The 72,089-nt window shown below is 38.6% G+C and overlaps 2 protein-coding genes and 1 long non-coding RNA gene across 3 annotated transcripts; 2 read left to right on the plus strand and 1 right to left on the minus strand.

Moving 5' to 3' along the window:
- Window positions 1-3,916: 3,916 nt before the first annotated feature.
- On the minus strand, window positions 3,917-6,463 carry LOC136291762 (uncharacterized). Its single transcript, XR_010721699.1, has 3 exons — window positions 6,375-6,463; window positions 6,038-6,205; window positions 3,917-4,297 (listed from the first exon to the last, which is right to left on the minus strand). It is a non-coding gene; the product is annotated as an uncharacterized lncRNA (long non-coding RNA).
- Window positions 6,464-7,971: 1,508 nt separating this feature from the next.
- ACTC1 (actin alpha cardiac muscle 1) lies at window positions 7,972-13,274 on the plus strand. The gene is made up of 7 exons (XM_066188348.1): window positions 7,972-8,053; window positions 8,653-8,801; window positions 9,744-10,068; window positions 10,719-10,880; window positions 10,994-11,185; window positions 12,419-12,600; window positions 12,946-13,274. The coding sequence occupies exons 2-7, from the start codon at window positions 8,673-8,675 to the stop codon at window positions 13,087-13,089; spliced, it is 1,134 nt and encodes a 377-aa protein (XP_066044445.1). The 5' UTR covers window positions 7,972-8,053; window positions 8,653-8,672; the 3' UTR covers window positions 13,090-13,274.
- A 20,190-nt stretch (window positions 13,275-33,464) lies between these two features.
- On the plus strand, window positions 33,465-35,607 carry GJD2 (gap junction protein delta 2). The gene is made up of 2 exons (XM_066186896.1): window positions 33,465-33,889; window positions 34,535-35,607. The coding sequence occupies exons 1-2, from the start codon at window positions 33,819-33,821 to the stop codon at window positions 35,376-35,378; spliced, it is 915 nt and encodes a 304-aa protein (XP_066042993.1). The 5' UTR covers window positions 33,465-33,818; the 3' UTR covers window positions 35,379-35,607.
- The last annotated feature ends 36,482 nt before the right edge of the window (window positions 35,608-72,089 follow it).

Below are 72,089 nucleotides of genomic sequence, written 5' to 3' on the forward strand. Positions count from 1 at the left end.
TGGTACTTTCTCTGATGTTGAATTACTGAGATTTTAGGTAGATTACTTGTTCCTTGAATATGTATTTAACCTTTCAATTTTGACCCTTTTTTTTCCCCAGAAGTTTTCCAGGGTTTCCAGGGGTTTACAATGATTCAAACTCCTACCTGCAATGGATCATTGCTCCCAAGCTTAGAACAGTTCCTGTTTGTCAGTTCTTTACTGCATGAATGACAATCAATAGAAATTTTAGCTATGCCTTAACAGTATTTTAAATGGAAAATTCTATTGCTGCTGTCTCCTACCTGTAGTATATCCTGGACAACTTTATACTAAATGCCAACTGAAGTTTGAATTTTAGACATCTTTGTAGGAAGCATAAATAATTACTAAATTTGATGAGCCAGTAACATAACTTTCTATGTTAAGAATGACAGTAGCTCAAATAAACTATTCCAATACATTGGAAATCCAGAAATCTGTTCTACAATTAACTCAGAAATGCCCCATTTTCTATCCTGTTAATGAAATCTTGGTAAATACTTAGGTTTGTATAAAACAGGGCTTTTTTACCAAGAAAAATGACCTTTTATGTTATTGTTAGGATTTAGAATAAATAAGTGACAAAATAAGTACTGGTAGAAAATATTTCTCCACTGTCATTCTAGAATACTATTTAGAAAATTATTAAACCCTGGATGTAATCCCCTTTTAGTCCACTGAAATTGTTTCCATCACCAAACATTCTATAATGGCTGAAAATGTGGGTTTTCTATTCTCATTTCGCTCTGATTTTTTGTTGCTGTATTGGTTTTTTCAGCCTGTAGGTACTTAGAGGAGTAGCTTAATAAATGCTCTCTGAGATCTTAAAAGTCTATCAGTACTTTTATACATATATTTTATCGGTGAAATTAAAAATGTCAATAAGATATGGATTCTTATTAGTTGTACTGAATATATTATGGAAATTCTGGATTTGAATTAAGATTACATTACTGAAGACAGCTCATTGTAGGATATTGGTTTTGTAAATATTTGGGTGTCCTTTATAAAACACACTATGCAAGTAACTATTGATAAAATCTGGAAAAAAGCCTAAGTCACACCTGCACAAATAAGGTAGCCATATAGGTTCCCTGTGAAAGAAAAATTTGTGATCTAGTGGCTGACTGAAAATTCAGGAAATGGAGCCCATATTACATAATGATTCCTTCACTGGTAAGTGTAGATTTTTGAATTATGCTTTCTCCCTCTCTCAATCTCTCTCTTTAGCCGTAAGGAGAAATGAATGGCAAAAATCAGATAAAATTTGCATTTGTAACATGATATGCAATCACAATATATGAATTTACTCTAATAAGATTTTTTTTTTAATCATTGCATAAACTCTCTTCATAAGGTAACATTGTGGAAGCTTCTTCAATCTTGCAGCTACTTGTTTAATTGCTAATTGTTCAATTTTCAAGGGAATCTAATGATCAGCAAGATTCCAGAGTATTTTCTTTTTGGTCATCAGAGTTTTAGCTTTGCTTAGTAAAGTATTATGCTTGAGATAATTTTTCATTTTTTGAAAGCAGCGAGACAATAATAATTTTTCTACTGAATTTGCTTGGAGGAAAAAAATACTGAAAATACTTAGAAATAAAATTTGGGAAAAAACAGTTTCCATCAAATAAATTTTTTCTTTGTAATTCAGATAGTGTTTTTCTGCAAAGTAAATATGTAGCCTTGTGGATTTTTTTTAACTGTAAGAAAATGAAATGAGCTGACTTGAGAGCATCCTTTGAAAAATGGAGTAGCAAACTTTTGGGGTAAATGTATTTTGAAGGAGCTTTGGTTTTTTAGCAAGAGAAATAATTTTTCCAGAAAGTTCCAAGCCAGTCTCTGCATCATCTGGTTCTACACCTGAATCCACTTACTTCAACTTCATGAAACACAATGCAGCCACACCTTCTTTTAATAATTGAGATGTTTTCATCTAAATAAACTCACAGCTTTGCAAAATTGTATATGGAAGCCATCACAATTTTATGAGACTCATCAAATATCTTTGCATTCCTTATACCATCAGCAGAATCTATGGGTCTTGTAATATATTTCTTCAGAAAGATATATCTAAAAACTGTGCCAAAGCAAACTCTCCGCGTGCACCACAGATTCAGAAAATCTTATGTACTCATATCTGAGAGCAATGGAGTGCTCCTTATTCAATGGCAGAACTGGTCTCCAGAAGCAGGATTTATTTCTTACATAAACTGCTAATTTCCAGACTGACTTCATCCTACTGAAGCTTAGCTTCTCATCTGTAGAGCATCACTTCCTTCTCTCCTTAGTCTATGCAGATTAAGAAATGTTGGTCCTCCTGCTTTCACACACAGTACAAGCAAATGCATTTAAAAAGGTTAACAGAAAAGCAAGAATTTGATGGTTTCCTCTATTAAAGGGTAATTCTTTAGTGAGAATGCAATTAAAATACACTGTTTAATTGCTGCTTTTGTTGTAATAATGAGACATCTGTCTCTGATTCTGGAAAATTAAAGGCAGCTGAGAAACAATCTGGAAACTTGTACCTCACTTTACAGCAGCTGGTGTAGACTCAGGGTCCTTTAGTTTCAAATTAAAATAATTTCTTCCTAATGTCTAATCTAAATCTACTTTCTTTCAGGTTGAAGCCATTCCCCCATCCTGTCACTCCAGGCTCTTGTAAAAAGTCCCTCTCCATCTTTCTTGTAGGCTACTTTCAGGTACTGGAAGGCCACAGTTAGGTCACCCCAAAGCCTTTCTTTTTCCAGGCTGAACACTCCCAATTCCCTCAGGTTTTCCTCATAGGAGAGGTGCTCCATCCCTCTGATCATACTGGTGGCCCTCCTCTGGACTCACTCCATCAAGTCCATGTCCTTCCTCTGCTGGCACCCAGAGCTGGATGCAGCACTGCAGGTGGGGTCTCAGCAGAGCAGAGCACAGGGGCAGAATCCCCTCCCTGGCCCTGCTGCCCACGCTGCTTTGGATGCAGCCCAGGACACGTTTGGCTCTCTGGGCTGGGAGTGCCCATGACTGGGTCATGTCCAGCCTGTCACCCTCCAGCACCCCCAAGTCCTTCTGGGCAGGGCTGCTCTGGGTCTGTTCATCCCCAGCCTGTGCTGATACCGGGGGTTGCCCCAACCCAGGTGCAGCACCAGCACCTGGTCTTGTTAAACCTCATGAGGTTCCCATGGACCTGCTCCTGGAGCTTCTCCAGGTCCCTCTGGATGGCATCCTGTCCTTCAGTTGTGTCAGCTGCACCACTCAGCTGGAACATGAACCACCAGAGGAGGTTGTGACTCAGACCTTGCAGAAGGGCTTACAGTAGAGAATGTGACTCCACTGGGAGGTTACAGCAGTGTGCTGGAAACAACATCACTGGTAGTAGATTTGCATCTGCTCATGGCACTGGTCTGGTAGCAGTTTTCAAAATGCTAAATTTGCAAAGCAATACATGGATAGGACACAGATTTACTTGCCCAATCTGGCACACTCTGAGCTCTCTTTCCACTGCAAAGAGGGCAGAATGGATGTAAGAATCTCATCCTTTCTTTGGAACTGACATGTGGCAAATAATACTTCTGGAGAGGGAGAGATTTAGAAGAACAAATTCCTTTGACTGCCACTCATCTCCACTTATGCTGCCTGTACCTAAACCTTTCAGCTTCATAGCAAGATGTTTTAGCTGCATCTCTAACTCCCAGTGCCCACCTCATAATTTTACCCTTTCAACACACACTTAAGATGGTTTAGGTTGATTATAGAAGTGCAGCAGCACATGAGTGAGTGAGAGAAAGATGCAGAGAGATGATAAGAGCCTGCAATTATGTGAAGGGTTTAAATGCTGAGGAGACAAGGAATATATAAAGCATGAAACATGGACTAGAACTAGGGTGAATGAGACATAACTAAGAAAGGGGAACACCCAATAAATTCTGTGGAAAAGTTTGCCAGACAATGTAATTATTAAATTGGGAGAGACTCTTCTAGGAGAAAGATTTCTCAGTTGGAAGGTTCAAGACTTCAATAGTTTCACAGGGAACAATTTCAGATTTGTGGTGACTGCAGGACTGTCTTTTCTGGCTTCTCTTTGTATGTCTGCATACACAGAGAGATTCATAACTGCACAGACATTGATAACAACACATGGCTCCTTTGTGACAGTGACTCCTTCATGGCAGTGATTTTCATCATATATTGCATGTTTGGCATTCTCATCTCATCAGGACTTCTGCCCATCAACAAGACTCTGCTGCAATGCTGCTTATATTTCTAAAGACCATATAGCTCCAAACAGCTGTTGTGAGACAAAAGAAAACCTGTCAGAATGGCATTTTCTTCTTATTCTTGAAAAAGTTTCTTTCAAAGACTACACTGGCCTGAGGCTTAAGAGAGGTAACATTTGGCTCTGTGCTTGGACAGATTTTATATGTCAACATCCATTGGATTTAGAAATAGCAGATTTTAAGTGAGAAGTTGCTCTGAAATCTGCTAGGCCAGGATATACTGTATATAAAATTGTTTGGTATATTATGAAAAAAAAAATTGATTTTATTAAGACATTTACAGAAAAAAAATCATAAACTGAAAGGTTGAATTAAAAAATTACAGAGAAGACCTGATCCTACACATTTGCAATTTCTGAATGCATTGCTAAATAGTGTAAGTAATCTGAAGTCTGTTGCAATAAGTGTTATATGCTTTAAAGCTTTTAAAGAATCATGGCTATATTTTTAAGCTTTTGTAATTTTTTAGTCAAAAGCTGAATAGCAGTTGTGAGGCATCATAAGATCACAGTGTGATTTTTTTGTTCACATTTTCACCATGCAGAGGTAAGGACTCATGGTCTGATTTCGGCTGCAGTCGTCACAGCATCTTGTTGAACAACACATCCATTTTTGCCTGTCTCATATATATATATATATATATATATATATATACACAACTCTCTATATATATACAGGCATACATATATTTAATTTTGCTCTCCTATTTATAATCATACACATTCAGGCTTCATACTCCTGTGTGTTCAGGCTGTTCTGGGGAAGAGATCACGTCCACTGCAGATCTGTGCTCTCCAACACCCTGTGTTTTTCTTGTCTCTGGGGTCACTCCCAACAGTTAAGTCGTGAGAAATGTACACAGCATGTGGGGGCCCTGGTCAGTCAGAGCTAGAGTGTTTTTCCTGTAGATGACATTGCATAACAGACCCCAGTAGGTTTTTGCTTCTCTGGTTTATTTGAGGCTGTGATAACATTTTATTGCAGAAAGCAGAATTATTTTGGCCAAAGGAATAACTTCAGCTGGGCAATTTTCAAGTGGCTACAAGGAAGGAAATGATATTTTGGAATTACATACGGTATGTTGTGCCCTTTTCATTTGACCTTGCAGTATATGGGAGTGTGTTGGTGTGTGGACTGATGAGTTATCAAGTGCCTCAGGATCCTAACTGTGAATCCTGTTGGATTAGAAATGTAAAACTTGAGTAGATAGTAGAGAAAGCAAAAATTTAATTAGAAAGTAAACAAGAAAATACAAACTGTTTCATAGATTTTTCAGTGAGAGCTGGCTCTGTCTCAGTTTCAAGAGTCTGTCTCTCTCTAACCAGAGGGAATGTAGGATGTGTCAGAAAGAGTTTGATTGGGGAGGAATTCAATGCAGCTATCAGCAGTAGACTTCTATGTAAATACTGCAACACCTCTGAACCAAGCAACAGCTGAGATAACACTGTAAACTAATCTCTAGTGCTGGCAAAGCTGGTCAATCCTTTACATTATGTGGTTTCTGTAGAAAAGATGTGCCAGGGAAAAAAAGCAGCAGATTTAAACTATATATGGCAACTTACCATGGGGTAAAATACACTGACTTTTTAAAACTGAAAGCAGCATATGGTATTTTTTTCTTTGAAAGGATGTATATGCTTAGAAATCCTTGCATATATATGAATTCTTGTATAAATAGGCATTGCTATCACCAAAGTATTTCCAAGTGTCTGTTAGGTGTGCCCGATCAATTTAGATAAATATATACTCACTTGGGGTCCTTATCCCACCAACATTGATTTTGGTTGATTTTCCATCAAGACAAAGCAAACAAAGAGCCAAAGTTTGTCCAGAGCAGAGGCACTGAAGCACAGTGTTTTGCTGCTTTGACCCTTTGAGGTCACTGCAGTTCACAGTCCTACACAGCCTTTCTTAGGTAGCTAAGAAAATGAAAAAAACAATATATATATATATTTTATATATGTGTATATATATATATATACACACACAGATAAATACATGCATATAAAATATAAATGTGCATATATATTTATATATACTGATGTGTTCAATATACATGCGCAACTCTGTACACAAATGGCGTCTCACCTGGAACAGGTTCTCTTTCCTCATGGCATTTAAAGAAAAGCAGGAGCTATTAATACCCAAGAAGCTTGCTGCTGCCATCTCTTTCAGAGTTGTGCTCATAATTGGGCACAAACCCAAGATAAACTGGGGTTGGGGTGGAGCTAACCACCTCATTAATTGTGTTGGAAACAAGGAAACTGATTCCACCACAATCTCTGATTTCAGAAGAAATTAAAGTCTGAGGGTCTCTGACGCCCCCTTTGGATGTGGTTCAGAAACAAACAGCGATTTCCAGTTGTTGCATGCTTTGTCAGAGCTAAACCACCGCGCAAAGATTGCTCTTCCCCCAGCATTTCCCAAAGCCCCCAGACTGCAGGCTATGCAGCACTCACAAGCTCTTTCCTTCCACATAATTTAAGATGTATATACCCATGTGATGTCTGCCAGCCTTTGTATGGCATCTCATAAACTGGACCAGTGTTTAAGCAGTTGATCCACTTGAGTGTTCCCCTCTTGACTTTGAATCTCACCATTCCCTTCTGTCCTGAACCTCAATCCTCCCCGCTGCATCCGAGCATTCTTTCACAGGCAGACATGGGGCATTTTACAAGCTGAGCTCCTGGAGGACACTGTACTCCACATTATAATGAGTTTCTCTGGGACATGAGTTGACAATCTCTCCTTTCACATACCAGGCCAAACCCACTCAAGGGATGCCTCTCCAGTCTTTCTATTTTTAACAAACAAAAAAAAAGTCCTGAAGACACATGGATTTTCTAGGTTCCACCGCTGAAACAAATTATCAATGCGGATGTTTCAACAACTGAGCAGGAAAACAACTGTCACATTACGTTAATACCATAGCTGGGTTTTGTCCAAGCTATTCCCATATCTCGTCCTCTTGCCCTAGACATACCACTGTCTCTTGCTGATCTGGTGTGCATTAAAAGAGCAAAAATGAGGAGTGTAAATATATGCATATTAACATAAATCAACAACATCCCATTTTGTGCTATAGATGTCAGCCAAAAGCAGAGAAAAGGGTGATTTTTGCAGCATGTGCTCATCAAAGTTTAAAAGAAATTGAATGTGCACTGCTCCTTCCTAAGGCAACACAGAAAGCAGATGCCGCCTCCACGCAGGAGAGGAGCTTCAGTTGTTGGCACAGAAGTAACCTCATCACTCGTTGATTAAATAGAAGCTCGACTGGCCCTTTTTTCGGTAGAAAAAAGAAAAGCCGGGGGAGAAAACACCCGTGCGGCTTCCCTCGCACCCTCCGCCAAGCCCGAGCATCACGAGTTTGAGGCGCCGCACCCAGTCGGGCACCGGCGGGAGCTGACCCCGGGGGTCGAGTCGGGCTGCCGCTTCTTCCCGGCCTCTCCCCAGCCCCTTCCCGGCCCCTGGCCGGCGGCGCTGACCCCCGGGGGCTGCGCTGGGCTCCCTATTTGGCCATGCGGCAGCCGGGGCCGCGCTGCCCCGCGCCTGCCTTACATGGGCCGGGCGGCCGCGGCGCGCCGGGGCTGGCCCGGCTCCATTCATGGCTGCGCGGCCGCTCAGTGGCGCGGAGCCGACCAAATAAGGAGAAGGTGGCTGCCCCGGCCCGCCGCGGCCCCGGGCTACGCTGGCCCTCGGGGGGTATAAATTGGGGCGTCTCCGCCGAGCCAGCACCCAGGGTCTCCTCCGCCGCCGGTGCTGGTCTGGTGAGTAGCGCGGCGGCACCCGCAGCCCCGAGGGGCGGGCGGGGAGGCATTGGGTGGGATGGAACGGGACGGGATGGAATACATGGGAGGGATGGACGGACGGGAGGCACCACCGGGCGGCGGACGACAGTCGTGCGGGTGCACCCGGAGCTCGGGCCATGCAGGTCCCGGCTAAGCGCTGCTCCTGCCGGGGACACCGCCCGCCCCCGCCCAGCATCGGCCGCCGCGCTCCGACGGGGTGCGCCCCTCGCCGCCCGCGAAGCGCTCTGGGCAGGACAGATCGCGGCGACTCAAAAAGCTTTCCCTCCCTTTTCGATCTGAGGCCAGAGTGTGAAAAACATTTATAACAAGAGGGATCCCCTACTGACGCCCTAATTGAGTGTCTTGCAAGCTGGGGCGTCTTTTAAAGCGCGGAGAAGAAAGAGCCTGACGGACCCCGTTTAGAGCCCCGCCTACGAGCAGTCGAGCATCCTCCCGGGACAACTCGAATTTCCCGCTCCCGCCGCAGCGAACCGGTGGTGCCCTCCGGGACGGCGGGCGGGAGGGCTCGGAGAGGCGGCCCGCGGGGCTCTGAACGTGGCCACCGTACTATTTTCCAGGTTCGTGCTTCCTTCCGAAGATGTGTGACGACGAGGAAACCACCGCACTGGTGTGCGACAATGGCTCGGGGCTGGTCAAGGCGGGCTTTGCCGGAGACGATGCCCCCAGGGCCGTTTTCCCGTCTATCGTCGGTCGCCCGAGGCACCAGGTAAATTCAGAGGCAGGACCGAGCATCACCCTCTCTCTAGGCTTCGCCTTCACTTTCGTCTTCCCTCAGTTCTTCTGCCCTGTCTCAAATACCCTGCTCTGTTGCCTGCTTACCTCTTGCGACAGTGGTGATTCATTCCCTGGTCTGGCCAGTGTTTTCTTAACGTCCCTGTTTGGCTGTCTCATACGTCCTTTTTCTCCTACAATTTCTTTGGTAAAAAGTTCATAATGCTTTTTTTTTTTTTTTTAATGAAAACATTTTCAGTTTGTATTTTTTTATCTTGGATAAATTACTGCTGAGGCTGCATAGTAATTTGAAGTATCTCCAATCACTAGAATGCTAATTTCCCTCTATATTTTCCTGTTTACAAATTCCTTTTCCTGCTCATGATTTTGTGCAGTTTAATTTTTGGACAAGAAAGAAACAATGGAAAATAAGAGCTGTATTATAAATGGGAGAAAATCCATTCATCTCATGGAAAGAAAAAAGATTTTATGAAAGCATCTCAGATTCTGTTGACTTAATATTTTAATAATGTTAAATTTATTTTCCCACAGCCTTTCAGGGGTGTGACTGCTTGTACCTTTCTTGAAAATAAGATAGTTAGAATCGCAGAATTGTAGAATATCCTGTCTTGGAAGAGACTAACAAGGATTATTGAAGTCCAGTTCCTGGCCCTGCATGGGACAGCCCTGGGAGTCACACCATCTGCCTGAGACAGTTGTCCAAATTCTTCTTGAACCCTGTCAGGGTTGGTGCTGTGACCACTTCCCTGGGGAGCCTGTGCCAGTGCCAAGCACCCTCTGGGTGTAGAACCTTTTTCTAATATCCAGCCTAAACCTCTCATGACTCAGCTTCAGGCCAGTTGTCTGTGATGTAGTTGTTTTGCCTCTGTGATGATGTCTTCCTCAAATAATGCTTTTCTCTGTTTTCTTCCCTTAGGGTGTAATGGTTGGTATGGGTCAAAAAGATTCCTATGTGGGTGATGAAGCTCAGAGCAAAAGAGGTATCCTTACTTTGAAATATCCAATTGAACACGGCATCATCACCAACTGGGATGATATGGAAAAGATATGGCACCACACTTTCTACAATGAACTCCGTGTGGCCCCTGAGGAACACCCTACTTTGCTCACAGAAGCCCCCTTGAACCCCAAAGCTAACCGTGAAAAGATGACCCAGATAATGTTTGAAACCTTCAACGTACCTGCTATGTATGTGGCAATCCAGGCTGTCCTGTCCCTGTATGCTTCTGGTCGTACAACAGGTAAAATAAACAAATAAACACCATTCAGATTCTATTCCCTTTCAGGGACTCTCCTTCCTTTCCATTCCAAATAGGAAAACACACAATAACTCATTCAATTTACAGAAAAATAGGTATTTTTAGTTTATAGCAATTAATGATTACAGTAGCATAAAAGCCAGTACAAAATAGGTCCACGTTGTTTTTTCCACAATTTGCATTGCTTTTGGAGGGGCACCATGGAACTGACTGTGCCACTGATTGTTGTGGTGCAAATGAGGAGACATTCCTGTAGGGATACTGCAGTTACAAAAGTGTTACACCAGCTTAAGGGCTTAAACTGGACCAAAAGATGCTCATTATCAGGTCAAGACAGTCACTATTGCAAATATTCTTTCTGCTCAGTACAGTAGAGGTGGAAGACTGGTTTTATGGATTATCGTAAAATATGTATGTAACAACCGTTCTGTGGGAAAATTCGCACCCCACGGGAATGTCCAGGCAAGCAAAGGCAGAAAGAATTAGAAAGATCTTTGTGACTGAAAAAGAGTTATGCTACTTTATATTGCTTGAAAAGTCCTTCATTTTGTTGTTTCTTGCTACTTCCTGTGTAAACGGGCTCTGAGCATTTGCTAGGTGATTCCAGTTGCTCTCTGCCATGTCTCTCCCAGGTATTGTTCTTGATTCTGGAGATGGTGTCACCCACAATGTACCTATTTATGAAGGGTATGCTTTGCCTCATGCTATCATGCGTCTGGATCTGGCTGGCAGGGATCTGACTGACTACCTCATGAAGATCCTCACGGAGCGTGGCTACTCCTTTGTGACAACAGGTCAGTCCTTCAGCTTTTTTTTCTCTCCTGTGAAAATCCTCACATCTCTCTTGGCTGATCATCTCTAGTATTGTGCTTATCTAAAGCTTGATTTGATTCTCATATACCTACAGCCGAACGTGAGATTGTTCGTGACATCAAAGAGAAATTGTGCTATGTTGCACTGGACTTTGAGAATGAAATGGCCACTGCTGCCTCTTCCTCCTCTCTGGAAAAGAGCTATGAATTGCCTGATGGTCAAGTGATCACAATCGGTAATGAACGTTTCCGCTGCCCTGAAACCTTATTCCAGCCATCCTTTATTGGTAAGTGTTCCCAGGAAATTCTTCTTTCTGTAGGAGGGATGAAAGAATCAGAAGATTTGGAAGGTGCCCCACTCCTCTTCCTGCTTACCTAAATTTGGCACAAAATCAGACATGAATGAATAATGATTTAGATCATTTGGTTCCTGTAAGATGGGCTTGAAGTGAGCTCATCCGGTAATTAGCTGAATTCCGGGCTCTTGTTGCAAGTTTTAGATCAAGCTTTAGGGTCACAATTTTTTAATGATGAAAAACATACAGTTACAATATCATCATCAAGGAGTTGGACTCCATGATCTTTATGGGTCCCTTCCAACTCAAGACATTTTATGATTCTGTGTCACTGATGGCAAGAATAGCCTTCAGTGCTGTATTTGTAAGGCTTATGCTCAAAACAGTATCTATTTCCATGAAGAAGTAAAGTGTCAGAGAGGGGAAGGACATGGAGTGAAGGTGTGTGTATATTTATATACACTGTAATTAGCATTGCCATGGTCAAGATGGTAAGACATGCTGGTTGTGCATGCAGCTGACGGATACAGCAAATGTTTATATTCTTAAGTCCCAAGCAGTACATGCAGTTGTTCATCAGCTGACATCTTACTGTGGATCCAGTGTCAGCCCTTTCAGGAAACACCTGTTAAAATTAACAAATTGGAATGCAACCCACAAACACTTGCTTCTTGTTTCTTTTTTCTGACCATCAAGTGCTGATATCTTATTCTGTGTCATGGTTGTGTCTTGCCTTGATGATTCTGAATAGTATAAACTATATTTTGAGTAGACTGAAGAAGTTACTATTGTCTTCTTTAGTTCTACTTCAATTATTATTATTGTCTTCATTTGCTGTCTTTACTACATTCAACTAATGCTTTTAGTGAGACTGACATAAACTTATACTCACTTTTTCTGCTCTTGAAACCCCTCTTCCACTGCCATATACTAAATTAATTTATCTCGCATGTCTACTTGTTCTCTTACTGTTTAATATTTGCAGTCTCTTGCCTTTGCACATGCCTTAGGAGTCTTACCTTTTCTAACAAATAATGTTCACTTCCTAAGTTGGTTTTGCAATCTTTACATTTTTCTGTAACACTTTATAATCAGGAAGCATTTTTGCAAGAAAAGGGCCATAGAAGTTCATATTAATGATGATGAGAAATGCCTCAGTTTGATTTCATGGAGACCTCCTGTATAATTCACTGGCCTACTGTCTTTTTTTTTTTTTTTGTCAAGGTATGGAATCTGCTGGTATCCATGAAACTACCTATAACAGCATCATGAAGTGTGATATTGATATCCGTAAGGACCTCTATGCCAACAACGTCCTCTCAGGTGGTACAACAATGTACCCTGGCATTGCTGATCGCATGCAGAAAGAGATCACTGCTCTTGCTCCTAGCACTATGAAGATCAAGGTAAGGAATTTGACTCTGTGTTTTAAAACACGGATAAGGATGGAGACAATGTCCTCTTCATTAAACTGGGATATAGGAACAACTCAGAAATGAGCTCAACAGGTGATGGAGAGATGAGCAGAAATTCCATTTAATCAAAATAATTATGCTGGTTAGAAGCAAGTTTTAGAAAAGAAGAAAATATGATTACAGATTCTTTTAATACATTACATGTATTGTAAGAGCTGCTGAAGATCAATACCATTATAGAAAAGTTTTTAACTTGCTTAAGGAAATATCTGGTGGTGTGTAGCATTGACGATATGGATTCATTGTTCAGAATTCTGTTGCTTTTCTTTATCCTAGATCATCGCCCCTCCTGAACGCAAGTACTCTGTCTGGATCGGTGGCTCCATCCTAGCATCTCTGTCCACCTTCCAGCAAATGTGGATCAGTAAACAGGAGTATGATGAAGCTGGTCCATCCATTGTACACCGCAAGTGCTTCTAAGCACTTTCCCCCTCAATTTACTTCCCAATCAGGATGACGACAATATGCTTCTTGGAGTCTTCTGGCAAACCTTCCTGAACTCTTCAGTCATTGTACAGTTTGTTTACACACTCGTGCAATTTATTTGTGCTTCTAATATTTATTGCTTTATAAATAAACGAGATCTGGGACTTGCAACCTACAAATTATTGTCTTTTGTTTTATTTGAAGTATTTTTTGGTCAGAAAAATGAGACTTAACCCCTGGGATTTGGAAACTACCATCAGACCTATGAATACTTCTACTGCATCCTTGTCCTAACTCATGTAGGCATGTTTGGTCATGGTTTTCTATTAGAAGAATTTACACTTTATAGTTTTAATTTTGAAACTTGGAACAAAAGAAGCAATATATTTCAAGGCTTATAAAGAAAAAGCCTTAGGGTAGACCCAGTAAGTGGTACAAGTGAAAGGAAACCTCTCATACTCACTCAGTTTAGAAAGATTCTTCTATCACATTTATTGTAACCCAGACATTTTAATATTCATTTATTAAAAGCCAAAGCTTCTGTAAAAGAATTATGTTAATACAGTTAGAATGTGATTTATAAATAATTAGCTCAATCCTAAAGAGTCATGCAATTGTTTTCTGTGGGCTATAAATATTTATGACAAAACATTAATTGAAACTGACAGCTTACTCATCTTCCCCTCTCTCTTCAAAGCCACAGATAAAGTGAAGTCTTTACTGTAGTTATGCACAAGAATCAAACTTTTGCTGTATAAACAGACAATTGTTACAACCACAATTATTTTCACATCATCATTCTTAGGCAATTTTTAATCCTTAATCTTTGCTATCCTTGTTATTTGACCTAGATACTACAGTCATAAACTGCACACTTTCCATGGGCATTTGCGTTCCTCACCAAGATTTATTATGACGGGTCTCTTTGATTTCTTTTTTCAAAAAGTAGTAACTGAAAAGGGAAGTACAGAATGATCTGGGACATTTTCATAAAAGTAACGGAACCAGTCAATGTCATAGTTTGAACCATGTATGGACTAGAATACGTCTAAGTTTGTTTTAGGAAATCAGTTAAAGCATGTATCAAACTGTGTACGTAGTTAGCTGAGTTTTATCGGAGCTGTTTGATGAGACTTTATTCTAATTTTACAATCCAATGCTAATTAAAAAAAAAATAGTTTACATTTGTTGGGAATCTTTCTGTTCCTCTTTGCTTCTATTTCCTATTTTATTTTCTAAAAGGCATTAAAAATAGTCATTAGATGTGATCTGTAATTATATAGAACTAATTTATTCTTTCAAAAATGTGAAGATATAGTTAATGTTTGTCCCCAATTTACTTGTCTTTAGAAGGCATTTTACTGGGGGACCACTGTAATTTCCTACCATCCCCTTGCAATTGAAATATTTAAATAATTCTAGATATTTTTGGGGTTGGGCAGAGAAGTTGGATGGAATTGTCAAATATAAAAAAATTTAAACATGTATGACATGTAAAATATTTTACAATTTGGACATTAAATATTTTAGGCACACATAAAAGAAATTTTAAGAGTATGAAAATATAAACATAAATGTGAAATATTCTAATACTGCACACAGTATTACTGAAATGTTGCTGCAAATAGGCCTTTTCATAATAAAATACAGTTTTATTAACCTGTGGATCTATTAAGGCAGTCAACAGCCTCCACTTTTCTCAAGAAGGTTTCCACAGAAGGTAATTATTCTGAAGTTCACACCATGGAGAAATTCTGCATGTCTTGAAAGCATGGGAACCCTTCCAGATGTCTGACCCACACAGATGTTTGCCAATGACTTTCGTATGTTGTTGTTTAGAACCATTGCACTTTTTTCTCTTGACTTGCTTGCTAATTTGAAAGATTTGGCTGGGCAGAAAGGTTATCCCAGGTATTAGTGTGAATTAATAGGGTAACACTGGACATAAATTGCAACTAATTGGAGCTTAAAATGTTAAGCAGGTATGCGAAGGGCATGCTAAGTCAGCCCTAGTGGCTGCCTGCCTTGACTGGCTCTGACTGACAGGTCAGGAATGGCAGGCAACAGTTGGCACCACATTCACAGCTCTGATCAGGGATTCACCACTGAGCATATGGGAATGAGCAGGGAATTGAAGGAAGCCACTGATTACAGGACTGATGGAAAAATTCCTTCCACGGGCATTTTGGGATTTGTAATTCACAGTTTGTGGAAATGGATATGAGCAGCAAGGATTGCACAAAATAGTCATGTGCTTGCATATAGGTAGGACAGGACTAAAAAAAGTATCAATGCCTTATCATTTTCCTCCTCTTACAGCATTTTTCCAGATGCATTCATTTTTTGTGCAATAGTCCCAAATTTGTCCATTGAAAATGATGTATTCCCACTCAATGCAGTGAAAACTAGTAATTCATTTAAATGGGAATAATAACTATTTCTGGAACAAAACTAGATCTAATTTGATTGAGAGGAATTTGAATATTAAGTCACATAATCTAGGATTCAAAATACTGATAAGAGCAGCCACTATTAAACTTTGCCTTCTGGTTACATTTTACAAGACTTAATCTGTTATACATTTTGCATGCAAAATGAGGATGGTGGAATGGGATGCAGAAACTAAATATATACAGACTATTTTGGATATTTCCTTGAAAAAGGTAGATTAGAAAATATCTGTACCCAAACCCTGTTGTGGTCAACAATCTTCACCTCTGAAACACCTCAGCTAGTGAAGACACTGACTGTAATTTGAAGACTAAAGGAGCACAGCTAACCTTCAGTGCTTTTGATGAGATGCCCTTTCAGTGGAAGAACAGGAATTAATGTTTAGCCAAATTACAGATTCAACACACACATTTTGAAAAGCAGTGTGAATGTGTGGCAAAAGGTCTGTCTGCCTCACTGAAGGGTGTCTGGTTATTTGACTTTGCAGCTCCTTACAGTTTTGTATGTAAAACGGAGTGGAAGGAATTCTGTGGAAGTCAGTCTGACGTGATTTTTAAGCTACATAAAGAAGCTTTATTCAGTAAGAAGGGCTAAATAGTATTAAGAAATACTGACATACATCAGTAAGAGCTGAGACAAAATCTTATTGCCTGTTCTGGCAGCCAGAACAAACACTGCCCAAACACTTACACTTTTGACTGAAGGGCACTGAGGTATTACCACTGTTGGCTGACCCTCAGGTCCTACAGAAAATTTTCCCTGTAGACTGACAAGCTTGCTGGCATTTGAGGAGTATTGAGAATTATGATCAAAACACAAGGCTTTTAATATCTATATTAAGTATGTGCAAAGTGATTCTGCTTAAAAAGATGGATTTTTTTTCCACAAGAAATAAGGAGATGTTTCAGAACTCATTTGTTTGTGCTTAAAGTTTCCTTAAAAACTGGTAGTAGAGTGAAATATTTGATGGAGTTGTCTACTTTGTACTAATCTTCTCTTAAGAGAGGCTGTTTTAGCTAAAGCTTTGAGAAAGCCAGCCTGAGGGAAAGCACTAATAGGAAAATTATTGGCTTGAATACTTGAATTCTGTAGAATGATAATTTTTTTTTTTAATATGGAATGAGAGGGTTTTATACTTTGAAATCATTAAGTGACTCTAAATATATGTGGCAGTCAGATTAATCTACAATGCTAACACTAAAATAGAAAAATAAAGGAATAAAATCCTGCTGGCTGGATAACTGCATATGAGGCCTAGGCAGAGATTGATGCTTGCTTCCAATAACAGCTGAATCCTGTCCTACCCTGAAGCAATCTGTGACAGAAGCCTCTGTCATTATCAAGACACAAGAAAGAGAATAAAATATTATAAAATTGAGTGATTTGTAAATCTCACTCATTACATTTCAGAAAGAAGCAATTCAGGCAGCTAATACCCTACCAATTACCTTTGTTTTTTATCCTGGGGATAGCTACAATTGCTGAAACAAAAATGTAAGCAATCAGAAATGTTAATTATTGGAAGAATGTTATAATGCTGTTATATATTTAAAGGATGGATCTAATTCATGATTGAGCTGTTCTTTGTGAATAGTATTGGATGAAATTGATATAGTAGGGATTAGCACAAATCAATATATCTGGTAGCAATTTTATATTTCATTATAAAGGTAGAATTCACAAAATACCATGTATGTTATCTACCAAGTACAGGGTAGTATGCTCTTGTAGAGGAGATGAATTGTATTCTAGAAATATTTTTTAACCAGGAGATACATATTCATGCAGAGAAAAAAAGTAGATGAGGCATAGCTTAAAGCTTTATTGACATAGATTTGTATAACATGTAAATGATATAATAAGTCTGGGAGGGTACCAAATAAGATGAAGGTAGAAAGAGCTTAAAGATTAGTTCTGAGTCTCTAAGCCCCTCAGGTTTAGATCACCAGAAAGGGTGATTAACATTATCATTGACATTATCATTGTCAGTGATGATGAGGACTACATGAGCTTTGTTTCCTAAGGATCCCAAATGCCTTAGGAGTTACATTGTGGCTTCTGGACATGCTTTTGCAAAAAGGTGATGCTCAAAGGGAAATTAAGGAGCTGCTGTATGTCAGAGGGGGCCTCCAACTCCAGCTCTTCTAGAGGGATTGGAAATGCAGCAGCACAGCATCTCCTGGCACACAGGTATTGCCCTCCCACAGCTCTCTGTAGCTGGTTGTGGCTGCCTCAGCTGAGACAGCAAACAGATGAAAAATGTAGCTGATTCCCTTCTGGGAAGGAAAGGGTCTGGGAGGCACATATTGCTGGGCCAGTAGTTGTGGGGAGATCTTCCACAGCATTCAGAAGCACGGCGATTTCACAGAATCTGCTATCGAGGAAAGAAATAACATTTAGGAAATACAAGCCATATCCTCATGTGTATGTAATAAATGGGTTCTGACACTAAATTTCACATTAAATATTTTTTTAAGATTTTGATTATATGGACTGTTTTCAAGACACTGACTTCTATCTTCAAAAACAGTCACTATTTTATATTAAGAAACCCAACCCAAACCAAACCCCAAATGTAAAGAGAATAAGAATCATTAACCTTAAACAAGAAAATTTTCTACTTTGGGTCTGTGTGTATATGTGTGTTTACAATGCTCTGAATCTCTGGTAAGTCAAAGGGGAGAAGAGTTCTTGCAGAAATAGATATCTCAGCAGATTTTAAAGACAAACCAATGAACAAGCCATAAGGAAAAAAACACTTTACTTCTTTATCATGAATTATATCTTGGATTTAGCACCTTAACTGAGTGATCCTTCCTTGCCATGGAACACCACCTACAAGAAAATGTTTTCCAGATAAATCAAGGCCATTCTGTATGTGTAACTTCATTTTGAGTAAAAGATTAAAAGGAGTCATCTCCTTCCCATTCTTCTCTTACAGGTTAATCAGCAGACATTTTTCTTGTGCTAAACTTCTAACTTCATTTTCTAATGTTATAGTTTCACAGTTTTTGAGTACCTGATTATTGAAATTAATGTCATAAACCAGCTGAGTTAGTAATTCAGCATTGGTTATGAATTCATGTTCATTACCATACTGTTCCCCTCATTGTTAAAGCACTGGACCCATAGCAGACAGCCTGTTTGGATATGCAGAAATGTGAAAGATACAATCTCTCGTTTTATTCTTACAAGTGCTTAATGATCCATATTTAAAAAGTAAAATGTGTGTTCAGGGATGAATATGTAGTAGCTATTTAATGTATAACTTATTGAATGTCCCAATCCATTTTCAGTTACTACAAAATGCCCAGATATACCTTTAACTTGTAAGAGAAGGTATTGAAAAAAACAGAAGCTTTAACATGTGATGCAATAATTTACGAAAATTATCTTAGGCCTTACTAGTCTTAGTGGTGTGGAAATAATTTCAGATTTATTTTTAATTGAATTTGAGCTCTCTTGTGCATCTCAGCTCTGTATGGCAACCAGGCAAACTGCAGTAATGCAGCAGCTTCTGGTCTTTTGCCCCTACACTTTGACAGCTAAACTGAATGGAATTTGAAAGAGACTTGCATGGAATTGATATCTTCACTGTGCATAGGAAAATGAATTATTATGCTATTGATGGTGATATTTTCTCTCTTACACTTTTTTCTGGATTCTCCAATTCTTTTCTGTAATAGCATATATATACACACACACACACACACATGCACACAGAAATATATTTATACATATTTGTGCATATATATGCATGCAAATATTTTCCCTAAGCTTTCTCTTTAACTTTACAATGGAAGTGCATCCCTGACTTGGTAACAAGTTTCAAAGGCCACGTCTGTACCACACAGCAAATGAGTACTTCTCTGTGGAAAATTAGCATAGTTGCACTTGGAAAGGAAAATACTTCTGGTCAGAAATATCACAGAGGTATTTTAGTAAGACAAAACTATGAATATTTTGTAGCCTTGTTCCTAAGACAGAAGTTAATTCCTGATTTATTTCTGTGCTCAGAGGAAAACCTCAGAACTTTGGAATTCTGAGATCAGAATTTAAGTGTTCTTAGTGACAATGTGAAATACTCTTTCATTCTTACAATCTACAGTCAAAAAGTGCCACAGAGATAAGATTTTCAGATGTAACCTCAAAAAATTATGTACTGCTGAAAGTGTAAAAAGTGCCCATAGAAAACTTTTGCGATGTCTGGAGTCACATTCTGCATTTTAATGGCTGCAGCAACAGTTCTGTAGACTTTTCCTTCTGATGAAACATACTGTCATGTGTTGTCATCAAACTTTTTCTACCGTTTCACTTCAACTAAGATAATGAATTCTGTCCATTGTATTGGCACTTAACAGAAATAGGAAACTACATTCTGACCTTATTTTTGTAAATAAAAAACCACATGAAATCATCAGGAATAGTAATTATCCTACAGGCTCTTTTTTTTTTGCAGGAGACATGCAGAGTTCTATTGCTTATACAAAGCAAATATCTTGCTATTGAAAATGCTGTAAGGGTATTTCTTGTATAAGAAATTATACAGAGATAGTGATTGTGAAATCTCCTAATAGGGTCATGTGGTGACAGAGGGACAGTGGGTGCTATTAAAAGCTTGACTTTTATCACTCACAGTGTTTAAATTTATCATGGAATTTGTGGCATTTGCCAAGCTAATTATAGAGAATGCCACAAATACCACTGAACAGATAAATACTGCTGTGCAAAACCCAACAAATTACTGGTGGTTCTTGATAAACCTACAACACTCTCCATTCTGGAAATGCATTGCAGGTGCTACTGGCTGAAATTTCTCAGTATGAAAAAAAACCCAACCAAAAAAAAAGTTTGTTACAGTTTTCTTTTCCTTTATCTTGACTATTTAGACTAAAAGGTTTCATGTATAGGAAATTTTTCAGTGTAACTGTCTGTAGCCTCCAAAGCAACGGAGTCCTTATCAAAGTTTAAGTGTCCTAAAGCTAGCAAAAAACAGATCATGGAGTAACACTTTGTGCTACAGTTTAGTGGTGATATTTGGGCAAAGGTTGGATTTGATAATCTTGGAGGTCATCTCCAACCTTTATGATTCTATGATGCTATGGCATATCATCCACACAGACAAAATGTACATGACAGTACCTCAATTTTATGAAAGGTTCCATTGGAAAATACATTATGTAACTTGTGACGAACAACTGTGGAATTCCTGTTGGAAAAAAACTTTTCTGCAGAAAGTTGTTCTCTAAGACTCTGAGCTTGAGAGATCTGTCTAAATCCTGAAGGACAGAATTGATATAATCAATCACGCTGCACACTTGCTCTAAGAAACACACAGGAGTCAGCATTATTTTCTTTGCAATAACTGCAGAAAAGACATTAAGATAATATAATATTTAATGGAGCTATATTTTCTTCATCTAACAGAGCAGCTTTAATGGTTGGTGGTCAAGGAGATAAAGCCTTATCCATTGTCTTACAAGTTTAGGTTTATTGAGTCTAGGCACCCAAATCCAATTTGTACCTTGGAAGATACTGTGTCTTGACTTCTCTTTCCCAAGTTTGCAGTGTGGACTCCTCTCAACCCACACCAGCAGGTGCAGTTCTGTCCCTGCTTGGCTGGAGGAGGTGTTGTGGTGCTAAAGCATTAATTCTCACATGTGTAAATTGTGCAAAGGGTACTTTGCTACAGCTTAAGAAATTGAGGCAAAAACTTGAAAGAATGTGTCCTTAGTTGTGACCCAGTTCTTCATCTTTGGCAATGATGTGTGCTTGATTCCTTAATGGGATTCTAGCCTCGTAGGACAGACCTAAGCCTAGAGTTAGATAATTTCCCTGCCATGCAGGTATTGATACTGGCTATTTGATTATCTCTTAAGTTTTTGAAAGTATCTGGTTACAGCAGATGGCACTGAAGAGTATATAATGAAATTGTTGGGCTATCAACAAGACCTGTGTGTCACAAGTCACTCCTGCTGTTAGTTCACAACATGAACTCTTCACATTCATTTGCTATTATCCTCCGAATTCTTTCCAAAACCACAATTTGCCTGTTGAAAGCAGTGCAGGGAAGTAGGCTAGGGAAAGAGGGTACTGTATCCAACTTCAGCCATTTCTATCATGATATAAAATTTACACAAATCTTAGGCAATTTGACCTCTTGAAAAATCTCTTTAAGAGTCTAATGTATTTTGCTTCAGAGAGTATTTCTGTGGAGGACTAGAACTTCAGCTATAACTTAAACACAGAACAAAAAGGCTGCACAATATTCTTAGGTCATTAAAAAAAAAAAAAGGAAAAGAATAAAAGGCCAAAATCTCCGGTCAGATAAATCTAAACACAGCTCTTGTTTTGAGGCTGATGGTTCTAGTAGGGCTGTCTAAAGTAGGTGAGGGTATGGCTATTTTCCAAAACAGTGTTGTTTTTTTGGTTTTTTTTTTTTCCATGCTGTAAATCTCCAGTGCATGTTTCTATTCAACCACTGAATATAGCAGCTAAAAAGAATCAAGTGGATATACCCTTTGTCTTTGTGAAAGGGCACTTTGTGTTGGAATTTCACACTGTGTGTTTCAATCTAGATTCTAGTGCAACCTGATGCATATCTCTGAATATGGTATTTTTACTTTCTGACTTCTGAGAAAATGATTTTAATAATAAATATTGTACGTAAGAAACACTTTTGTGTTCTCTTAAGTAAGAAGGCAATAATATCCAGTCACAGAAGACCACTTAGAATTTGCGTTATGTGCTTCTTTAACTTTGCCTTTTCTGTGTATATTGTGATTTGGTTTTCTTATCTACACATTCACTTAATTAAAAATAAAAATAGTTAACAAGTTAATTGCAGCCATTGTAGCAGCATGCTTGATTTATTTCGGAGGCAGCTGTGATAGGTCTCTGCAGGACAATCATCATGCCCTGTGAAGCAAGTATGTTGGCACTTCCTAGTTTTGGAAAGACTGTTTTTCCCTGCTGCTGAGAAAAAGAACAATTAAATATCTTTAATTCTTTTGCTATATATGTTTGATATGTTTCTCTGACCAACCAGTGAAAAGAAAGCATGTCATCTTATTTATGATGCCAAAATCAATGTCTTTACATTATACTTCCTCCCATCCCCACGCCCCCCCACCCCAATCTTAAAAACTGAAGAAAATGGCATTATTGAGAAGGACTGATTGTAAGAAGGGGAAACTCAGACATTTTTCCCTGTTTGAGAGTGCTTCTACAATCGTGGTGCAGGTAGGAGGCTTGCCACCCAATTTAGTTTTGCTGGCCTCATTGTGTGTCAGAGTGAAACATGTGGTGTTAAGTTGTATTTTCCATTCAGCAGAAGCTGTGCCTACACTGTGTGTATGACTCATCTGCCTGTCGAGTTGGTGTTCTTTGGATTAATTGATCTATCTTTGAGCTCATGTTTTCTCTCACACCTTGTTTGTTTTTGTGGCAGTCATATTTGGATTTCACACATTTATTTTTGCTGTGCATTGTGCCATCAAACCCAAGGTACAGTTTGCACTGACATTTCAGGTAGCATGACTTTGGACTTTGATAACTAGTTGGTGTAATTAAGCTAAATATGCTTCACAAATATTTATTAAAACCCTGTGGGATTCGCTGTCATTTTTTTTCTCTTCCCCATTGCACTAGCATTCCTGTGAGCCTTTTCCCTTTGTAATACAGTTTCTGTCCCAAGGCTGATCCTTCACACCAAGGAATTTGTTAAAATGATGAAATGTATCAAAAAACTCTAATGAAACAAAGACGAGCAATAATTTATCCATGTTTTTGGACATATTACTGATTGAAATACGTTTTAAACAGAGGAAGCCTTTAAGTGTTTATCAGAAAATACTTGAATCGCCTTGTCTGAATTTTGTCCACTAAAACTGTAGGATGGATATACTTATACAGTGAAACCAGGGCTGGAAATCAACTGATTTCTATTTCTTAAGATCAGGAGAGGGTCTGTTTTGAGAAAACACTGGGAAGCTATGTCTCACCATCACATCCTGAAAATTGTGTGTAATTTTCAACTATTTAAAGCTTTGAAAAATCTTAATTAAATTGAAGGCTTGGGAGCCCTAGTCCTTCTGGCTTTTTGATTCACTGTAACCCCTTTTTTTCTTTTTAGGCAAGGAGAAGTCTCTGGGATGCAACAAGTCCTTCACAGATGCATTCTTAGAAGTTTCTACCAGGAAGAATGTATTTCATACTGCCTTTGTGCAGTAAATCAGGATGGGGAAAGGGAGAGTTACTGTGCCAGGTTAGGAGGTATGACCTCCTTATGGGCTTGAATACAGTCTGAGTTACTCTGCCATGAGGTATTAGTGTGTGAAGTGAAGATACTCTGTACAGGATTATTGAAGAAAATATAATTATTTTATTTCTTTTATTATGTTCTGGCAGATACAAACATACAGACACATACAGATATAAGAGATGCCTCAAAACCTGGAAAAAACCAAAAAACACAGGTAAAACCTGATTTAGTATTGGCAATACATCTTAGAAACTAGAAAGAATCAATAGCTCTTAAAACGTTTATGATATAAAATATTTATCCATTTGCATGTAAATATATGACTTTCTCACACTATTGCATCCTTTGAAGTTCAAGTGACAAATATTTTGAAGACTCTTCGGTTCAGGTTCTGGTTTAGGTGTTCAGCCTCACAAGAGGTGCGAAATGTAGGGTGTGTAATGTAGCCCTCCAGCTTCCCTTGATCCTCAGCAAGGTGTAGAGCTCGGCAAGCACCAGAGGGAAACATATCCAGGGATGACTCAAAGAGGTGCTTGGTGGGCTGGTGGGGTGAGCCAGCCTGCCCACCCCAGGGCCCAGCTCCTGGGAATGTTGTAAAGATGTGGATAGATTAATGGAAGATATGTCTCTCCATGCTGTTTCCCACCCATAAAACAGACACAGTTTTAGATTAATGAAATCATGGACCCAGATACCATGACAAATTTTCTTTTTCTTTTTTTTTTTTCCTATAAATCAATGAGAGCTTGGTTAAGTTTATCAGAGGGAAAACAATCCTCACGTTCTTGCAGGAAAGTGTGAAAGATGTTGCAAACACTGCAGAGCAGAATTTCTAAATCTATAATGCCAAGTAAATACTTGATTCAAACGAGGACAGATTTGCATAGGATGTACATAAATCAGTGCAGCCCTCCAGCAACTCTAACCTATGCAAGAAATTATGTGGGTTTCACTGTCATCTAGAAAAATAAACTATAATTTCCAATCTATAGCAACATTACACATAATGCTTATTTGTCTTTTTCTTAAAAGCACAGAAATAAACCACACACATTTGCAGCTGTCCTACAATGCTTTATGAATGACTGAATTTATCTTTTTCTCTCATTGTGTCAGATTCCTGCATTATAGTTGAAAGTACACCATCTCTAATAGATTCTGAAAAATATAGTTATGAGTTGAATATTTCAGAACATGAAAATTTTTGCAAAATCTTTAAGTAAGCATTCAATTTCCTGTGGATAAAAGAAATGGATATTCTGAAACTGAATTTGATTTTGCTCCATTTTGAAATGGAAACATTACAAAAATTTAATTAAATACTCATCCTGGAAATCTTTTTCTTTAGGAAAGATTAACAAATGGTGTTATGAAAACAAAGCATGTTGCACAGGACTGAGCAGATGCTGTTTGTTAGTAACAGTTGTGGAACTCACAAAAATGCCAGTTTAAATCACCACCTGTGAAATTTCAGATGTGCATGACTGGGATGAGTCTGGGAAAGCATTCTGGGTCTATAAATAGGTAATTTCCAGTAAAAGTATGTAGCTCTATATATCAGATTAAAGATTTGAAACTAAAAAACTGATACCACTGAATATTCCTAAACTTACATTAATTTGAAAATAATTTAAAAAAATGTAATGAACTCCACAAAATATGTCAGATTCTTTTCTCAAATCCATGACTATATATTCTTGGTCCATATGTACTAATGTCACTGAAAGCAAAAATTCAATAGCTTTTACCTAGGATCTTACCTGGGACAGTCTAAAATCTTGTGGAATTTAAATATATTTTCACCACAGAACCAAATTAACTCACTTCAGTGACCTCATAGAAGAGGATTCCAAGTGAATTCTTATGGATGGTTTTGCCTTTGCTTAATCCAGACGGACACATTCCTCACATGCACTGTGGGGGACTTTATCCCCTTCTGTGATAAGCAGGTTCTGACTGAGCAGGGCCAGCTTGAGAGGTGGAGCCTGTAGTGGTAACTAATCTGGTGTTAACTTATCAGGTGTTAACTGCTTTTCACTAAAATGTAAATCTCCATGTTTGAAAGTCCCACCACCCACTACTTTCAGTGTGTTTTTTTAACACTCCATTGTACCATTCAATTTTCCCAGAGGCTTGTGCCTGATAGAGAATATGACACACCCAATCCATACGGTACGCTCTGGCCCAGGTGTCTATGAAGTTATTTTGAAAATGAGTCCAATTGTCCAGCTCAATTCTTTTGGGGGTGCCATATCTACACAGGACTTGCTTTTCAAGGGCCAGGATGGTGTTTTGGTCAGTGGCATGAGGCACAGGGTAGGTCTCTAACCATCCAGTGGTGGCTTCCACCATGGTCAGCACATAGCGCTTGCCATGGCTGGTTTGGAGAAGGGTCATGGAGTCAATCTGCCAGGCCTCCCCATACTTATATTTTTACCATTATCACCCACACTGGGAGATACTGTCCATGGTTAAGTCCACCCCTTAGTCATGAGCCAATCTGGATGTTGCATTTCTTCTTCAAGGACCTGAGGTGTCATGGGCCCACCAAGCCAGAAATAATTCACACTTACGTTGTCAGTCCAGATCCACTTGAGACACTTAAATCTTGGCAGCCCAATCCATTTGTCCATTGTGGTGTTCTTCCACAGCCCAACTCTTGGGCACATGTACATCTCATGATGTACTTTTACAGCCAACGTCTCTACACAGGCAGTGATGTCTTGCTACATTTCAGTAGCCCAGAAGGTTTCCCTCTGTGCTGACAATTGGTTTTTTTCCATTGGTCCAGCCACCCCCACAGAACATTTGCTACCATCCATGCCCCAATGTAGAGGTGGAGCACTGGCCGTTTCTCTTGCTCAGTGATGTGCAAATCCAACTGGATAGCTTTCAGCTTTGCAACCTTACTTGATGCACCTTGAACCTCAATAGTTTCTGTCTCGCCACATAGTACTCCCCAGCCAGGACACACATGCATAAATACATACATCTGTGCACCCATAAATGCATATTTATACCTTACATATCTGGAATAGAATTAATATCAAATATATTTCACATATTTTTATTACAACTGTAGAATCTTTGAATGACAGAAGGATTAAAAACCCTCTGCATCTTTTACTGAGCTCCTGCTTTTTTCACTCCCATTCACTGACATAGTTTACTTCCAAGTCAATCACTTGACTGCCCTAGTTATTTCAAGGGATTGTTTCAGTCTGGCTTCAGAAGGGAATCTGTAATGTAATGTGAATTCCCTTCTGTGACTGGTGAGATGGGGAGGCAGAGGACAAGAGTGAGGGGCACCAGGAATACTGAAGACATATGTTGGTGTAACAATCAAAACAAAGGAAAAGAACTCTTCAGTAAATCACATCATCGAGCTGAAAGCAGCTGGGAGTGCAGAGATTCAGCATTTGGTTGAAGACAAATGTAGTCAGGGCAGAGATAAGCAGTAGGTCTGAAAAAAGTGCTTGATGTAATGCATTCATGCTGAAATATTGAAGCATGGTTTCTTATAATTTATTTTCTTTTTTTGTATGGAATAGGAAAAGCACCAAAATGCAGCCAGGAGTTCCAGTATAGAGGATTCTTTTCTTATTACTGGAGCTTTGTTGTTGCTGTTGTTGTGGGTTTTTTTTTGTTTGTTTGGTTGGTTTTGTTTTTTTTTTCTGGATATTCTGAAGCATTTAATAACGTTCCCAAAATTCATTTTCTTTCATAAGAAATTTTAAGATGTTCTGGTATAAATATCTTCAAGGTTTTTAAATTCTGGCTCATCTAAAGCCAGTGGGAATTGCTATAAGTACAATGAAAATTTACTACCACAGGATGGAGATATTATGACACAATATAAATTTTTAAAGGTATTATTACAGGTAAATTTAATTATGTTTCTTCTGATGAAAATTTGTAAGTCTTTTTGATGGAAAAGAGAAAAATAAGGTCTGCCAAATGGAGTCTAACAATATTCTGCATTGGCTCTGGCATCTGGTGGTATAATTAGCTGGTATTTTACCACAATGTCCTGATCAGTTATATTGGGCTATGTTTATTTTGTAATACATATCTTTGAAAGAATAGACTCTGGGAATAAAATAATTTGTTCAATGGTGAAAATTTTTCATTCCCATATTGAATTAGTTGTTATATTAGCATGTAGATATTTTTTGCATCCTTAAAATGTGTACTAAATCTGTTTATGGAGGAATCATTCATCTCTTTTCTGTCTGAGGTATTTTTGAAAGGCTCTTCAATTAAAGAAAACTGAAATGAAAACCCACATAAGATTGGCTCACAAATTTATACTTAAGCCATCATAATCCATGAAATTGCATTAATGGATGTTTGGATACTTTAGCTCCATGTGAGTGCTTTTTTGAGTTTAGTGAGAGTCAGGAAACTCAACAGAATGGCAGCAGATGATCTGGTCACTAGAATATTCACTTCTTTTGTATTTCTTCGCAGAGCCTGTCAAGTCATAAGTATTTGTTCCAATGATATGTTCCTTCCCCTGGCTGCATCCTATCTGCAAATAAATCTGAGATTGCAAGGAGTGCAAATGCCACTGCATTAGGAGCTGTAAATATGCCAGAAGTAAATGCAACTGTAATTCAGTACATAGGTTCAAATTGTTTCCTAGGAAATTGATTTGAGCTGTTAATTTGTGCTCAGAAAGGTCCCTGTGGACAGCTTACAAGAGTCCCATAAAACTTGGGTGATTCTTTTCTGTCAGGAAATAAAATATTCTGTAACTAGGAAAGTATGATACTTAAAATTTGTTTTCTAGTTAAAGCAGTTACATTTTGATATTTTAAATTCCCTTAGTTCAGAAGATTATGGAATATTTACTTAATACCTGCCCCCATTGTGAATATTTCTTATGGTAGCCCCCCTACCCCCTTGCAAGAATAGTTATGGAACTTTAACATGACTTAGAAACCCTCACTTTCAAAGTTCATGACTATTCATAGATTTTTTCCTTCTCCAGTGGTTACATTCATTTTTTTCCTGAATAGCTTTCCATTTATAGCAATCTTCATTTGTAAGTATGGACCTCTGATACATAATAGAGTTTTAATTTGATTATTAGGTTAACTGAGTGTTTTGTCTGTCCATGCATTACAGGAAACTCCGAATTCTGTGCACTTGACGCTGCTACTGTCAAGCATGAAGCATATAAATGCAGGCTCTATTTCACGCTCACAAGGAGCACAAGAGCCCTACCTGCAACTGACAGCTTTGACACGAACACTGTTGACTAGATGGGAAGAGTGTGCTATCCATTTCTTGGCAGCAAAATGAGTATTCTTGCAACGTTGCTTTCACTTGTGAAGGACTGAACTCATTAGCACATTCAAATATTTTACCTTTTGGGAAGTCATTACTTTGAAAGCTGCAAAAAAAATAGACTTTTTCTGCTGTGATATACTAGAGTTATCTTTTGAGGGAATTCATTTGAGAAAAAGACATGGAGAGGGATTTCTTCTTAAGATCTGCATACAACAGCTAACTGCATCTAGAATTGTACTCATACAGTGGGGAACGTACACACAAATGCTCATTTTAATGAGAGAGAAAGTGTAGGTAGAGGCAGATGACCTAGATGATTTTATGAATAAAAGATTTAATCTGATGCAATCATTTCATTAATACACACATGGCACCAAATGAAAGCAGAGCATAGCAGATGGCTATGAGAGGTCTTAAAAAGGCATTTTCAGTTTAGTAGCTAATGACTTAGATTTCATGGACTACATCAAATAGTATCTGAAACGAAACATTTGTCAAACCAGTCTTCCAAAGAATGTTCTAATGCTTTATGAAAGTAATGCTGAAAAATCTCTCTTTTGTGACACTAGTTAGAAAATGCAGTCACATTATATATTATACAGCTATAAGGCAACAGCTATATTTTTTCACAAAAACTACCTAAAGAAAACCCCATTATTTTCTTTATTAATAGCCAATCTTTATTTAAATAAAGCTTTTTCTTTGCTTCCAGTTTGTTACAAATGGTGGAAATAGTGGTCTCTAATATAACAATGAAATACAGTCATTTGCCATGCAATTTTAGAATATAAATATGACGTGTATTCATTTGCTGTAGTGATGGATCTGCGGCAAACAGCTGCAAAAAAATTTCATTGAGGAAGATTGTTGGCATAGTACTAATAACTGATTCAATTTTCTTTAAGATGAAATATTTGGAAGAAATTCAGAATGAATGTATAAATTTAAAAGGAGGCAGTAAGTGCGGAAGGCACATGTAAGATCTGTGTTGTGCTTTTACATTAGTAAACCTCAGTAGAGAAAGCAATGAAGCAAGGGAATAACGCTGTTCAGCACACTGTGACAGCACTGGCCATGTGGCTACCTCATCCTGACCCTGTAATGTCACTGGTGTCCAGGTTGGAGGGGGTCTGACAGACAAGCCAAATGTGTCAATTCTGATCTCAGTCTGTTCTGCTCCATCCTTGAGGAATGAGCATCCTGAAAGATTTGACTGCTCTCCAGACCCTTTACAAAACCAGATCAGGGCAAAAGGGCTGGATTTCTTAGAGAGAATCTGGCCTACAGCTACTTACAGACAGATTAACCTCAGTTTGGCTTCAAACTGAGGACACATACAGTCTCATTCTTCAGACCTAATCCAAGATCAACTTAGTCTGTGTTATTCCATCAGAAATTAATATTGCAGCACTGGCATCTTTGAACTCATGCAGACTGAATTCTCTTTTTGCAAAGCTTCTTTGAGGTCCTGTTAGGAACGACAGAGTTTATGCTGAATTTGGATGGAACAGGAATACTTATTCTCTTTGAATGCAAAGCAGGAGGAACAAAAATACACCCTACCACCCAAAAGCCCATGTGTGGAATAGCAAGCTGATCTTGTTTCCTTTCTTTGTAACAGATAAAAATATTGAACAAGACAAGCTTAGCCCTGTTGCAAACTGTTATTGCTGCTTCATTAAGAAACAGTTCTTTGCAAGCCAGGAGATATAAAGTTTAGATAATCCTGAATGCTTTTGGATGAAATGGAGGCATGGGTTTCTAATCTGAATATGTACACTGTGCAATATACCCCCACAGCATCTTTGGTAGCCTGCTGCTCTGCAAATCCTCGCTTTATTATTGGCTGAAGCATTCAGAGGAATGGTGTAAAAACTAAGATGAACCTTTAGAAGCTGAAAATCTTCTTACGTCTACAACATACAGTCATGTAACACTATACATAGTCTGAGCACTTTTTGGTTTAGACAATTTGTCAGATAAGTCCACAGGTTGCTGATGCTCACATAAAGGATAATGGAAATGTGGTTAATTGTATTCTTCATACACTTTTCACTCTTGTGTAAAACATTCAGAGAACATCACACTGATTCTTATTACTTCCATTTTGGCAGCAAGTCAGGCCTCAGATAAAGAACAAAAATTTATAGTCTCAGAAATCATACATGTAAATTTGAGATATAGTAATTTCTTTTGAATTTTTTAGTAACTTAAAATGAGTGTTGGTCTTGTGAAAGAGACTCACTGAATTTTTTTTTCCAAACTCACCAAGGTCTGAAGTTCTGTAAACTTTCTCATGAGAAAGGCCAAGAATCCTGAATGTGAATGTGGTTACAGGTTGGCGTATGAGGTTACTACTAAAAAAGGAGATGTCGGGTATTCCAGATTGAGATGCTGTAAAAGAAAACTACTGTAAAAAAGGTCTGAAAAAATTTAACTTTAAACCACAATTAAATCAAAAGCAATTTAATAGCAATATTTATATGTTTGCAGCATTAATTTTTTACATTTCACCTCCTTGTCTTCATGACTGGGCTGTCAGGAGCACAGCAAACACTGACTAACTGTTAATTAATAGACCAGTCTTTGATATGATCAGAATGTAATTTCTTTTCACTGAAGGGTCCTAAAAGCTCAGGTAAATGAACCAGGAACTGGTTTTCTTTCCCAGTACCAGGGAACAGCTTTCCTTTGGAGAAATTCTGTTATTTGTCTATGAACCAAAATCTTCTCTTCTCTCTTCAGTAACTTCAATAATGGGTTTTCTCTCTGTTTGATGTGCTAGACAGGATTGTCATCATTAGCTTCTTAGCAAATTCCTTGCCCTCTCTCCTTCTACTGCTTCCCTTATGCTTTGATTTCTCTCTTTTTCAGATCCACCTGCAAACAGACAATTTTGGTCTAAATGAGACACTCAGTTGTCAGGGTAGCTGGATAGATACCACAGTCCTCTTAAAACAAACCAAACCAAACTAAACTCCAAATTCTTCTTTTTAGCTTTGCTGTTGTTGCAGCAGCAATTTTTAGAATTTATATACAAAAAGCCAAAGACTCTTGAATGGGAGAGAATAAAAATCTCTCAATTTCTGTGCAGAATTTCTGTGTATTCACTGATCCTCTCTTGTTTGATACTTTCCTAATTCAATCAGTCAACTGACCCAGTATCATGTGAAGCAGAGACCATCTGCATAGTCCAAATGAAAAGACAAGAAACCTTGGGGTGTCTAAAGCATTCAGATGCCTTCTTGCACAGATGAAACATGGTCCCATTTATTCAGAAAACACTTAACATCTTTAATATAACATGGAATTGGTTCATGAGCTGAAAAGAAAAAAAAAAAAGACTACACTGTTTATTATGGCCTCTGCATTTCTGCTTTAGGAAGAATTTGATTTTACTGAGTTCAGTGGTAGATTACAATAAGTGTAATAAGATATTTTTCTTAGGTGGTTCCTTAATGAGATTACTTGGTCAGGTGTGAAGATTCACTTCTTTATTTTGTAAATATACAGAATACACGAATGTATTTTACAGTGCTTCACTGGAGAAGTCAATTCCAATTGGTACCAATGTTTTGTGTGGAAATGTTTGGTGATGTCTCAGGTACAGTCTGTAAGGGTATCTGTGAAACGAAAAGAAACTACGTTAAACACAGTTTTAATGAGAACAAAATATGTGGACTGATTATAATGCAAGGATTTATTTATTCAAGATACTTTTTTCTTGTACTGTTTAGAGATGCTTTGTATGAAGATTTGGTGTCTTTTCTAGCATAAATACAATCTTAGTCTCAGTATTCTCTGAAATGGCTATATGTGAGCATCATTTCTCTGCAGTGATTCTTATAACTGTAATCAGAGGAGAATAAAGAAGCAATTTAAAGTCAAATATCTCCCAGGGCTTAGCAGTTCTAACAAGTAAGGTCACCGCTGTATGACACCGCTGTTTTGATCTCTAGGAGTGAGGCAAAGCCCAGCAACCCCTGGGGACCCCCGGCCAGGGGCCGGTGGCTGGAGGGGCCGCGGTGTCACCCTCCCGCCCTGGAGAAGCGTTTCGGACGGGCAGCCGAGCAGCGCCCGATGCCGGCGGGGCCGCGCTGCCGGGCGGGGCGCGGGGTGTGCCAGCGGGCGAGGGCGGAGGGGCAGCGGGAGCCCGGCCGGGGCGCGCCGGCAAGGAGGCGCTGGGTTGCACAATGAACCTCGTGCCTGCCGGGGCAGCTCTTCCTCCGCCCTCCCTCCCCCTCCTCCTCCGTTTATTTATTTCATTTATTTTTATTGCATTTATTTGTTTGTAGTCACCGGAATAATAAAAATGAGAAGATCCGAGCGCTGCTTTTGGCTGCTCTCCACCAACCTGTCAGTGACGCAAGCGGAGACTACTTAAAGGCAGATTAGAGGCAGCAAGACATTAAAGCCAACCTTCCTCCCTCCACGCCGCCGGTCCGCCCGCCGCGCCGCGCCACGAGCCGAGCGGGCCGGGACGGTGGCGGCCGCCGAGCGGCCCCGAGCCCCGCAGAGCCGAGCCGAGCCGAGCCGGGAACCCTCGGCAGGGCTGCGCCTCCCGCCACCGGACTGCGGGCGGTAGAGACGGGCTGCTCTTCGGTTTGTTTTCCCTCCCCCTGAAAAAAAAAAAAAAAAATAGGAGGGGTGAAAAAAAGCAGAAGTGAAGAGATTCCGTACGCTTGCCAAAGTCTTTGTCTCCGGATGAACAGCGATGGGGGAATGGACTATTCTAGAGAGGCTACTGGAAGCTGCCGTGCAGCAGCATTCTACTATGATAGGGAGGTAAGGGTCGCGGGAGAGCTACGGGGAGCACGGGGGGGATCTCCTCCTGTCCGAGCGGGCCGGCCGGGAGGTCGGCGGCGCACGGTGGGTCCCGGCTGCGCGGTGCCCTTCGGCCGGGCTCTTTCGGGGTGTGCCTGGAGCCCGCGTGTGTTGTCTCTGTGCGTGTGTGTGTGTGTGTGTGTGTGTGTGTGTGTGTGTGTGTGTGCTGGCGAGGCTGGTATGCGGCACGGGGCGCGGGAACACCGCAAACGCCGCCGTCCTTGTCCCCGAGGAGACACGGGGCACCTGGCGGTCGTCGGGGACACCCCACTGCCATCGGAGTCCCGCTGCCTGCGCGGCCCCGCGCCTTTCCCGGCCATGCTCCCGCGGGCTCCAGGGCCCGTGTGATCGCCTTTCCGCCCAAGGGGCCGGGCGGGGGCCGGCGCTGACCGCCGCCCGCGGTCTGTGGCACTCGGCCGCGCCGAGGCGATGCCGCGCAGCCTGCAAGCCCCCCGCGCGGAAGCGGGGCCGGTTCGAGGTGCCGGGGCCGGGGCCGGTGCCCGTGTCGGGGCCGGTCGGTCTAGCGGCGGCACCGGGGCCCGGTCAGCACTGGACAGCTCCCGGCCGCGCGGCGGCGGCGCGCACTGACGGGCTTCTCTGTTGCAGGATCCTGCTGACCGTGGTGGTGATCTTCAGAATTCTCATTGTGGCCATTGTAGGGGAGACGGTGTACGATGACGAGCAAACGATGTTTGTCTGTAACACGCTGCAGCCAGGCTGCAACCAGGCTTGTTATGACCAGGCTTTCCCCATTTCTCACATAAGGTACTGGGTGTTCCAGATCATCATGGTGTGCACTCCCAGCCTGTGCTTCATAACATACTCCGTTCACCAGTCTGCTAAACAAAGGGAACGGAGGTACTCCACTGTCTTCCTTACCTTGGAAAGGGACCAGGATTCAATGAAGCGTGAGGACAGTAAGAAAATCAAGAACACGATTGTCAATGGGGTGCTGCAAAACACTGAGAACTCCACCAAAGAGGCAGAGCCAGACTGCTTAGAAGTGAAGGAAATCCCCAATCCTGCTATCAGAACTACAAAGTCAAAGATGAGGAGGCAAGAAGGCATTTCTCGATTTTATATCATCCAAGTGGTCTTTCGAAATGCCCTAGAGATTGGATTCCTAGTGGGACAGTATTTTCTGTATGGATTCAATGTCCCTTCCATGTACGAATGTGACAGATACCCTTGCATTAAAGAAGTAGAGTGCTATGTCTCTAGACCCACTGAGAAGACTGTATTCTTGGTATTCATGTTTGCTGTCAGTGGGATTTGTGTGGTGCTTAATTTGGCAGAACTGAACCACTTGGGCTGGAGAAAGATCAAAATGGCAGTGAGAGGAGTACAGGCAAAAAGGAAATCCATATATGAAATCAGAAATAAGGACCTGCCAAGAATGAGCATGCCTAACTTCGGCAGGACTCAGTCAAGTGACTCAGCTTATGTGTGAGGCTGTGACAGAACTGAAACACTGTGCCAGGTGGAACAGACCCAGATACCATTAGAGAAAGGTACATTGCTTAGGCAAGCATTTTATCAAACCACCAAGAAAGCCATTAAGGTATTGGATCTGCACTTACTGAACCAGCTGCAAAATGCAGCGCTATATAAAAGACTGAAAAAACAGCTATAAAATCATGCTTGACCTAGCCTTACAGCACAGCTACTATTATTCCTACTTTTCTTTCTAATGATTGGGTTTTATCTGTCAGTGAAGCAGATCTTTGGTTGTCCTTAGGATGTTTACAGTTTGAACTGCCTGACTAATTGTTGTAAATGTGTAGAATGTTCATATCAAAAACTCTACAAGGATACTCTATATGGGGTGGGGTGGGGGACACTGTTGCAATGTGCAGGCATAAGCATGTTTTAAAAGGAGGGTAAGCACACTGTAAGGAACATAACCACAGCACAGTCAGGATATCTGCGTTCACGTATCTCACAGATGTCTTATTTTGTTTTGTCCAAATCACAGACTTCATTCCTGGTATGTATTACTAGCAATTTTTCATCATGGTTTGTGCATCAATTAGTCATGCTAAAAATAAATGCTGAATATAATTTTGCCATTTTTCTTTGCCTGTCCACACACACACACACACACACACACACACACACCAGAGACCTTAATCATCTTGCATTAGTTGTGATCTGCAGAATATACCAGTACATTTTGATTGATTCCCTAATATGTGCATGAATAAGATGAAGTTGGTCCATGCCAGCTGAGTTATGCATTTACCTACAATCACCTATGATGACACACATACCAAAGGAAGAGAGTTCATTGCATTTAACTGTGAATATATCATCTTTTCTCTGCTCTTATTTATATAAGTGCCATACTTGAAACATCTAACTCTGTACTTAGTCAAAAGGTTGTCTTGGGATACCAGCTGGAGTGAAATGATTTTATACTCTCTTTTGTTTATTCTGTGCTATTTGTTTAGTCACTGCAGTGGTGTAAAAAGCAGCTAAGGTATATATTGATAAATAAAGTACTTGCCTTTTTTTTTTGTTTGTTTTTTGGGGTTTTTTTGGTCTGTTTTTTTTTCTTGTTGGTTTTTTTGTTTTGTTTTGTTTTGTTTTTTGTAAGCCAGAGAGATTTGTTCTTCTTTATTCTTGTGTACAATTGTAAAAAAAAAAAAAAAAAACAAACAAAACAAAACAAAACCGAAAAAAAAACAACAAAAACTTACAGGGTTAAAATAATTGACTTACAACAATTATTCTTCAGGGTTTAAAATGTCTTGTTGGTATTCTAAACTCTAAGCAACAAAACCTGGGAAATCAGGACTGTTTTTATGTCTGTTTTCCTCCTCAAGCAAGCTTCCTCTGTCTTTGAAGCCTGATCCAAAGCCCACTGACACCAACAGCCTTCTTTCTGCTGACACTAAGGGCAACACAGTTGGCTGCCAAGGTCACTCTAGGAATAGCCAGAATACATTTACCCATAAATGAAAGAATTGCAGCTTTTCACCAGGGAATCCAAATAATAACCTCAGCTTTTCTGCCTTACAGCTGGTTTAAGAAATATGTTGCTCATGTCCCATCAACTTACTGGTAAGCCACTGGGGCAGTCTCAAATGAATCTCTGTTAACAGCAACTATCTTAATACAGACTCAAATACTAAGATTTACTTAATGATTTTTTAAAACATTTTTAAAAATTCCTTCTGAATTCAACAGAAAATATTTCTCTGGCAACAGTAGGAGTTGGATCAGGACTAAAAAACATACAAGTGCATTTCTAACTAAATAGTATCTGCCCTTTAAAGAAAAGGGCCAAAATGGTGCTGGAAAATTTGGGGGTACTTTATAACATAAGAAGGAGACATGGGCTCAGAGCCACAAATGGCCTTTTGATTGTATTTTATGCCAAGCCTGAAAATGGATTTTATGATATATTGGCTTGGAGATGATGAATATATATCTTTTCCTCTTGGCTTACAACAAATACCTTAACATTCCATTCTTGTAGTTTGGCAGCATTGTCGCTTTAAAAAATGTTGATTAATTCTTAGATAGTCTATCCATTATCACATTCATCTGCTGTCTTTTTTCTTCCACTGTGAAGCATTAAAGGACTTTGAGATGTGTCACGTTTTTAAAAATTTTAAAAATATTTTTCCTTATGTATAAATTTAAGAGTTTTCCTGATTTGATTATAGAAACCTCTAAAGATGAATTTCGCAAATTCTTTGTGATAAAAACGCACACTGATATTGCTAGTTGACTGCATGCTCACTGGAAAACTGCATGTTATTTTTGGAAAGACAACATGGCAGCTAAAATCTCCATCTGCAAAATAACAAGCTTTTGAAGATTATTATTTGACACACAAATCCAAGTCTGATTTTCATTTTGCAGAGTCCTGGGATGGTTTTCAAAACCTCATTTTGAACAGATACTGAAAGGAAAAATTTGACAGTCATAAGCATTCCTTTAATGTTGAAGAAATGAGAGATTGTGCGCAAAGTGCTCGATCCAGTGCAAATTAAAGTTGAAAAAAACAAAACTAATACTTCATTGGGCTTTGGTTCAGGTTCAGCATAATTTCCTGTTAGGCAGAAGCCCTAATGCAAGTTTTTTCCAGTGGCTGCATAGCAGTTTTCAGTCAAACTCTAGTGAAGGTGCATGTCTTGAAAGTGATCAGATTTTAATACCTTAAAATTCTGAGGTAATATTTAGAAAGTATCTGTTTTTATTAGTCAATGCAAATGACTCAGTTAATTTAATTTTTTTTTTTATGTAGATGCGCATTTGCACTCCAGTAAGTTGGGATTCTTCAGATTTGTCCAAAGAGAAGAGTATCAGGAAATGTAAATGCTGATTTATGTAACAGGATCAGTGATAAAGTAGGCAAAGACTTACATTTTGATCAACTGAAACATCATCCACCTTACTTGGAATATGCATTTTCATATTTCAGATGAGAGATGAAATGTGTCAAGAGATCAGTTATTCTAATCTTCCTTTTAAATTGTTATTTTTCATTTCTTACCAACTACTCATTTTTCATGGACAAGAGAAATATAGCAAACACTTTTTTTTGTCAATGTATGTGAGAATCATATGATTAATGCTAATGGACTGTTTGCATGAAAGCTGACTATTCATTTACAGAATAAATGCTTTAAAATTACCACAGCAGTGGAACAGTGTGTTAACTGAACAGAACTGAGTGAACAAGAAGCTGAAGGGCACATTACTGGCTACTTAGGTCTTGCTACTGCCTCAGTGAAATTAGTCTCATCATTGACATCTCTGTAAGACATTAAACTGAAAATTTAGTTAGTGTTTGTTTTGTTCGTTGTTTACATTGTTTTACACTGGTGGACAACATTATGTGTCATGATAAGTGCAAACATAAATGCTGTGTTCACTAAGCTGCTATGGGAAATTGCAATAGAATCTAATAAACGATTAGTTTCACGGAATTTTAAAATTTACATAAAATAATGACATTATTTCATTTTTATATGAACTTGATCTTGTGCTTTCCACATGTGTGTGAATTCCAAAAACTATTTAAATAGGGGTTATGAACCATTTCACCAGATATTTGTAAGATACAATGAGAGTCGATAAAAATATTTTTTAAAAGAGGAATTTTTTTTCATAATGAAAACTAGCTGCATTTTTACATGCACCATTTTTACATGAGGAAGCTGAATTCACTGGTCCCATATAGAGTTTAGTTTTAGAGACCTCTGACTTTGAAGAAATGTAAGGGTTTTCAGCTTTTTCAAGGGAAATCTGAAGAACAAAGTGATCAACTGAGATTAATGAATCACAGAAACGGTCAAATGGATTTTACTTTGTTTTACACTAAAGAAGTCAGAAACACTCAGAATCTTCAGGGTGGGTGCAATGCTTAGATTATACCTCATAGGGTAGAACAAAGCTGCCGCTATGTAGAGAACCATAGGAAAAGACGCCCCTGAAATGTTAAATGTGAGGAAGAATTCTTTTCCTGTGTTTGTAGAAGAATACATTTTTTTCAGGGCAAGAGGTTGGATCAGGTAGAGATTGTGCCCACATCCTTTTGGCTTTATTTTGCTTGAATATAACTGTTTCACCTTGCTCCTTCAGCAAAACAGGTCAGAAGCTTTTGTTTGCTGTGCAAGTATAGAAATGGGAACAAAAAATTGGGTCATATAAGGAGAACACAGGCATATGTTTTCAGTACTTAGAGTCTGGTCTGGTTCTTCATGAATTTAATGACAAGACTTTGTTTTCTGGGGGACCAAGTCAATTCCCAGCTGGGTGAAACACTTTTATTTCATTAGGTTAACAGGGGAGATTACAGCATTTCTGTATTGCACACCCATCCCTGGATATTTTGGAATATTCTTCCCAGAAATTCTATTTTATTGTAAGCTTTCAGAAAACGCATTAAGTTAGTATCAGCTACTAATACAAGACCCTAAACATCACCATCCTCTCAATGAAATTCTAATAGTATCTCTATGAAGAAAAATTGTGCTAGGAAGTGTTTTGTATTATGCCTATTAAAATGTACAAAAGAAGTCAATCAAGAGTCAGCAGCCCATTAGATAAGTGCAGATACAGAGTATTTCCTGGAACTGCATTAAAAATAAACCATGCATATAGATGTATATATGAAGCTAAATATTTGCAAGACTGTTAAAAGATTTTACCTGAATTGAATTAGTGTGCTACAGATTGAATTTCAGAGATGGATACAGAAGTCACACATCCAGAGTTAGGAACCAAACTCGATGCAATGACCTGACTGGATATTTAACATGCAAAAACCCCCAGCAATCACCCTTTTCCTGTAACTTCTGGGGCTAGGGGCTATACCAATTACTTTAGGGAGTTTAGCTGAGCAGGTGTCTAAGTGATAGTTTTTAAGAGGCTTGTCTTCACAGCATTAAAATCTATCAGATTTTTTTTTGTTTTGGTGGTGCTTGAAATACAGGATAAATTCTCTAGATTATGGAGTCCCACATATAAAATGACTTTCTGATATCCCCTCAAAGTGAGAATTACTTTTGTATTCAACAGAATGTGAAAGTAAGATAATACGCTACTAATCCACCTATTTTTTTGCAAATGTAGTGTGGCAAAAAAGGACATAGAAGGGTTACCAGTACCTGGATAATAATTAATACACCCTAAAGTGATTAAGCAAATCTTGACTTTTGTTTCTTTCACTGAAAACAGCATTTGCTGCATATGATTTATCTATAAATATATTTCATGGTACATAATTAAGTGTAACTTTCATTTTTGAAATATTTTGCAAAGTTTCCAATGAAATAATGATTGATGTTTTCACATTTTTTTCAGAGAATGGTTAAAAGATTGTTGTTTGAAATTGGCTCTCTATTTTTTTCGAAAGATGTTTTAATAATTAATCCTGTATTTTAAATCTGCTAAAAATTTAGGAATTTTTTTTGAGGAATGCTAAAGTAAAAAAATATTTGTACCAGTTAAGAAACATTACATTTGGAAGAGATGGTTTCCTTTTCAGTGGCAAGCTTTATTTGTCAAATCTTTTTTTTTTTTTTAAATTTACAAAAAAAAAAAAGAGCAGAGATTTTTTAACATATTAGATGTACATATTACAAATAGATAACTTTAAGGAAATGTATAACAGCAAAATTGGGGAAAAAAAGTGAGGATTTCTGGGCATTAGAGAAAAGTAAGTATGCTGTGGACTTATTAACAGTTTAGGGATTAAAACATCTTCAGAACATATTCATGAGCAAATATACAAGATTCCTTGCATTATCTCTTATGTAAGCAAAATGTTTCTAGAAATTATTTCCAACTATTCTCTGGTTTCACGTTGAGTAATCTAAATAGTGCATTGCAATGTCCAAAGCCATCATGAATTCTGATGTCCCCATTTTCACCCCAAAATTTAGGGTTTTTTTTGAAAATGCACCACTGCTCTGTAACAAAAAACACTTTGCCATCAGAAAACCTGTCCATCAGAAAACAGATGGTACTTGACATGGATATCAGGCAGACTTTAATGGAGCAACCAGACTTGAAGATGCACATTAAAGGGTGACTTGTGATGAGCATGTTATGAGTGGAGTTACTGCAAGGCCGAACCAACTTAAACAAAGGGGCTTTCACATTTGCACTGCATGTCATATTCTGGTGCAAGAGATTCAGGGGTTCTGAAGAGAAGGGCCATAGGAAATTCTTTACTTTCTCCTTTGAAAAAAGAAGACAAAAACTGTTCTAGCAATGTTCTTTATGTAAGAAAATGTATAATTCTACATATGTACAGCTCCGAGAGGAGTCCATATCTGACATTGTTAAATGCCCACCAGCAACTGTAATTGAGCAATATTTAGTTTATGTATATAGAGAGATAACACATTCAAGTCTTTACCACCATTTTCTCACATGCAAGCGGAAACATAATTTGTAGGACAAAGAAAGTAATTTGTTGCATCTGTCATATATTTGTACCAATTCCCTCAAAGTGAAATTCCTCATATTTCTCTCTCATGAAACTACTGAAATTCCTCTGTTTATAAAAAAGGTGGAAACACATTTCAAAGATTTTTAAGTTGTTTACTTTAATGTCATTAATGTCACAACATGAAGTTTGTGGGGTTTTTTTTAATTCTGTGTGGTGCAAATTTTCTTGATGTATTCTTCAATTTAATGTTCTGGTTATTGTTTGGATTTTGTATCATATAACTACAGGGAACTTTAATTTTTCTGGTTTTCTTTTTTAATTATCATTATTATTATCTCAGATTCTGCATGTATGTTAAGGTGTTGTAATTCTTAAAGTGTCAACAAATACAGGATTTTTTAAAAAATACGTACAAAGCATCCAATTATGTTTAATTTAGTTTGTGGGGGTTTTGTTTAAAAAAAAACTGGCAAAACATAAGGCTTTCATTGATCACTTTAATTATTATTCAATTTTAGAAATTATATCTCCTGCATTTATTCATGTAATTTTTATGTTAGTAGAGACTGAAATTTTTATCTGCCTTCAGCTATGTGATCTATAGCTCAAATTTCAGGTTACTTTAAACCAATAGGGCAACAAAGCATGAACAATCATGAGAATCACAAGGCTTAATGAGGCACATCAAAAGAGAAGTGAATTTTAGAGTGATGTTGATCTTATAAGTAACATGTACTGAAATAAATCAATCTTTGTGGCCTAATCACACATAAATGAATACATTATCATTGTATATTGTTGGGAGTCATACTAAGAAAAAGCTAATGTCAGTTACTAATAAGAACTTCTTAAAAATCATTAAATTTTTAGTTTCTCAAATAGTTGTTTAAAAATCCCTTAAAATGATGCAAAGACTGGAACGTAACTGTGATATCTGCCCATCTTCTTAAGTTGTTGAATCACAAATTATAAATACACATCTGTTGATAAAATACTCCGTAGAATCACAGAATATGCTGAGTTGGTAGGGATCCGTGAGGATTATGCAGTCCAACTCCTGGCCCTGCACAGGACACCCCAAGAGTCGCAGCAAGTGCTGAGGGCACTGTCCAAAAGCCTCTTGAGCTCTGTCAGGCTGGTGCTGTGACCACTTCCCTGGGGAGCTTGTTCCAGTGCCCAGCCACCCTCTGGGTGAAGAACCTTTTCCTGATATCCAACCTAAACATCCCCTCAGTTTCATAACATTTCCTTGGGTTCTGTCCCTGTCACCACAGAGAAGAGGTCAGTGCCTGCCCCTCCTCTTCCCCTCACAGGAAGCTGCAGACTGCAGTGGGGTCTCCCCTGAGTCTCCTTTTCTTCAGGCTGAACAGAACTAATGATCTCAGCCACTCCTTAAACTGTTGCCCCTCCAGAGCCTTCCCCATCCTTGTGGCCTTTCTTTGTACATTCTCTAACAACTTCATGTCTCTTGTATATTGTGGTGCCCAAAACTGCACACAGGACTCAAGGTGAAGCTGCCCCAGTGCAGAGCAGTGCTTCTTTGTTCATATGTGTGTACTCTTCAATTCTGCTTAGCAGGCAGTCAAGAGAGAAAGGACTTTAATTGTACAAGTTTCATTAGACTGCAGTAAGAGCATAGACAGATAAAATATTTATAGCATGATTTTTGAATTTGGCAGCATGACTCCTATTAACATTAATGGAATTTTTACAGCTGAATCTTAGTGCATTAAGTAAAAAATATTCATTCCTGCTGTTTGCTCAACAACTTGACCTTTCTACTGTAAATTAATACAATATTTTGAATTAATTTTAGACTAATTAAACTTTGAGGCCCTCTTGTACTCTTTCATGAAAACATATCAGGGAGAAGCTAGCTTGTCAGCATGAGCATATGGTTATCTAAATTTAGCCTATTTTATTGAAAAGGTGTCAAATTTGATACACTGAAACTGTGGCACCATTGGAATAGCACCTTACACTTTGCAGTATTAGAGTTTATAGCAATTCAGTGTGCCAAAGAACTCTGCAGCATTGGATATTTGATTCCTTTCAGTACTGAAAAGTCTATGAATATTTGTTACAATGACCTTCTGCCTTGACTAAAGGAGAAAGAAAGGAATCCTGGCAATATGGTGCTTGACCATGCTGTCTCCTTAGCAAATGTGAGAGCTTCTGAAACAAAAATATAAAAATGGAACTGTGTTTAGACTACCAGTCCTTTTCAAACAGGAGTTTTGCTTAGAAATGTCCCCTGCTAGACTGTGAATGATACTGTGGGGATGTGAGAGCTTCTGCAATGCTGCTGCAATCCTGTCTGAAAATATTTAATTGTAATTAACACCTGAGTTGCTACTGGTTGTCTATCTGTCTTGAAGGTACTGTATGACTGTCTTAACTATTAAAACAGCTAATTTCTCTAATTTGTTTTGGCCAGCATTGCTTCACACAGTATCTACCAAGAGGCAAAACTCTTATTCAAAGCAACCATGCTTTCTCAAATTTTATCCTTGGACAGTGGCTCATATCCTCACAGCAACTAAAGAACACAAAACTGGCTCCAGCCTGTTCAGCAGCATAAGCAAAACCACGGGGGAGGGAGGGAGAGAGAACAGGAAGAGCTGGCTTTGCCAGTTTTCTGCTGCTAAGGAGAAGTGGGAAGGAAAGCTGTGCTTGTCCTTGCCTTCACCCCCGTCCTCACTTCTCAGAGGCGGCTGTCACCTCGCATATGTGACCGTTCCCTGGGCCCAGCAGCTGTGGTGAGCTCTGTGATTGTGCTTGCTGGTCTCTCCTGCCTGCTGGTGCCCTTGCAGGGGCTGTAATGGGCTCAGCAATTGGCAGTTGCTAATTCTCGCTTGTCCTGGGACTCTTTCAACATCCTTCAGAACAATATCTCACGTTTTTCTTGTGCAAGACAGCTGAATTATCAAGAGTCTAGGGCAAGCCTTGATAATTCATGTATTTGTTCCATAGTGCCAAAAAAAAAAAAAAAAAGGTTTATTAAACACAGGAGTTTCAACATGAAATTAGAGCTGTAATTTCTCAGCTGCTAAGAGATATACATAGCAAAATTCTTTATGTTGGAACATTCATCCAGAAATGCTGATTCATTACAGAATGAACGCATATTTCAAATTAAATTCTAAGGAAATGTGAGAATACTCCTGTCAATGCCAGTTAGAAAACCTTAGACTTGCTTGGAGAAGAACATAGTGTCACATGCAAATTAGAGAGAAGAGTGGAAAACAACAAGGTTAACATTTTCTAAAAAGTTCCCTTATATTTATTAAAAAAATCCCACTACAGGTAAAAACCCTGAACTTCCTTTTATACTTCTGAGAAGCATAATATGTAATTGTCCCTATGCTCTTTTTAAAGAAAACTTTTTAGAAAACTCTCTTCTCATCATATTCAGAGCTCCAGGATAGTTCAATACTGAAGATGAAAATACTTAAACAGATAAATATCCTCAAATTTAAAAGTCTTCCAAAGAAAAAAAATATAGTTGGCTGTACACTCTAGAAGTACTTTGAACTGTTTTTTAAAACAGAATTTATCAAGACAACAATTAAACAAGTGCCAGAAGAGACTAACTTAAAGTCTTTAAAGAACTGGGGCAATGAATTAAGATAGTCACTAAAAAATATTTAACATATTATGTGGTGAATTTATGCTTTGCTGGATCTGATAGCCCTGAAATGGGTGAGCTTCATGCCCCAGGTCCAGCCAGTAGGGAGACCGAACATGTATTCTCAGCATGCACACACAAAGTGCACACACATGAACATCACACATAAACGTGGCTGGCTACACAGATCAGACACAGAACGCTCACATGGAGCTCATCCCACTTCCATCTGTGTGGGATGGAGATACCCCAGTGAAGAAAATCCACATATACATGTATTTATATATATATATATATATATATATATATATGTACACACACACATACACACACACATATACACATGTACACTAGATGCCAGTCTCCTCAGTCGGTGTCACCCGGACATACAAGCCCCCGAGGCTGCAGCCTCACTGCAGACTCTGCACTCACACAGAGACACACACATATGCACATACCCAAGGCTGCCACTGGGTTTCACTCACTCAGGTCTCTCCATTCGCTTCCACACAGGCACATGGGATTCCTGACTCGTGGTCTGACTGCGATCGCTGGCACCCAGACTTCAGTACAGACACACCCAGTAGAGAGTCCCTCACTGAAAGAAATTTTGAAAGACAATAGGACAGACTGAGCTGGTCAGCTGCAGTTCTGGCCAGAGAAGCATACCAAGGACAAAATTGCACCTGATTGGCCTCTTTTTCTCTTCTTATCCTCACACTTGTTCCTCCCAAAATCATCTAGATTGCGTCCTTTCTCCACCGTTGGCTTGTCTCCTTAACATCGCAAAATAAATCTTGAAATGAACTTCTCTTACATCCCGTGGTATGTCCCATATCCTTAGGCACATATCCCTGCCTCAGCTAGGGTAAAACCATCAAATGATACTGTAGCCATAACTCATGTTGATGAGCTTAATATCCAGACTTTGGTGCTGAGGCTCTCCTAGGGCAGGTCTGAGAGAAGCCTAGACAGAATCTTTACCTTGGTTCCTCTCCTTGCTTTTGTACTTCTGCACTTCTCTGGTCTTGTAGAGCTGAGTATTTTATGGGCTGAGGGCTCCCATGATGGGTGTGGCAGTAATTATGAAGGGTATATTTTGAGTTTCCCCATCTGCTGTTATCTCTCTGTCTTCTTTTGGGGGTGAGCAGATGAGCTTTGATCACATTAAAAAAATCTATTTTCAGGTACAAATGCAGGTTTTAGAATATTTCCCATGATTCTCTGAGAGCTTATAGAGGAAATTCATGATAGAAAAACTGAATTTGTTGCAGCAGTATCTGTGCAACGTCCTCTAGCAGCTTTCAAAGTGCTGAAGGAGATTTGCCTACAATGGTGAGCTTTTTAAAGAGAAAGTTGAGCTGTGCAAATAAAGAAGAATTATTCTGCTTATTTTGCAAGGGTAGTCCATTACTTTTTGTAAGTTCTTTCCTCAATTAAATGAAGAATTTCACGATAACATGTGTGAAAGTTAGCTTCACACTTGTTAAAGAATTCAGTCCTGAGGAGTCTCCTGCAGAGAAGAGGATCTGAGACCTGATGCCAGCAACTTAAAACATTTTGGCTGGTTCTTCTGCACTCTTAGTTCCCATACCTGTCAACACTCTTAGATCCCATTCTCAGCTAACAAAGCAGCTTCTGTCCTTCAAAGGCATGCGCTAAGTTTCTTTCTTGGATTGAAACATTAAGCTCTATGGCCAAATCAACAGGAAGAATGCCATGATTTCTGTAAAGGCAGCAGGGTTACTGAGCATTAAGGGTAATTTGCAGCTAAAGTTTTAATTTAAAAGGCAAAATAAATTACACTTTTATCTATGATGTAGTTTCCATGTTTCTCTTCATAGTGACAACTGTGTTTTTTAAAGTATATAGCAAAAACTTAAAATCTGGAAAATTTTGACCTTCTTTGACTTTCCTAAAAACACGAAGGAACAGGTAGACATGTTTCATTACTTTTTTCCTGGTTTCATTCATTTTATTAATCCGGTTAGTTCAAATGATAGACTGTATCTCAGCCCTTGCGCTTGTAACTCTGTCCCTATTTTTCAGCTTGATATCTGTTGACAGGCACAGGAGAAAGTACTTCAGAGCATATAAAATGTCTCTCATAAATGCTCTGTTAGAATCCCAGCAATCATTTACTTGAACAATTTTGCAATGTTCTATTGCAGATGGCAGGTCTGAGATCACTGGGAAACAGCAGCTCACTGCCCCCCCTCTTGCTAAGGCAGTGCAGTAAGTGCAACAGACATGGAAAATACAAGGACATAAACAGCTAAATGACAAAAAAAGTGCAGAAATATTTGCAGTTTAGGTTGTCCATTGTGTTCTGGACACCTGTCACCCGTGTACAGAGAGGATAATTTCACTGAGATTAGTAGAATGTGTAAAATCACATTTTCACCATGTCAACAGAGAACCAAACCTGGCACTCTTTTTACAACTATGTAATGTCATAAGAAATATTTCAGGCTATTCTGTTGTGTCATTGTTAGAGCTTTACATCAATATGAGCTGTAGAATTGTATGGCACCTCAAAACGTAAGACAGCTTTTTAAAATATTTTTTATTCTGTCCACATTTTTGGTCAACTTACCAGTTTCCCATTAAACTCACATGTGTGTCAAAATACTTTTATATATATATATATATATGTGTGTGTGTGTGTGTGTGTGTGTGTGTGTGTGTGTGTGTATATATATATCTGCATAGTAGAGACCTGAGGTTGTAGTGACTCCATCTGTGTTTATGTTGTTCTTTCAACTCTTGTGAAAGGAAATATTATAAAAAGTCCTGTTCATTGCACAGACATCCTAGGCCTTCCATGTGCACTGTTCTTCGACAGCTGCTTAGCCATAGGCTTCTTTTGACTTCATTCAGGTGACTTTAAAAGCTAATGACAGAAACACTTGTTAAGAAAAGTGAGTGGCTCAGCCCCATGGCACAGCAGAATGTCGTGTTATCACAGTGAGTGAAAATTCAGTCACCTTAATTTAAGGGTTATTTTGTGCAACCACACACGTTGAATTTAGCAGTTGTATTTGTTTAGTTACTCTATGGACCTGACCACTTTGAGGAAATCTATGCACCTCTGTGAGCCAACTAGTCCTTCTACACTTTGCTGTCACTCACTCACTCTCACTGGGAGTATTTCCATGCTGCAGCAGCATAGCTATATGCTCAGATGCCTGGCCATCCTGTCACATCAACCTCTTAAAGTCTGCTGAGTGCAATCCTGGTAATGTTCAATAGACACAATTTGGCTGAACACAGATTTTGTTATCTTCCACTGTGGGCAGTCTATCCTGTGTGATCTGTGGGTTTTCTATGAACCTTTAGATTTTGGTAGCACTGCACTGTTATAAATGGGAAAACTGTGAAGTGGAATCCTTTTTTCCCCTGTTATTGTATGGCCACAAAAAAACAAGAGGACTCACCAGCAGTTTTGTGAAAGATGTATTGTATGTTATATCACAAAAATAACAATAATCTTAAATGGGATGTTTTATTGTAGCAACTTTCACTTGCTCCTCTATGGCTTATTCATTTTGTTTCCTTTCTTAAAGGTGTGAGGTTTCTTATTTCTTTAAATACAGCTTTTTTAATGTACTATCTTTTGATATCTTATGTGCAAATAGCAGATTGTGGCTGCCAGGTCGGAAAAAATATGGCAAAGTTACACAGCATCAGGAAAATAATTGCCAGAGTCTAGAATAAAACTTAGAGGAAAACCAAGGCCTAGTAATTAAAAATCAGCATCTTACTGGTTTCTAGTGCTCTGTCCTTAATAGTTAGTGAACCCTTGTTCCTAATTACTAGGAACCTATTCAAGCATCTATTTGAATCCGTTAACTGATATGTCACATATAAGTGATGTATCATACATGTCACATCTAAGTCGTTGTGTAACTCAGCTTTGCCAAGTTCATTATCATTCACCTTTGTAGCTCATATATGAGCCACATTACTAAATCACATCATCACTAAATCATCTATCACTAAATCCCATCAATATAATTCAAAGTCTTCACCTACCTAGCATTCCTATAATAAAGCACAAAGGCTAAATGACTACCCTTGGTGTTTCAAAGCAGCTAAAGCTGTTTGAGAGAGATTTTTAACTAATTGGTTAAAAAACTTCCTTAATGTGGTTTAGAAAGTTAAACTGTTATATTAAAAATTCTAGATTTGAATGAGTTCATTCCAGATAAGAATCTGTAGTTAAAAAGATTTCACACATCCTTCTCTCACCCTTTGTCTTACGGTGCTGCACAAAAGGAAGTAAATGGAAAGCAAAGTAACATCAGTTCTCTCCACCTTCAGCTTCATTTGTTGTGCCTACAGAGGTGTTTATGACTCTACAAATATCTGGAAAAATAAAGCCAGAACTGGGGGTGAACTAAGCCTGCTGATCAGGGAAAGTGATATTATAGGGTTAAAATGATTTTTAAAATTGTAAGAATTGTAAACGGGTAACTGAGGAGGTGGTGGAGGTGTTTGGAAAGGTGAGGCCTGGACCTGAAGGACAGTGAGGCCTTGGGAACAGAATGTTAGCTTTACCATAGCCAGGACGATACTTTCATGCTATTGTGTTAACCAAATCAAGTATGACTTTGCCTGGGTAATAAATCACGGGAGGGGGGGATGAGTGTGATTTTTGTGATTGGTCGTTAGGGGAGATGTTGATTCAAACAAATCATTAATATTTATAATGTAAGAACATAAAAGCACGAGCTTTTATGCTTGGCGAACACATGATTTGGGCCTTCTGCCGCCCCTGTGTTCTGAGCGCTCTCCAATAAAGCACCGACATATGATTGCCTCCGTGTTATTATATGTTTCTGAATGCTAACAAAAGGGCAAGGCAGAGAGACAGGCAGAACTTCTAGTGCAGGATTAGCCACAGTGGAGGATTGTCTGCTCACTTCAGGTCAGGGATTGCAAACAGTTCAAAATCTGACAACATCTGGAAGTCCTGCTATCAACACCTGAAAGACTAATAGACACTTTGGATTGTGTTGGAAATTATAATATCCCTGAAAATCATGCAACGTTTTCATGCGTGATGAAATTTTTCATACTTGCTACGGCACTTGTGGATGGAGTCAGCATTTGGTCATGTTGAAGGTGTTATGATTTAGGACCAAGAACTCAGTCAGATGTTGGCCAGTTTAATGTCAGGACAGTCTGACCGCTATCTAAAACTCTGGACAAGAAGAAATATTTAGAATTTCTGTTCATTATTTGGCTTTAATCACTTGAATCCAACCCAAGGATGCTTATAAGAAAGTAATGGGTAATTCGTCAGCTTTTCTGAGCAAAACCAGATGAATGGAAGTGAATCTCATTATGCAAAAATTTTGAAGGTGAAAGAACTGGGAATTCCAAAAATATTCTCCATATGTAGTGTGGTGACACCTGATGAGAACTTGATATCAAGGGGAAAAGTGAGATATGCATCTATTTGCAGCCTTCTAGCTTCTGCAAAATTATTTGTATGGATTACCATTTACCAGCTTTGCAGGTCCACTTTTTCTAACCACCAAAAAATGTTTTCATTTTACTGAGGAATGGATTTTAATTTTAAACTTGCTATCTTTATTTCCACAAAAAAAAAAAAAAAGAAAAAACAAAGAAAAAAAGTATGCACGTGTAAATTTGTATTGATTTATTGAGAAAACTGCAATAAAATTTTTTACTAAATAAGTGTGACAATCAGTTTTCTTTTTTCAAGGTGACCACTCAATTGATTACAGAATACTTCCTTAAAAGCTTTTTCTATTTGTTTGGGATGCAAATTCTAGGTATTTTTTCGCAAATCTGCTTGAAAGAAATTTCAGCCTTTTTTTCACTGTCAAAAAAAACCTTTTCAGCATAAGTAATCCCTTTGAGCAGTTTACTTAATTTATCTATTTGCCTTTGAAAATTAAAACTTTGTACCTAATCTGTTTTAAATTATTAAGTATGGCTATTGAACAGCGCCTTCTTGCAAAGTTAATTTCAATGATCATCTTTGCTATTATTGCTTGAGACTTAGCAAAGACAATGTAAAATACTTACCACCTTTTGTCACTTTCTCCGTAATTTAGTGTCTATTGCACACAAAGACAGGTGTGTGATCAGTGCTGCTACATTTGCACTCCCTACCCATGAAGCAAATATTTCTGGCTTGTCTGTGTGAAACAAATGTGGAAAATTCATACCAGACTGCTGTCCTGACAGAATTTCTTCCAGTAATATTTGGTAACCATAACAATTGTATTTAGTCTGTGTAATCACCCTAATTTATTCACTGTGCCATTCTTACCTCCATTGTGGTTGCTCAACCACTATTTGCCATTTAATACTGCTGCTCAAGTCAGGTTCTTCAAACTGTCAAATTTCTTTTTTTTAGCAACCAATTGCCTGCTTGGGAAAGGAACATGACTGGTATGAGAACATGACAGGTCTTTCTAATAAGGTGGGCTTGTTCATAAAATAACCACAGAATGCAATGAATCTACTGTTATTTTAATAAAATGTGATGAAAGCTGCAAACTAATTCACAGTGATTAACACCTCTATGACATGAGCATCACAGGCCAGATGAGGAAAAGAATCCTGTGGAAATAATCCTTGAGCTGAGAGGTAAAAAATCTCTCTGTAACAAAACTCTGTACCAAAAAAATTTGGTAAATGTGCTTTATAAGTTTTTTAACGAAAAAACAACCTACATTTATAATTACCTGTTTTGTTCTATCATTAACTGCAATAAAAGAGGGCAGAAACCAGTGAAGTGAAGAATGGACAGAACAGGTTATGAAGCAACAGTTCTAAAAATGATTTATTATTTGAAAAAAATCTTTGTTCATTGAAACTATCAGAGAACTAGATAAAAGTTTCATTGTTTGAATTTTGACCAGCATCAGAAAAGAAATGTTATTAGACCCATATTTCAGGAAAAAATGAGTTGAAGAACATTGATGCATGTCTTTAATACTAAATTAATTTTGATTTTTCTAATTAAATAATGAGGATCAAAATAGGAAAATAGAAGACAATACTTTGCCATGTATGTAAAACACTTTTATTTAACATAGTTATTGTTCATATCATTCTGTGAGCATTTACATTTGTATAAACCTACTGACTTCCTGTTGGTTATGTGTGTATATCTCAGAGAAGAATTTGGTCCAGTCACTTCATTTTCTGTCACATAAAGTAGCCAGATTACTTTGATAGGAAAAAACCACAGGGGGGAAAATGAATATATCTGTATGTATTTGATTTAACTACTACAGGATTTGATTTAATGATTAAACACACTCTGTTCTCTGGTAAAAAACAGGTACCAGATGGTACGCATAGCAAAATATGTTTGCTCTATACCTGCAGGTTTTGGAGTAAAATACAACCTTCCTAACATCTGGCATACCACCTCAGGACATCTGAAAGTACACAAAGTGGACAGATATTATCCATATATATGGATATATATGAATACAGAAGGCTATGTTGAGTAGATCTAATCTTAATTTTATACAGATAGTGACACAAAATACTGAGCATAGCATAAACAGCATACCAAGAAATATCAATTCCATGCAGCATTTTACGTCTAATTTGTAGATTGTCAGTTGTGCAACACCAAGTTTCCTAGAATAGCCACAATTGTCATCTATAATTTATTCTGTAGTTTCCATTGCTAAACAGAAAAATGTACAGAGAGTTATCTAAAAGTGTGTTGACATGCTAGCTTGTATATAAATAATAAATACTTTTGTATTATTTCCTAAGGGAGCTGTCAGAGAAGAACTCTAACAACCTAGGGTATCTTTTCTTTTTCAGTAGGGTTGATACCCACAACATTGTTGTTCCAGTCAAACACAGGATCTGAATAAGTCCAGAAGCATCAGTAACTTAATAGTCATCTTGTGGAACTGTATGGATACATACAGTCCCATTTGAATTACTGAGAGGTTCTGCTCACAGTGCAGGAGTATGGTATGCTGCAGTGATTTTAAGCTTGGTGTTTGAGCTACTCAGGTCTTTTAACGAGGGTAGCCTTCCCCTTGAACCTCAAGTGTCTCTACAGAGCATTTCAGAGTGTTGCAAATCTTTTATTTCCAAATTGGTCAATTCCATGGAATATTAAGTGTTTGCTTTAAAGGTCCTGATATATAGTGGTTCTATGGCAAATAGAATAATACACAATCGTATGATCTTATGAGCTGACATTTCCATACCTATAAAGTGGTCTGAAATATGTATGTTCCTTTTTTTTTTTTCCCAGCTAAAATTAGTTAAAGATTTTCTTTGAATAAAGGATTTAGAAAAAATACACCTTTCTTGCATTGTACTTGAGCTATTTATTGGATTGGCAGCCTAAATAGTCTGTACCCAGAAGTGTGAGAGGAATGAGCAGGCTGACTTCCATGCTGGATTGCATTTGACTCCCTGTTTCAAATGAACAGGTGAGGAGCCTGAATCCAAAGCTTCAGGGGCAAAAGGCAGTAGTAGTTTTTCTGCCATGCTGAACACACTGGAGGAGCCAGTGGATTTTTTCCATGCAACTGGTGTTAGACACATATTCCAAACACCATTTAGATGTCTTGTGCTCTGCTGTTGAAGTGTCTCAGGTGTTCCAATGAAAAACAACTGAGATGATGTCAGGCATTGAAAATAGTATGTCAGAATTCTGAAGGAAAATCAACAGACTATGCAGTACCTTAAACTGATCAAATATTTAAATGACAGGCTGAATCTGAATACTTTCCTAAAAGTGTATGGTTAAATAATTTTCCATGCTGCAGCCTATGACTTTGCATATTTATTTGTCCAGTTTTATTTAGCTTAGTAGAAACTAAAGTCTACAGTGTGTTTCATTTTGCACTTTTGTTCAATGGATTTTTTCAGTAATACTGTATTTAGTGGAATTGCTTTTTGGCAAGAAGTTTTTTTCCTATGTTCAGTCTGAAAACTAAAAGCTTGAAAAGTGTCTTGTCTTTAGATATGCATTTCTCAGAACCCTAAGTATTACTCAGAATAGTTGATTTTTCTTCTCTATCACCAGCGCCTGAAATTATATTTGAAGAGAAACAGAACTATGTATCAGAATGTTCTTCCCTCTTCCTTGGATTCTCAGGGAATGACACTTCTTGAGAAATTTTGTTTATAGCACCTGTCTCAGATATTGTGTACTATCTGTATTTCTAAAAATGACCATCTGACATTTGCACTAAACGATGTGCCATTTATAAATGAATCAGAACAGTTTTGCTCAGTACAGAACCTAATCAATTTAGAAAGAAACACTGCACTCAGAAATGTTTTTTCTGATTCAGACTCTACATGAAGCAGCAATTTTCCCTTATAATGAGAGGAAAAAATGGATATCAGATATACACTATGTGAACACCTCCGGTCTTCTTACATTTTCCCAAATCCACTATGCAGAATAGTCTGCAACAGTTACGATGTTTTACTGATTAAAATCAAGGCTGATCCATCTGAAGCCTGGTTCTGCTGAGTGCATTTATTTATATTTTGGTCTCATTTCAGTTAAATGTAAAAGAAGAGGGATTCACATGAGCATACTCTTCACAGCTGGAAGAGTAGGCATTGTCAGCTTTAGTCCATTGTCAATCTGGAAACCTGCCATTCTGCTGAGAAAAGGCTTATGGTTGGTCTAACCTTGCAGTTTCTTGGGGGCAGGTGGACTTACGGGCCAGAATACTGGCCTATTGAGTGACAAGCATTGGTTCTTGGTGAGCCATTTCAAAGACTTGTTTTAAGACATTGCTTATTCAAGCAAGTTATGTAAATACCTGGCAAAAAAAAAAAAAAAAAAAAAAAAAAAAAAAAAAAAAAAAGGAATGGGTGAATGAAGGCATGGATCGGTCAGTAGACTGAGTTATTTTGCTCACTTGACAGTCATCAGACACTAAGTGGGAGACAGAGAAGCGGTCCTCTTCAGGGTTCATCTTTATATCTTGACCCCCAGAATCAATATTCTGAGCCTGGGCAGAGTGGAATGCTGATGCCTTGCATCCCTCAAATGCACTTCTGTTTCTGCTCCCTTTGAAGAATATGAGCTCATTTGATATTGCAAGTTGTCCTGTCTCCTCTGAACTACGGAGAAGACTTGTGAGCTTGCAGGTGTGTATGAGACCTGTTCTGATGACAACATGTTATTGAAGGAGGGCAATCAAAGAGGTAGTGGTAGCCCCATCTGAAAAATATGCACCTTTCTTTTGGGAAAATATCTCTATGGGGTGGAAATTTTAACTGTTGTAACTTGTTCTTTCAATTTTGAAACTGTAGACCAGGATTCATAACATCTGTGTTTTTTTGTTAACTGGACAAAAATACCGTGAGGGTGGTACCATAAATGACTGTCCTTGCACTTTATCTCTATGTGAATAACAAGGTTGCTGTACTTGATTGTTGAGGTAACATGCTCCTAGCAGGCCAAAGAATGAAGGTAAGACAGGCATATTTGGTAGGCTGGGGTTGACATATTTTCTGTGGTTAAAAAAAAGAAGAGAAATTCATGTTATCTCAATCCATTCTTCTGGACAGAAATAAACTGGTGTGTCTGTGAATTTTAATAATAGATGACACAAGTGCATATTTACTGGGTAATCCCCACCTCATCTATTATCTAAAAGATGCAAAAGTATCCCCAAGAGTGGCCTGAAGCAGGTCTGGGGAAATTCAGTTTATTTGTAATAAAAATAGCAAGGCCAAGTGCAAAGGCATAGGTTTAGTGGTGTTTAGAAGGAGAGGCATCCCCTTAATCTGTTTTAAGACACATTCTCTAATGACTTGGATTGGAGGATAAATTCTACCACATCGTACTCAAACTAAACACTACAGCAAACATAAGCAAAAAGTGATAGCAGAAGCAGAACTGAAAGAGCACCTAGCAATTAATATGAAAAATAATCTTATAAGATTAAGAATAAGCTCTACTTGAATTGAAGATACAGGAAGAATATACGGACCAGTCCGGCTTTATCAGCTTTCCTCCTGTAACTCTAAAAGCTTATCCGAAAATATTTACCCAACTTCCCTTTTATTCCAGTTATTCTTTCTATGATAGGACGCATGTATAGAAGTTGAGGTACTTTTCCAGACCATGTGCAAAATGTAAGTTTTCAAAGCAATAAACCTTTTTAACATTCTGACTAAAAAATCATAAAATTAAGCTGTTTGTAGGGATCTGGAGTTTAGGAGAATAAGAGGTTTGAAGCATATGTCCACAATAAAAATAATGCAGAAGGGAAATTGCACTAATGATTCTCACTGAGATAATAAGAAAGTCGAAATTATGAAAATCCGGTTGTGATTTTGTAAAAGATCAGAAGTAAGGCACAATGGATTGCACCTCAGCATCAGGAACAGTGGAGACCTCAGTTAGAGCAGCTAATACAAAGAGCAAGGAAAAGAAGACAGTAAATGGATATTTCTATATGTGAGCCATATTAACAGATTGCATAAAATCACATAGTCAAAATCTACCTAATCTCTTTGTAGCCAAAACATGAAGAAATTGAATGCTGATAAAATGTAACATGAGTCTATAGTGAAAAATGTTTTCATTCTTCCTTTCCATAATATTTTAGAGGAATGCACTGGCAAAAGATGTATCTTTTTAATATATTTTTATGTAAGTTATGATTTTAAAACACAGTTTTAATATTTAATACTGAAAAATGACTTGACAGACTAAACTGTACACAGTAAATTAATTAGAAAGTGAAGGGGCAAGGAATACTTAAAATCCTGGCTCAGGATAATGGATAGTCCAGAGAAAAAAAGAGGATGGCATAAGCTCCTTAAAATCCCTGGATTACAGAATAAACTTTTTTTCCCCTCCCCTTTAAAATTGCTGATTCACAAAAGTAAGTGCATATTAAACTTCTTCTATAGTTTAAAATTATCCTATGTGCTATTTGATAATTTCAAGTAGCTCCTGTGAGCTCTTTGTAAACCATCCTGACTGAAACAGATGGATGTGTAATTCAAATAATGAGCTGGATCCACTCCCTGTAGCAGTCAATTATGCAGGGTTTTTTCAGTATAGTATTCAAGAGACTAAGATCTTCTCTATATATAGATCACCTGAAATGACCTTGCCTATGCAGTGTTAGAGCCAAAACAGAACAGTAGGATATGTATCTTGCTGCATTTTTAAAAGCTCAAACTGATTAAGAACTATTACATGTGGCATTTGCACTTAAATTTTTCCCAGTACTTAGCACTCTGATCTTTTAATGTGATACTTTCTCTCTAGGTAAACTGCCCAGAGACATCTGATGTCTGAACATTGAATGCCATGCATGGACTCCTAATAACATGGTGTTGTGCTGAGGAAATGATGACAGTGAGGGAATGTATGTTCATTTCATTAACAAAAAGCAATAATCTCTTAATAGTGAGAACTCATGGATGAGATTTAATTTGCTTCTAGCACTGAAAATGAAATTGTCTAAGGACCTGTCAAGTGGTGTGTGTATTTTGTAATATTAAAAGTATTACACGGAGACTGCTCTTCCTCTGTGCTTGTCAACTTGCACTCTGGACCAGGTAAAACCGTTAAAACCTTTACTTGCAAAAGCATTTGACTAAGTGCTGTGGGAATTTCCCTTGATCTGTAATGAAGTATCAATGACAAAATGCTAGCAAACTGTGTCATAGGATTGGAGCACCTTATTAGCAAATGAAGATGTTGAGGTTGGATAGGGGCCTCACTACTGCTTACAGACATTAGATTCATCAGGAATTATCATGGAAAAGAGATATTCTGTTTGCCTTTGTCTTGCAAAGTTCCATTGATGGTTCAATATGTGAGTTTCTGAGGTAAAACCTAGAAAGCCTGAGGCTGTGTGGTGGGCTGGAATTATACTGCACTCATGGAACCACTTGGCTGCTGCTAATAAGAAAACTTCTTACCCATTGCAAAGCAGCTCAAAAAGTGAGAAGTGCAGTTTAATTTCTATTCTGTTTTGTAAGTCTTGTTGGTATATGGATGTATACACTAATTGTATGTGGCTGCAGTCAAAATGATGTGAAACTGAAGAATGGGAGAGAGCTGAAATCTGGATCTGCAGTTAAAAACAGCCTTGATGCTCAACTTTCGCGAAGAGATAGGATATAATATGCAAGGATTCATAATCTGATGAGTTTAAATCCCTCATTTTCTACATGAAGGGACATAGAAAGTCTGGATTTCCTGTGTTGCATGATATCAATGAAATAACTTGTCTATATAACTTACAGTTTTCAAATAGTTTGCCATATATGAAATGGTCAAATGTACTGTGTTGATTAAACAAAGACACTGTTATCCCCTGATTTACCACATAAATGCAATTGACAATTGTATTGGTGCACTTTGAACGTACTATGATTTATTTGTTGCTTTTATAAGTGTTCAAAAGAACATTTACAGCAAATGGAAAGAAAAGCATTGCAAATAAGACAGAAAGTATTTTTATTTCTCTATATTTTGGAATGAGAGGCATCACTTTAATTTTTGGTTTACTATAGAACCATTACTTTACTTTTCTATTATTCTTTTAATATTGTTCCATCATTCAGAGTAACTAGCGCTTTTAGAGTGTTTTAGGTGTTTCCATCCATTTCAAGTTGTGCTTTTCACTTTTTTAAGCAAGACCTGGAATTTCTCAGATGGGCAGTCAAGAAATTTAAAAACAATCAACACTTGTCCATTGAAAAAGTGGATTAGAAAAGGAGAGTATTTCCTCATCGGCTGCATTCCTGTCCTTTGTTCTTCCCTGTGCCTGGGGAAGGGTTGATTCATATCCCAGAGCTATCCTGCACGAGAAAGGCTACCCACTATGAGCATTAAATCCAACCCACATAAAAGAGTTCACTTGAAGGGGATTCATTTCTCCTCACTCTGCAGTGTCTGCTCTGGAGATGGGCCTGAAGTTTAGTGTAGGAGAGAAGAGGGAACTAGGGGTATGTGTGTGACATGTTTTTTTATGTTATGGGGAACATAAAAAGGCAGAGTTTGGAACATCTAAATCAGGAGGATACAAATTCTTGCTCCTGTATCACTCCTGAACAGTTTTGACATAGTAGTTCAGAAGAACAGATTAGCTAAGCATTCTCTGCTCTTAGTATTTAACATGAGAGGAGAAAAACCCAGAGCTCTAAATTAGGTTTGCAGTAAACTGTATAGACTATGATAATTTATTTCTGCTCCATTTTGCTTCTGACAATCTATTTACTTTTCCTAGAGAAGATAGAGACATGTTATAGCAATGTGAACCTTCTATGATCTCTACAAGAAAGGAGAAAGTTATCCAGTAGGTATGTGAAATAGAGTCTGTTTGAGTAACTTTGTATCATGAATGGTCAGTTATAAAAAAAATGGTGGGCCTAGAATAACTGTGACCTTTTTCAGTAGCCATGAGGCTGATGCTGATTAAATAAGAAGTGACAAAATTTAAGATTTTTACTAGCATCTTTCTTGAAAAGAAAATAGCATTTCAGGAGGTGTAAAAAAAGTACATTTGCTCACCATTTCATCACCCTTCAAGCCTGCTTTCCTCTTTGTACCATATCCGTGCTAAGGGTCTGTAGTTCTCATATGCTGATGGTGATGCTTTCAAGTTTCTTTTAGTTTGGATGGGGTGCAGCTCCTCCCACAGCAAGTGACATGAAACTTGATGATGTGCCACACTCCTTTTGCATTTGTACCACATAAATAGAACAACACAGATGGATTTATGCTGCCTTATGATACAGTCTTTTGCCTAACAATAAATTTTTCCTTAGCAGCTGGTAAAACAGGAGTTTCATTGTCATGACTGCTTATGCTCATTTATGTAAAGTGGAATAACTAAGGTCTGCTGGGGAAATCACATGCCTTGTATGCTCTCTGTGACACTGGATGACAAATCATAGATAACCATCTTGGTAGTATAGGCTGTAAGGCTCCAACAGTCCACCTGTTGGTGCCAAAAATGACCAGTTTAAGCATAAATAAATGCATCTAGTAAATCCATTATTTGGAATTTTCTTCTCAGTTTATGTTTTTGAAAATTAAAAATAAAAATCCTTCAGTAATTTTTTTCTGTTGTTCTTTTGTAGATTTCTGGGGTTTTCAGCTGAAGAAATCATTAATGCAACCCAGTTCCACCATTGCTTTTATTTGAGAAAGGAGACAAATCCTTTTTATTGCTTAGGGCATTGTCATAAAGTAAAAGGAAGTTCCATTATGGAATCCAGTGAGGTCAGTCATAAAACATTGGTTATTGCTTTCTATTTATTCTTCATTGTTTCACACCTGTGCATTTTTCTGGAATTTGCTGTAACTGGGGTGAAGTCTTTGGATTAGATTTAGTGCTTTATGGTCACCAAATCCTTGATTGACCCCTTCCATTTGCAATTCTTGAATTTCCTTTCCAAAGCAAATGACTCTCAAATTCTGCCCTCCATCTAGTTTTATAGCTGTGACTGTATCTTGGGCATCCCTTAAGAAGTTGCTGGCTTTTTTTTTTTTTTCCATATTCCTTCTCTCCACTATAGCTAAGAATTCCATGCACTCAGGAGAGTATGCTCCCACCATCTATTGCCTTCCATGTTATTGTGCTGCTCTTATTTTTAAGTGCCTGCAGCTTATTTCTAGATGTAAAAAGGAATATTATAAATACGTGAAAATATTTTCTTTTTGTTTAATAAACATTTTTCCAGAGTGTTTATAAAACATTTTAGAATGTCTGACTGCAGTTTTCTCTAGACTGAAAATACCCCTTTTATTTAAACAGCAAAATGTAAACTGTCATGAACACCATGTTGTTTATCCTATTCTTCAGTGCCTTGGGTGAAGGTGCAGATCCCTCCTCAGCAAGCTGACTGAGGACACCAATCAGGGAGGCGTGGTCAATACCCCAGTGGCTGTGCAGCCCTGCAGAAGGACCTCAACGGGCTGGAGAGATGGGTAGAGAGGAGTCTTCTGAAATTCAAAAAAGCAAGTGGAGGGTCCTGCACCTGGGGAAGAATAACCCCTGCACCAGTACTGGCTGGGGGCTGACCTGCTGGAAAACAGCTCTGTGAAGGTGGTTCACAGAGAAGGACCTGGGTGTCCTGGTGGAAAACAAACTGTCCATGACCCAGCTGTGTGCCCTGGTGGCCGAGAAGGCCAGTGATTAGATTTGCTGCATTAGGGAGAGCATTGGCAACAGGTCGAGGGAGGGGATCCTTGTAGTGATTTGAAAGCAAAACAAATGAGAGGCTCCAAGTCAGAGGTACAATTTAATAGGAAGAAAGGAAAGAAAGAAAAATAAAATAGATACAATAATACAAAAGACCACTGACAGAGTCAGAGTACAACCTGAGCAGAGTGATGGAAGCAGTGATCCTCTAGAAAGGTCTGGTAGCTCGGGTCCTCTGGGAATCCAGTGGGTAAGGGCCCCCTGTACTGTCCCAAACCCCAGATTATATCCAGGTGAGAATGCTTGGTTCTTCCCTCTATGCAGAGCATCTCACAATGGGATGATGAGTCATGCAGCGGGTCCTTGATGGCCCATTAAACAGAGACAACTCCCGGGGGGGAGTTATCTATGAGTCATGGGCACGGCATCTGATGGGCCATTAACAGCAGATAATGGCCCAGAGGGAGGGGGTCTGGGAAAACACTGCCCCACCTGGATTCAACAGTTCATGAAGATGGTGATAGAATACTTTGTGCACATCCTATACTACAACCCAGGACAATCCTGCCACTGTACTCAGCCCTGGTAAGGCCACATCTGGAGTGCTGTGTCCAGTTCTGGGCTCCTCAGGACAAGAGAGTCATGGAGCTACTGGAGTGGGTCCAGTGAAGGACTGTGAAGATGATGAGGGTACTGGAGCATCTCTCTCATGCGGAAAGGCTGAGAGAGATGGGCCTGTTCAGTGTTGACAAAGGCAGCTGAGAGGGGATCTCATCAATGTCTGTAACTGAAGGGAGGGTATCAAGAGGATTGTGCCAGGCTGTTTTTAGTGGTGCCAAGCAACAGGACAAGAGGCAGAAATTTTTGCATGAATAATAGGATAAAAACTTTACTTTGTGTGTGTGACTGAGAACTGGAACCAGTTGTGCAGAGAGGTTGTGGAGTCTCCCTCACCAGAGATATTCAAGAACCATCTGGAAGCAATCCCATGCAATGTGCTCTGGGATGTCCCTGCTTGAGCAGGGGGGTTGGACCACATGACCCACTGCAGTCCCTTCCAACCTTATCCAGTTTGTGATTCTGTAAAAAAAAGTATTCTTGAAGTATGTTTCCCCAAGCTGTGACAGCTATTGAAAATAGAAACATTCCTCCAGTTCAGTCAGCAATTACTTAGAATAGCAAGTGCAATAGTAAAATATACACTAACAGAACATATGAAGAGGAAAATTGTTTTAAAATATTTTTCTTTGTTTACTGTTTATTAATATTGACTTCACATCAAAAGCAACATATTTAAAATAATCACATCAGATAATTGTACATTTTTTCAGTGAAATTTTAGAATTGTTTTTGCTTAGAAATATTTTTATGCCCTAAATAATTAAAAAAAACCCCCTTAATCTGACAGATTTGTGAAAGCAGAGTTGCTTGGGACTTTGGCAACAATCATCTCAGTCTAACCTCTGGTTCAGGACATCTTTAAAGTGCAGACTGCTGGAAGCTGAGATGACACATTGGGAAAGTGTAGCTTTTGTATTCATGGCCTGTATGTCTTGCAAAGGTCATGTTTTTAGGTTAACAAAGTTTTACTTGGGGCAGTATCTGTATTTACTCTTGTAAGAATTATCCTTACATATATGAATATGTACAGATGTATAACCTTGTTCCAATACGATATTTTGTGATGCAAACCAATATCGACATTAATGTGCCACAATTTATGATCTTTCTATTTCTGTCATGACCTTTATCCAAAACCTAGTCTCCTCTGCTATAAATTACGTGATACATGACAAGATTTGCACTTCATTCTGTCTCCAGGTCCTTGGTACTAAAGTAATCTTCATCAAATCTTTCAGACTACTCTTCATGCTTCCCTGCTACTTCAGCTTCTTCCTCCAATTTCTGACTTCCCCTCTTTCCTCAAAGTCTTATACTTTCCTGGTTTCAGCCTGTCTTTCATTAGTAGCCCTTTGGATTCCATCTCTTTCAACACTCATTGCCATAAGTCACTTCACTCGGTATAGAGATCTGCTCCTAGAATTACTTTTGAGCCTGAAAATGTTAAATTACTTACATGTACTAGATCACTGCCTACTACCTTTGATCATATTTTGGCATTGACATAAATTTGTGCTGCCTTTTGAGGCAACAAAGATAGTGAAATGGAACTCATACAAGATATGTACCTCTACACAGTGTGAGCTACTTTTCTGAAGTCAGTGAACAGCCTTAGCTTCTTCTGGGCCATGACTGATTTAAAATAGATGTCTCTTGCTCTAGAGCATGACACAGCTTTGGCAACAGAAGTGAAATTCATGCTGGCTCCAGGAGTGATGAATATCAAGCTGTATCAGAGGAGCAACGTGCCACATCTTTTAAACTAATCCTTATGGATTATGCCTGGATCTACCACCAGTCCACCCAGTTTGTGCATGCCCTTTGTTCTTGTCGGAAAATCACAAGAAGCTAAATGACTCTCACTTCTTTGGTGGAAGGTAAAAAGGCTTCAGCTCTACTGGTGACACTGGCTATGTTATTTAACTTCATTTTACCCTGTGATATCAAGCTCAAACAATAGATTGACATTTCTGTAAGATTCCTATTGAAATTTCTGTTTCTGGTTATATGAATAAGATAAATTAGGAGTACTTTGTACTGTTCAAAATAGACTAGCTAAATGCTAGGTGACTACTGGAAATGGTTTTTGTAAAGTTTAACTCCTGAACCATTCCAGTTTAACAGTGCTGTAGCTGCCTTGCCAAGAGAAAGGTAACATTTCTTAGACTGGTTTCCCAAAGGCAATGAGCTTATGCAAGCAGAATGTTTATCTACTGAGCCTATTCATTTCCTAACAGTTTTTTAGCCCACAGAGTGATTTCCAAAAGGATAGGAAAATCGCAGAGACAATTAATATCCTAGAAGTTCTGAGAATATTAACAGAGGGGAGACAAGAGCTCCCACTGGCAGACTTACTATCTATTTAAGAATAACCCCATGGCCAATCACTGCAAATGCAGCTGGTAAAGGCCACAGCTCATGCTGTCTCTTCCCCAGTGGAGGGTTCAAAGGAAGACAGAAGGAGCTGTAATCATCATAATAAAGTAAGCAGCAGGAGAGAGATTGGGATAAAGGTTACAAATCTACAGGAAACCACACTTTTGCAGTTCCACTGCTGCTGGGACAAATTGTCTTCCGGCTTTTCCGGGTCTTTTTTTTTCATAAGAAATATATTATTTCTCTGAGTCCTTCTATCACAGTTTCTCTCACTATTTTAGGTCTCAAGGCTTAGGTCTCAGTACCTATTTCATTCATCAGAGTTTTCATGCATACATTTTCATTCTGACTGATAGCTCTAATATATCTGTAATACAAGTAGAGGAAACATTCTTATGATACCATGGCATAATAATCAGTGCAATCCTGGACTGCAAGCAGCTGCTGTCATGATTCTTAACTGTAAACAAATGATACTGTTTCTTGAGGACACAAGATGGTGTCTTAAGCTATTTTTATTTATTGCTTTAAAATGAACCTTTCAGAAACATCAAGAAGTTTTGCTGTTTAAAGTGAACATACTGCTGATAATGCAAGAAATGAATGAAAATACAAGTAACAGAAATATAGACGGCATACAATCCAGGTTATAAAAGACTAAAATGTAATGGTTATAAAATCATTCAGTAAAATATTTCCTCAAACAAGAGACAAACACAGGAATTAGAGAAATGCAAAAAGGAGCATATACTGCAGACTATAAAATGGATTACCTGCAATGTGTTAATAACATTTTTCTAAGTAACTAATAAAAATTACAATAATGTAACAGCAAGGAGTCATTTCCAGGAGTGGAACCTCAGGTTTAATCATAGGCAATGGGGTCTGCTGTCATCCCAAACCCTTTCAGCGATTTCAGTGGAAGATGAAAATGCAGCAGGGATACTGGGGACTTGCTAGGTAAAAACCCTGGCATAACCCAGCCTTGGCTGAATAATGTGCAAGAAGAGCCCATGCAGGCAGGTTCCACAGTGCTCATTCATTCTGCGGCACTGCCTCCTGCAGCCAACACCCTGGCAGCTGTGAAACCAGAGAACTGGGCTGCCTTTGTGTGTTTGATATTTTCAGCCATTTGTGTATTAGCTTTATGATGGATGAGAAAATTGTGGAGTGCAAGCAGTGATTTTGAGAGGATGCATAGCTATTTATTTACTGTTTCTTTACTACTTGCACAAGAAATCTAACAGTCACCACCTTTGGCTAGGAACAAGGGAAAATGACTGTCAAGTACACACATTTTCAAGTATTGTTTGCCCTCAATAGTAGAAAATGCAATCTGAATCTTAAGATACTTTAAAAATTTCTTTAGGTGCTTTCAGAAGTTTTGGAGAGGACAATGGACTCACAACTTTTTCAAGGTTAGGTTACAGGCATGGATTTATGGCTAGAAAGCAGAGTACAGCTTTGAGTAATGGTAGTTATACGTGACATATCTCATAGTTTGATTTGAGTGCATTTCTGTAGGTAGCTTATGTCACAATGGAAAAATAAGCAAGGCTAAACAAAACAATTTTCATTTTTAGATATGAGGTTCTGCATCAGTTGTAATTAACTTTATTTTTAGAAATACAGAACCATAAAGCATTAGAAGATTTTAGCAGCTAGAAAGACTGCTCAAAGTCAGGGTTACAGCTGGGAGCATGTTCATTGTCATTCATTGTCCAACTGGATCCTGGAGAGAAAGTAAGCCCCAATTTTGTAGTCACACACTGTTGAGTGGAGGTTCACTTTAGTAGCTGTTCAATAAATGGCTGAAAAGGAAACTATTTTTATAAAAAAGATTTAAACATATATAACAGGTTTTGTGGTGATTAGTGAATATGCCTTTCCCCATCTGCTCTGAAGGAATGGTTGGCATGACATTTTCTGTGCACTTTGCCTCACAAACCCACAGGAACAGCTGAAAGCTGCAAATCTTGGCTCTGCTAAGCAATCCACTGAAATCCATGTGGAGTTGTGGAATGCTTTTTTTTTAGCTACCCCAGGAAGCTTGGCCTGGTGTATTGATAGCAGGTGGAAAAATAATTTCTCTTGTCTCATCTCTGAACATGAGAGCCTTGTTCAAGAGGGGAAAAACATGTGGCCTCAAACTTTTATTTTTAAACATTGTATTTAAAAGATTTTAGGACAACAAGCACAAGTTGGACTGGGGTTTCTAGACGATGTGTCAAAATATAGCATGGTGTAGCCAAAAACATCAGGGCTCTAGGATTTCTGTATCCATTCAGCAAGGGCAATTTTTCCACCCACACAGTGAAATTTTGTATATTTTTAACAACTTTGCAGCTGCTGTCGTCATGACTATTCCTTAGTTGCTGTTCTGAGATGGATTTGTTGATAACCATATTCAAAGAGGAGAGGCAGTGTTAGTCTCATGAGGAGCCTAAGGAGAAAGGAAGGCATGAGCGTCTCCCTCCTTTCACCCACAGACTGAATGATTTGGATTTCTTCGTAACTCAACCCAGCAGGGTCATAACCACGTACTGGGCCTGGGGCTCAGTCTGGATCCTTTTTTTCTAACACCTGCTTTGCCCAAGAAGATGCTTCTCTTTTCATTATCAGTCAGCAGTGAGATTAGAATGGCATGACAGCTGGATTTATTTATTGGGAGTTTATGAACCAGGTTTTGATTTGAAATGAAAACAAAATCTCAGCCCAAACTGCTGAGTTGGTCTGATTTTGATTCAGATTTGATGGCCCTTTTCTGAATGGTTTCTTAAACTATCAAGCTTTTTATTTGCTGAGCTCTGCGTTTGTAAACCCACATTTGAAAGGAATGAGTGAAGACAAGGAATGTGATGCGTATCTTTCTTAAAGTCTTACAGAATATTGTAGGCAATCCTTAAGGTTTGCTGAACTATTAATGGTGTGAAAAATTTCAATAACGTGAAAATAAAAGGAATTTTGGCTGAGAGGTAGAGCAGGTAAGCCAGCAACACAGCAAGTTGGACCAGATTTCTTTTTGTGAATTCATGCAATATAGCCCTTTGAATAAATTACCAGATAATAATTAACAGCACCTTATCAAATCTATTTGCTGCCTTACGTAAAAAGCATACATGATGCCAATCCAGCTCTGAATCACGCCATCTTATTCAAGCAGTACGTTTTATAATCTAGATAGTGAATTAAGATATTATCTCTCTTCTAAAACCAGATCACTGTGTCAGCTTTGCCTTTGTCACTGTGCAGCTCAGCTGTAGCTCTCATGTGTTCAAGCATTTCTCTGTAAGACACAGTTGGAGTTGAGGATCACGTTGACAGAAACATATGTGGAACCGGCAGCCATTAAATCTCTCAGTCAGAGTTTTCTGGCAGGCACAGATGAAAGTTGTAGCAGGCTCTGCATTTTTCAGGGAAGCAGACTTCCAGTTTCATGTTGGGCTAAGAGCACTGAGTGGCACATGACAGACTGCAAGAAAAAATACTTGGATTTTAAATACTTTTCCAGACATATTGTTATTAACCCAGTTTTTCGGTAGAGGCTGTTTATATTTAGGGAACTAAATCCCTGTATTTAAATGCTCAATGGAAAACTCTCCTGTGTGCAAAATACTGATTCATGTGCTAGTTAAAGCTTCCTTAAAGCTTTATGTTTATGGTTGCATGTTTCTCTCAGGGTATTCCTGAGAGTCCTAAGGACTAGAGTTCCTTTTCTGACTGAAAAATCAGTAAATATCATTATGACATAGTGATTTTTGCTTTATGAAAGGAATTCACATGCCTGCCTCCCACTTAAATGGCTGAAATACATTTATGATGAGATCCTGGCCGTATTTGGTTTGGTAGGGTGCTTTTTGCCATTGTCAGTAACAGAATGATATTTGATCATTTTATCAGGTTATTTATATTTGTGTGCATACTGTGTATCTGTCAGCCAACTGAATACTAGCTGGGTACTCTGTGTTATCTAGTGAACTCAGCTTTTTTGGGGGATAAACCACAGTATCTCTGAACAATTGTGCATTACATGATGTAGAAATACAGATTTACAGAAGTATGGGTGTTAGGTCAGATTAGGAAGGTGGGTGATTATTACCAATACACAAGACCAAGCACAGGATGGTACACTGATGAAAACTGAGGGATCAGCCATGAATCAGAAAGGCAGAGTATCCTCCACAACCATTCAGCAGGAAGACAGTTTGGATTTACACTGCTATTAAGGTTTTTTGAGATGTTGCAGAAGAAGGTCACATTGCTGTCCCCTTGCTGTACTTGCTCCTTTGCTCTTGTATGTCTTGCAAAAGTAAAAAGCCATGCAGGGTTTTTTTAGGTATCAGCAGCTGACCAGAACCAAAGCAAATTTTGCTGTCACATTGCATACTAAGGCAGTTCTGGTATTGACTTCCAATGGAACAAGAAGGGGCTGGTGAACAGATGCTCTGAATAATGGCTGTTGTGCGTTCTCAGGCTGATAGTGGATAGCAAACGAACATCTTGGAGTGGAGGGGCTTGTTTGTTTCTAAATCAGAAGAGAGAGATTAGCTCTTGCTAGACATTCATCACTGGGTAGTCTGGTGGTAATGCCAGTTACGAAGCAGAGAAGACAATGGGTTTTTATTGCTCTGTAAAATATGTAAATGGCTGCCATATTTGACGAGTGACAATTTTCAGAACTGGACACCCTTAATATAAAGAAACCTTTACGTACTGAGGCAACTGTTTCAAAGAAAATGTGGGGGTGTTTTTTTGGGGGGAGGGGGAGATAAAACTTGTACTACAGTCAACAGGTGGTTTTTACCTTCAGCTTTTTCCCTCTCTCTTTCTTTTAGGGAATCTTTAAAAACTTCTACACAATCTCCAAACCAGCTATTCAGAGAGAAAGAACTTTTAACATAATGCCATGTCAGTCATATCAAAACAAAGAGAAACAAAAGAGGGCTCCAAGCCAAGCAGTTGCTACTGCAGTTGGTACAGCAACTGGATGTTGAGAGTGAAGTTAAAAACAAGTTTGGGTCTCAGCTTTCTGTACACACATTCAATCTTCTTTTCATGCTTCTTTCCATACAGATTGATATTAGAAAGTTGTGCTTATCTGGAGATATATTTAAAAAATAATAATTATGCCTTTTAGATGTTTACACTGAATATATCCAGATTTTTTTCTCTGCTTTGCCTTCAGTGCAGACTTAGACTACTTGGTGGATAGAGATATGTAGATACTTGGCATGTTTAGTTTCATTTATACATTTTTTGGAAAGGTGACTATATGTACTCCAACTCTGTAACTCTTTAAACGTTTCCAATATTCTGAAAGTGCTGAAGCTCAATTGAATTCAATGGAGTATATTTTCTTTTATCTCAGTTGAGGTTGCATACTTCTTTTACCCTCAGTCAAATCTTCAACATGGTAAGAGTAAATGCCCCTGACTGATTTGCAAACACAGAATGTACATAGTTCTTAATTAAAACTGTCTTTAAATAATACTGAAGCTAGTGTTGCTTTATCTGGGTCATTGTCTGATCCACAGTTTTTGGTCTACGTTTCTACTAAGAAAATAAAGAATAGACTATGAGTCTGTAATAACTCATGATATGTGATTCTCCCAAGGTCTGGTGGTTCTGTATCCAACAGCTTAGCCTCCAGATAATATCAGAAAAAATCAGCCCCTCTCCACATAATTCAGTCACTTTATGCCAGATGCCATACAGGAAGAATCAAGGGATACAGAAAACCATTGTATAATATAGAGAAAAGTAATCTAACCCCTAAAAAAAGCTTCATCTAAACTGCTTGTCACATTGCTCAGAACCCAAAGCAAAGTTTTGTGTATTGAGCTAAGACAAGCTGCCAGTGCCAGTGACACAGTGACTTTTAGATGTGTGCTAGGGTGATGATTGGAAAACACCTAAAACTGGTTTTGAAAGAATCTGTGTGTGCATGGATGCCCCCCTAAGCTTGTAGTACACAGCTTCATGCACAATGTGCCATTAAAAGATTTGTATGTCAGGAACAAATACTAGCTTTAAAAATTCACTTACTGATGGTAAAGGCATTACCCATTTGGATTAAAAAAAATAAATGTTTTCTCTTATGACAGATACATGAAATGTATTTTTCCTTGGCTCCAAAGGTTTTTCTGTATGTTGCTAACCATTGATTTTCTGAACTCAGAAATGTCCAATTCATTAGCATGGGCTTTATCCACTGGAAATGGGTGAGGAGGAGGAGATATGCACTCTCTAATAGAATTAGTAACTACACAGTGGTTTTCAAAATGAGCTCAGAATATATGATGCTGCTATTCAGCCTAATCTTTTGGGACATGGCAAGTTCCAGGGTATTGATAATTTCAGATTAAATTTAGCTCTTAAATTTGAATTGGTCCCTCCAGCATTGCTGTCAGACTAATAGCAGCAATGAGAAAGATCTCTTCCCTTCTTAGATAAGGAACATTCAGGCAGGGCTTTAGCCCATCCCCCAGACAGCACTGTTATTTTCACAGCATTAACTGCATGATGACTGTAGGTAAAATATACTGTAGGCTTTATGCTGGCCATTTCCATTTGATTTTGCAAATCAAATCTGCATAGTTGGGATCAAACTTCTTGGCTGATTGGATTAAAAGATGAGACATTTGGATGAGGGAAATAGATTATGTACTCTCTCAGATCTGAAAAATGTCTAACTATTCAATTCCAGCTTTACTCGACTATGCCTGAAAGTGGGATTTGGCCCATAATTGCAAGCTTTGGTGATTGTTATGATACTTTTCTATGTATGACTTTATAGGAAATCAGGCATCTAGAGGTAAAACTAGTGCCTTTATGCATGCAGGATGAGAGCTGTCTGGCTGAGCAAGCCTGGGGCTCAGCACATACATTGTGTGGCACAGCCTGGCACTTTGGGCACAGATGTAGTGTGGGGAGGCAGTAGAGGCAGGTACTCTGCTGCTTCCTCTGCTCCCTAAGTGTTGCCTCATGATGAAGGAACCCCAGCAGACCTACTTGTCCAGCTGATGCAGAGAGCAGTAGGGATTCCCTCTGTTCTTTGCCTAGTGCTCAATCCACACTATTCTGACCAGACACTGACACACAGTCTTGATATTAAGGACATAGGGAGAGATTGCCAAGTTTTAGTGCTCTTTATTTACAATCAACCGGGAAACATTCTGTCTATCAGACACCTCCTTAGGTGAGGCTGAGACTCGCACTGGTGATTAATATAGTGAGCTTGGTGTGTGCCACTAAAATGGGTAAGTGCCTTAGAAACTACATTGTAAGTAAATAAAATAGCAAAAGAGTTATGGAAGAGGTTTTGTTTCAAGGAACACATGCCATGACATGAGAACACGGTAATCATTACATGAAGAGAATAAAGCAAAATAAACCTCCCTTTCTGCTTCTATCCCAACTCCCTCTTTTCCAGCTGTAAACACAGCCCTCTGTCCC

The sequence above is a fragment of the Chamaea fasciata genome, unplaced genomic scaffold (genome assembly GCF_029207755.1).
Source record: "Chamaea fasciata isolate MVZ Bird 193981 ecotype frontalis unplaced genomic scaffold, bChaFas1.0.hap1 SCAF_7, whole genome shotgun sequence".
NCBI lineage: Eukaryota > Metazoa > Chordata > Aves > Passeriformes > Sylviidae > Chamaea > Chamaea fasciata.

Excerpts from the sequence above, each read along its gene's own strand:
- GJD2 (XM_066186896.1), top strand. The coding sequence starts at position 33,819 with ATGGGGGAATGGACTATTCTAGAGAGGCTACTGGAAGCTGCCGTGCAG. Across the intron at positions 33,890-34,534 it reads CATTCTACTATGATAGGGAG|GATCCTGCTGACCGTGGTGG; the intron begins GTAAGGGTCGCG and ends TCTCTGTTGCAG.
- ACTC1 (XM_066188348.1), top strand. The coding sequence starts at position 8,673 with ATGTGTGACGACGAGGAAACCACCGCACTGGTGTGCGACAATGGCTCG. Across the intron at positions 10,069-10,718 it reads TGCTTCTGGTCGTACAACAG|GTATTGTTCTTGATTCTGGA; the intron begins GTAAAATAAACA and ends TGTCTCTCCCAG. Across the intron at positions 10,881-10,993 it reads CTACTCCTTTGTGACAACAG|CCGAACGTGAGATTGTTCGT; the intron begins GTCAGTCCTTCA and ends ATATACCTACAG.